Source organism: Rhinichthys klamathensis, unplaced genomic scaffold (assembly GCF_029890125.1).
Source record: "Rhinichthys klamathensis goyatoka isolate OS25496 unplaced genomic scaffold, OSU_Roscu_1.1 h1tg000049l_1, whole genome shotgun sequence".
Taxonomy (NCBI): Eukaryota; Metazoa; Chordata; class Actinopteri; order Cypriniformes; family Leuciscidae; genus Rhinichthys; species Rhinichthys klamathensis.
Window position 1 is genome coordinate 699,697 of NW_026606595.1, and position 72,089 is coordinate 771,785.

Here is a 72,089-nt window from a genome sequence, read left to right on the forward strand (position 1 = left end):
ATGCGGGCACGTATGTCTCCCGCTCGTATCGAATCCATCCTGGCCATGGTGTTCGGGATAAAGCTAGGCCAGGCCATCACTGTAAAGCAATTTCAAAGACTGCTGGGCCTCATAACAGCGGCATCCAACATAATTCTTTTGGGCCTGTTTCACATGAGGCCCCTTCAGTGGTGGCTCAAAGCCAAGGGTTTTTTCCCCAAGGGGAATCCGTTCCGTATAATAAAGGTTACGCGCAGATGCCTTCGTTCCCTATTAATATGGAAGAAACCTTGGTTCTTGTCCCAAGGGCCAGTGTTAGGGGCGTCATGTCGCCGGGAAACTGTTTCGACAGACGCTTCCCTCGCTGGCTGGGGCGCGGTCTCGGACGGCCGCTTTGCCAGGGGTCTGTGGCAGGACCATCATCATTCTTGGCATATAAATTGCCTAGAGATGTTGGCTGTGTGCAGGGCTCTGAGGAGCTTCCTCACAGACATCAAAGGTTACCATGTCTCAGTGGTAGCTTATCTAAACCGACAAAGGACACTCAGATCGCGCCCTCTATCCAGATTGGCGCATCAGATCATTTCATGGTCCCAAGGGAAAATATTATCTATAAGAGCAATAAATGTCCCGGGGGTTCTGAATCAGGGAGCAGACATCCTGTCGAGGCAGGGGCTGAGGCCCGGGGAATGGAGACTCCATCCAGAGGTGGTGGAGTTCATATGGCAGAGGTTTGGACCAGTGGAAGTGGATCTGTTTGCGTCTCGAGGGACGTCCGTCCCACTGTCCACTTTGGTTCTCCCTCACTCATCCAGCCCCGCTGGGGTTGGATGCCATGGTACAGGCCTGGCCAAGGCTTCGCCTGTACACTTTTTCCCCCGATCGCTCTGCTCCCGGGAGTCCTGGAGAGGGTCCGTCAGGAGGGCATCAGTCTTCTTCTGATAGCCCTGTTTTGGCCAGCCCGAGTATGGTTTTCAGACTTAATTTCACTCCTGATAGCTCCGCCATGGCAGATTCCTCTGAGGAGGGGTCTGTTGTCTCAGGCGGAGGGCACTATATTCCATCCTCAACCAGAGCTGTGGAAATTGTGGGTCTGGCCTCTGAGGGGGCTCAGTACCTAGATGCTGGTCTATCATCTGGGGTGGTCGAAACCATACTTATCTCTAGGGCTCCGTCTACTAGGAGATTATATGGCCTCAAGTGGAATATTTTTCTACTTGGTGTAGAGAACTTGAGTTAGGCCCAGTTAACTGCCCAATGGCTTCAGTTCTGGAGTTTCTTCGAGATCGTTTCTCTGCGAATCTCTCCCCATCCACACGTAGGGTGTACGTGGCTGCCATTGCGGCGTTCCATGCACCACTAAATGTTGGGCCTTTGGGGAGGCACCAACTGGTCATACTATTTCTCCATGGTATTGGAGGATGAGACCGACAGTCAGGTCCAGGGTTCCTTCCTGGGACCTGGCGGTGGTTCTCGAAGGGCTATCCCTGGCTCCCTTCGAATACCTCCAGTCGGCTTCGCCTAGGACCTCACGTTCAAGATAGCCTTTCTCTTAGCTATTTCTTTAAAGAGACTGGGAGATCTCCAAGCCCTGGCACTATCGCCAGCTTGCTTGGGGTGTGCCCCCGGCGGAGTTAAGGCCATCCTGCATCCGAGACCCAGCTATGTGCCTTAAGTGCAATTTATCACGGCTAGGTCCATGGTCCTGCAAGTATTTCATCCTCCACCTCATGTGTCGGCAGAAAAGGAGAGGTTCCTTGCTCTGCCAGTCAGAGTTTTACCTTGAGAGGTCCTCTTCTTGGAGGAGGTCGGACCTACTGTAGTGTGTTTTGGATCACCTATTAGGGGCTCCCGGCTATACAAACCATAAGTAGGCCTACAAGGTGCACAATTTGCCTTCACCTTTGGCCGTTAGGGCTCATTCTACTAGAGGCATGGCGTCCTCTAGGGCCCTCCTTTCGGGAGTTCCCATCAAGGAGATCTGTGAGGCAGCCGGTTGGGCTACCCCACACACTTTTGTTAGGTTCTATAGTCTGCACCTCCCTAGTACGCCTGGCGCACATGTGCTCTCATCCTAGCTGAGTGCCTGAATCAGTTTCACTCCGGGGCAGGCCTGTCTTCGCTGCGTGGCCTAGTGGGCATTCGTTCCCCAAAGTGTCGATCTTACGACGCAGTTCGAGTTCCCTCGAAAGGGAACGTCTCGGGTTATGACTATAACCCTTGTTCCCTGAGAAGGGAACGAGACACTGCGTCGTCCTGCCACGCCCCTCGAGGCCTGAGAGCGTCTTGCTTCATCGCGGAGCTGATATGTGTATGTGTCAGCGTCACTTTTATGCATCCGGTTATGCCGTCACATGTTACGTCACGACGCAACACCAATCAGGATTGGATTAGTTTCATTCTTACTTCAGAGGCGCACGCTTAGGGAGCGTCCCCAAAGTGTCGATCTTACGACGCAGTGTCTCGTTCCCTTCTCAGGGAACAAGGGTTATAGTCATAACCCGAGACGTTTTCACCATTAGCGTCAGCTAAATGTATCGAAGATAAACCGTATCGAAAGGGAACTTCTACACTATTCCAGCTTTTAATGTTGTTTATGTGTGTATGTGGTGTTTTTAATACGCTTTAAGACACACCATGTGTAAGTTCATAAGTCGACAGCATTGCTGAGTATTTTCTGCTTAAAACTGCAGTGAACCAAAGACAGTCTCAAAAACACGGTTTGAAATCGCTGGTGTTTCTGACGTCACAAACGACCTTGTAACCAATCAGATCAACGTGTGATCGTCAACCAGTGGATCTCTGAGCTGAGGGAGCGAGTGGAGGCGGGGCTCATTTGCATATTCTTAGAACCAAACAAATACTAGATCAGGCAAGGGTGTCGAGTTACATTCAAGATATTTTAAGGCATGAAGACATTTTTTTCAAGGAAAAATCTTTTAAATATGTCATTTATAAGGGATAAAATGATTGACTACAGGGCGACATTAATACATTGAAGTATTTTCATGTTTGCAATAACTCCTCATTTGATAAAAAGCATGGTCGACTCTTCACACAAAACTTTATTTCATAACAGGATTTGCTTTCTAGGATGTATTACTTGATTGTGGATTTTTAGAGCATAAAAACCGTCCCACAAAGGTTATTTGTTGTTGTTTTTTCTTCAAATAATGAACGTTGTATTTTTGCCTTGTCTCACTCTAATGGTTTATTTGAAGTACTTGATTGTTGACCACCACAAACTGTTTAAGTACTTGTATCCACGTACAAATATGATACAACATTGTAATTGTTTTTTAACATTTACAGTAAATTTTGGTTGCCAGCAAGCCTGTAAATTAAAGAGTAATGTAAATCAACTACAATTGCACTGTAAAAACACAGCATAACTGTAAAACTGCTAAACAAGAGCAGCTGTGAATTGACATGTAACATTTTAGTCCAATGATGATGAAGTTACAAAATAGATTAAATAACAAAAGGATTTATTAAACAAATAAAACTCAGATAAGTCATTGGATACTTAAACTATGTACAAATAAAGAGCAATAAATAAAACACATAAATAAAGTGTCTTTGAGTATTTTTATTGTCAATATTTGTGTTTTTTTAGAGTTTGATTCAAGGTTTTATAGCATTATACCTGAGAAAGTTTCAATGCAAGTTTTGTTCAATTTGTAAAAAATAAATCCTGAACCCATATTCAGAATTAGTGCACACACATTTAGGAGCAGTGAATAGTACACACACACACACACACACACACACACACACACACACACACACACACACACACACACACACACATACACACACACACACACACACACACACACACACACACACACACACACACACACACACACACACACACACACACACACACACACACACACACACACACACACACACACACACACACACTTGTTTTTCCAGTTTTCTTTTACCCAAATAAACTCCACCCTCATGAACCTCACCCTCTTACAACACTTACCAGGAAGAGACTGACTTATTATTATCATCAAGGAGATCTGTGAGGCAGCCGGTTGGGCTACCCCACACACTTTTGTTAGGTTCTATAGTCTGCACCTCCCTAGTACGCCTGGCGCACATGTGCTCTCATCCTAGCTGAGTGCCTGAATCAGTTTCACTCCGGGGCAGGCCTGTCTTCGCTGCGTGGCCTAGTGGGCATTCGTTCCCCAAAGTGTCGATCTTACGACGCAGTTCGAGTTCCCTCGAAAGGGAACGTCTCGGGTTATGACTATAACCCTTGTTCCCTGAGAAGGGAACGAGACACTGCGTCGTCCTGCCACGCCCCTCGAGGCCTGAGAGCGTCTTGCTTCATCGCGGAGCTGATATGTGTATGTGTCAGCGTCACTTTTATGCATCCGGTTATGCCGTCACATGTTACGTCACGACGCAACACCAATCAGGATTGGATTAGTTTCATTCTTACTTCAGAGGCGCACGCTTAGGGAGCGTCCCCAAAGTGTCGATCTTACGACGCAGTGTCTCGTTCCCTTCTCAGGGAACAAGGGTTATAGTCATAACCCGAGACGTTTTCACCATTAGCGTCAGCTAAATGTATCGAAGATAAACCGTATCGAAAGGGAACTTCTACACTATTCCAGCTTTTAATGTTGTTTATGTGTGTATGTGGTGTTTTTAATACGCTTTAAGACACACCATGTGTAAGTTCATAAGTCGACAGCATTGCTGAGTATTTTCTGCTTAAAACTGCAGTGAACCAAAGACAGTCTCAAAAACACGGTTTGAAATCGCTGGTGTTTCTGACGTCACAAACGACCTTGTAACCAATCAGATCAACGTGTGATCGTCAACCAGTGGATCTCTGAGCTGAGGGAGCGAGTGGAGGCGGGGCTCATTTGCATATTCTTAGAACCAAACAAATACTAGATCAGGCAAGGGTGTCGAGTTACATTCAAGATATTTTAAGGCATGAAGACATTTTTTTCAAGGAAAAATCTTTTAAATATGTCATTTATAAGGGATAAAATGATTGACTACAGGGCGACATTAATACATTGAAGTATTTTCATGTTTGTAATAACTCCTCATTTGATAAAAAGCATGGTCGACTCTTCACACAAAACTTTATTTCATAACAGGATTTGCTTTCTAGGATGTATTACTTGATTGTGGATTTTTAGAGCATTAAAACCGTCCCACAAAGGTTATTTGTTGTTGTTTTTTCTTCAAAAAATGAACGTTGTATTTTTGCCTTGTCTCACTCTAATGGTTTATTTGAAGTACTTGATTGTTGACCACCACAAACTGTTTAAGTACTTGTATCCACGTACAAATATGATACAACATTGTAATTGTTTTTTAACATTTACAGTAAATTTTGGTTGCCAGCAAGCCTGTAAATTAAAGAGTAATGTAAATCAACTACAATTGCACTGTAAAAACACAGCATAACTGTAAAACTGCTTAACAAGAGCAGCTGTGAATTGACATGTAACATTTTAGTCCAATGATGATGAAGTTACAAAATAGATTAAATAACAAAAGGATTTATTAAACAAATAAAACTCAGATAAGTCATTGGATACTTAAACTATGTACAAATAAAGAGCAATAAATAAAACACATAAATAAAGTGTCTTTGAGTATTTTTATTGTCAATATTTGTGTTTTTTAGAGTTTGATTCAAGGTTTTATAGCATTATACCTGAGAAAGTTTCAATGCAAGTTTTGTTCAAATTGTAAAAAATAAATCCTGAACCCATATTCAGAATTAGTGCACACACATTTAGGAGCAGTGAATAGTACACACACACACACACACACACACACACACACACACACACACACACACACACACACACACACACACACACACACACACACACACACACACACACACACACTTGTTTTTCCAGTTTTCTTTTACCCAAATAAACTCCACCCTCATGAACCTCACCCTCTTACATCACTTACCAGGAAGAGACTGACTTATTATTTCTCTTTTCTGTCATGCTGACTCTCTTCTCTCTCGACAAAAGCAATAAAGAAGCAGCGATCAGCAGAGAATGAAGACAAACACTTTCAAGAAGGATTTTTGAGACATTTGTTTCTGAACAGAGAGCAGATCATTGTGATTCTCAAGGTGATTCGTTTTTAAAACCGTTGTTCAGAAAGTGGAAGTAAAGTTTGTGTTGCTGGAGCTCAAACGGTGAAAATGGCTTCACTAAATGTGTCTGCAGAAGAGCTTTCTTGTCCCGTGTGCTGTGACATCTTCAAGGCTCCTGTTGTTTTATCATGTAGTCACAGTGTCTGTAAAGAGTGTCTTCAACAGTTCTGGAGAACCAAGAAAACTCAGGAGTGTCCTGTCTGCAGGAGAAGATCCTCAAAACAAAATCCTCCATATGATCTGGCGTTAAAAAACTTGTGCGAGTCAATCCTGACGGAGAGAAATGAGACACGTTCATCAGGATCTGAGGAGATATGCAGTTTACACAGTGAGAAACTCAAACTCTTCTGCCTGGAGGACAAACAGCCTGTGTGTATAGTGTGCTCTACCTCACAGCAACACGACAATCACACAGTCAGACCCATCAGTGAAGTGGTTTCATCATATAAGGTAAGACAAATGTCTCTTGTGTCACATGTAAGTTAAAGTGAATTAGTGCACACACATTCACGAGGACACTCCAAAACTTTAACTGTGCTTTCTCGAGCCGTTCAGAGGTGGATTTACTCCTGTGCTTTGAATCATTTTCTTGCTTTAACTTACAGACTGAGCAGAGTAGACCAATCACTGCAGACTGGGCCATCTGGCCAATCAGAGCAGAGTAGACCAATCACAGCAGGACGGGCCATCTGGCCAATCAGAGCAGATTAGACCAATCAAAACAGACTGGGCCATCGGAACAATCAGAGCAGAGTAGACCAATCACAACAGACTGGGCCATCGGACCAAACAGAGCAGAGTAAACCAATCACTGCAGACTGAGCCATCTGACCAATCAGAGCAGAGTAGACCAATTACAACAGACTGGGCCATCTGGCCAATCAGAGCAGAGTAGACCAATCACTGCAGACTGGGCCATCTGGCCAATCAGAGCAGAGTAGACCAATCACAGCAGACCGGGCCATCTGGCCAATCAGAGCAGAGTAGACCAATCACTGCAGACTGGGCCATCTGGCCAATCAGAGCAGATTAGACCAATCACAGCAGGACGGGCCATCTGGCCAATCAGAGCAGAGTAGACCAATCACAACAGACTGGGCCATCTGGCCAATCAGAGCAGATTAGACCAATCACTGCAGACTGGGCCATCTGGCCAATCAGAGCAGATTAGACCAATCACAGCAGGACGGGCCATCAGGCCAATCAGAGCAGAGTAGACCAATCACAACAGACTGGGCCATCTGACCAATCAGAGCAGAGTAGACCAATCACAGCAGACTGGGCCATCGGACCAATCAGAGTAGAGTAGACCAATCACAACAGACTGGGCCACCTGACCAATCAGAGCAGAGTAGACCAATCACAGCAGACTGGGCCATCTGACCAATCAGAGCAGAGTAGACCAACTACAACAGACTGGGCCATCTGGCCAATCAGAGCAGAGTAGACCAATCACTGCAGACTGGGCCATCTGGCCAATCAGAGCAGAGTAGACCAATCACAGCAGACCGGGCCATCTGGCCAATCAGAGCAGAGTAGACCAATCACTGCAGACTGGGCCATCTGGCCAATCAGAGCAGAGTAGACCAATCACAGCAGGACGGGCCATCTGGCCAATCAGAGCAGAGTAGACCAATCACAACAGACTGGGCCATCTGACCAATCAGAGCAGAGTAGACCAATCACAGCAGACTGGGCCATCTGACCAATCAGAGCAGAGTAGACCAATCACAACAGACTGGGCCACCTGACCAATCAGAGCAGAGTAGACCAATCACAGCAGACTGGGCCATCTGACCAATCAGAGCAGAGTAGACCAATCACAGCAGACTGAGCCATCTGACCAATCAGAGCAGAGTAGACCAATCACAACAGACTGGGCCATCTGACCAATCAGAGCAGAGTAGACCAATCACAGCAGACTGGGCCATCTGACCAATCAGAGCAGAGTAGACCAATCACAACAGACTGGGCCATCGGACCAAACAGAACAGAGTAGACCAATCACAACAGACTGGGCCATCTGACCAATCAGAGCAGAGTAGACCAATCACAGCAGACTGGGTCATCTGACCAATCAGAGCAGAGTAGACCAATTACAACAGACTGGGCCATCTGGCCAATCAGAGCAGAGTAGACCAATCACAGCAGACCGGGCCATCTGGCCAATCAGAGCAGAGTAGACCAATCACAACAGATTGGGCCATCTGACCAATCAGAGCAGAGTAGACCAATCACAGCAGACTGGGTCATCTGACCAATCAGAGCAGAGTAGACCAATCACAGCAGACTGGGCCATCTGACCAATCAGAGCAGAGTAGACCAATCACAGCAGACTGAGCCATCTGACCAATCAGAGCAGAGTAGACCAATCACAGCAGACTGGGTCATCTGACCAATCAGAGCAGAGTAGACCAATCACAGCAGACTGAGCCATCTGACCAATCAGAGCAGAGTAGACCAATCACAGCAGACTGGGTCATCTGACCAATCAGAGCAGAGTAGACCAATCACAGCAGACTGGGCCATCTGACCAATCAGAGCAGAGTAGACCAATCACAGCAGACTGAGCCATCTGACCAATCAGAGCAGAGTAGACCAATCAAAGCAGACTGGGTCATCTGACCAATCAGAGCAGAGTAGACCAATCACAGCAGACTGAGCCATCTGACCAATCAGAGCAGAGTAGACCAATTACAACAGACTGGGCCATCTGGCCAATCAGAGCAGAGTAGACCAATCACTGCAGACTGGGCCATCTGGGCAATCAGAGCAGAGTAGACCAATCACAACAGACTGGGCCACCTGACCAATCAGAGCAGAGTAGACCAATCACAACAGACTGAGCCATCTGACCAATCAGAGCAGAGTAGACCAATTACAACAGACTGGGCCATCGGACCAAACAGAGCAGAGCAGACCAATCACTGCAGATTGAGCCATCTGACCAATCAGAGCAGAGTAGACCAATCACAGCAGACTGAGCCATCTGACCAATCAGAGCAGAGTAGACCAATCACAACAGACTGGGCAATCGGACCAATCAGAGCAGAGTAGACCAATCACAACAGACTGGGCCATCGGACCAAACAGAGCAGAGTAAACCAATCACTGCAGACTGAGCCATCTGACCAATCAGAGAAGAGTAGACCAATCACAGCAGACTGAGCCATCTGACCAATCAGAGCAGAGTAGACCAATAACAACATACTGGGCCATCTGACCAATCAGAGCAGAGTAGACCAATCACAACAGACTGGGCCATCTGACCAATCAGAGCAGAGTAGACCAATTACAACAGACTGGGCCATCTGGCCAATCAGAGCAGAGTAGACCAATCACTGCAGACTGGGCCATCTGGCCAATCAGAGCAGAGTAGACCAATCACAGCAGACCGGGCCATCTGGCCAATCAGAGCAGAGTAGACCAATCACAACAGACTGGGCCATCTGACCAATCAGAGCAGAGTAGACCAATCACAACAGACTGGGCCATCGGACCAAACAGAGCAGAATACACCAATCACAACAGACTGGGCCATCTGACCAATCAGAGCAGAGTAGACCAATCACAGCAGACTGGGCCATCTGACCAATCAGAGCAGAGTAGACCAATCACAGCAGACTGAGCCATCTGACCAATCAGAGCAGAGTAGACCAATCAAAGCAGACTGGGTCATCTGACCAATCAGAGCAGAGTAGACCAATCACAACAGACTGGGCCATCGGACCAAACAGAGCAGAGTAGACCAATCACAACAGACTGGGTCATCTGACCAATCAGAGCAGAGTAGACCAATCACTGCAGACCGGGCCATCTGACCAATCAGAGCAGAGTAGACCAATCACAGAAGACTGGGCCATCTGACCAATCAGAGCAGAGTAGACCAATCACAACAGACTGGGCCATCTGACCAATCAGAGCAGAGTAGACCAATCACAACAGACTGGGCCATCTGACCAATCAGAGCAGAGTAGACCAATCACTGCAGACCGGGCCATCTGACCAATCAGAGCAGAGTAGACCAATCACAACAGACTGGGCCATCTGACCAATCAGAGCAGAGTAGACCAATCACAACAGACTGGGCCATCTGACCAATCAGAGCAGAGTAGACCAATCACAGCAGACTGGGCCATCTGACCAATCAGAGCAGAGTAGACCAATCACAACAGACTGGGCCATCGGACCAAACAGAGCAGAGTAGACCAATCACAACAGACTGGGTCATCTGACCAATCAGAGCAGAATAGACCAATCACTGCAGACCGGGCCATCTGACCAATCAGAGCAGAGTAGACCAATCACAGAAGACTGGGCCATCTGACCAATCAGAGCAGAGTAGACCAATCACAACAGACTGGGCCATCTGACCAATCAGAGCAGAGTAGACCAATCACAACAGACTGGGCCATCTGACCAATCAGAGCAGAGTAGACCAATCACTGCAGACCGGGCCATCTGACCAATCAGAGCAGAGTAGACCAATCACAACAGACTGGGCCATCTGAGCAATCAGAGCAGAGTAGACCAATCACAACAGACTGGGCCATCTGACCAATCAGAACAGAGTAGACCAATCACAACAGACTGGGCCACCTGACCAATCAGAGCAGAGTAGACCAATCACAACAGACTGGGCCACCTGACCAATCAGAGCAGAGTAGACCAATCACAACCGACTGGGCCATCTGACCAATCAGAGCAGAGTAGACCAATCACAACAGACTGGGCCATCTGACCAATCAGAACAGAGTAGACCAATCACAACAGACTGGGTCACCTGACCAATCAGAGCAGAGTAGACCAATCACAACAGACTGGGCCACCTGACCAATCAGAGCAGAGTAGACCAATCACAACAGACTGGGCCATCTGACCAATCAGAACAGAGTAGACCAATCACAACAGACTGGGCCACCTGACCAATCAGAGCAGAGTAGACCAATCACAACAGACTGGGCCACCTGACCAATCAGAGCAGAGTAGACCAATCACAACAGACTGGGCCATCTGACCAATCAGAGCAGAGTAGACCAATCACAACAGACTGGGCCATCTGACCAATCAGAGCAGAGTAGACCAATCACAACAGACTGGGCCATCTGAGCAATCAGAGCAGAGTAGACCAATCACAACAGACTGGGCCATCTGACCAATCAGAGCAGAGTAGACCAATCACAGCAGACTGGGCCATCTGACCAATCAGAGCAGAGTAAACCAATCACTGCAGACTGGGCCATCTGACCAATCAGAGCAGAGTAGACCAATCACAACAGACTGGGCCATCTGACCAATCAGAGCAGAGTAGACCAATCACTGCAGACTGGGCCATCTGACCAATCAGAGCAGAGTAGACCAATCACAGCAGACTGGGCCATCTGAACCAATCAGAGCAGAGTAGACCAATCACAGCAGACTGGGCCATCTGACCAATCAGAGCAGAGTAGACCAATCACAGCAGACTGGGCCATCTGACCAATCAGAGCAGAGTAGACCAATCACTGCAGACTGGGCCATCTGACCAATCAGAGCAGAGTAGACCAATCACAACAGACTGGGCCATCTGACCAATCAGAGCAGAGTAGACCAATCACAACAGACTGAGCCATCTGACCAATCAAAGCAGAGTAGACCAATCACAACAGACTGGGCCATCTGACCAATCAGAGCAGAGTAGACCAATCACAACAGACTGGGCCATCTGACCAATCAGAGCAGAGTAGACCAATCACAACAGACTGGGCCATCGGACCAAACAGAGCAGAGTAGACCAATCACAACAGACTGGGTCATCTGACCAATCAGAGCAGAGTAGACCAATCACTGCAGACCGGGCCATCTGACCAATCAGAGCAGAGTAGACCAATCACAGAAGACTGGGCCATCTGACCAATCAGAGCAGAGTAGACCAATCACAACAGACTGGGCCATCTGACCAATCAGAGCAGAGTAGACCAATCACAACAGACTGGGCCATCTGACCAATCAGAGCAGAGTAGACCAATCACTGCAGACCGGGCCATCTGACCAATCAGAGCAGAGTAGACCAATCACAACAGACTGGGCCATCTGACCAATCAGAGCAGAGTAGACCAATCACAACAGACTGGGCCATCTGACCAATCAGAACAGAGTAGACCAATCACAACAGACTGGGCCACCTGACCAATCAGAGCAGAGTAGACCAATCACAACAGACTGGGCCACCTGACCAATCAGAGCAGAGTAGACCAATCACAACAGACTGGGCCACCTGACCAATCAGAGCAGAGTAGACCAATCACAACAGACTGGGCCATCTGACCAATCAGAACAGAGTAGACCAATCACAACAGACTGGGCCACCTGACCAATCAGAGCAGAGTAGACCAATCACAACAGACTGGGCCACCTGACCAATCAGAGCAGAGTAGACCAATCACAACAGACTGGGCCATCTGACCAATCAGAACAGAGTAGACCAATCACAACAGACTGGGCCACCTGACCAATCAGAGCAGAGTAGACCAATCACAACAGACTGGGCCACCTGACCAATCAGAGCAGAGTAGACCAATCACAACAGACTGGGCCATCTGACCAATCAGAGCAGAGTAGACCAATCACTGCAGACTGGGACATCTGGCCAATCAGAGCAGAGTAGACCAATCACAACAGACTGGGCCATCTGACCAATCAGAGCAGAGTAGACCAATCACAGCAGACTGGGCTATCTGACCAATCAGAGCAGAGTAGACCAATCACTTTAGACTGGGCCATCTGACCAATCAGAGCAGAGTAGACCAATCACAGCAGACTGGGCCATCTGACCAATCAGAGCAGAGTAGACCAATCACTGCAGACTGGGCCATCTGACCAATCAGAGCAGAGTAGACCAATCACAACAGACTGGGCCATCTGACCAATCAGAGCAGAGTAGACCAATCACTGCACACTGGGCCATCTGACCAATCAGAGCAGAGTAGACCAATCACAGCAGACTGGGCCATCTGAACCAATCAGAGCAGAGTAGACCAATCACAGCAGACTGGGCCATCTGACCAATCAGAGCAGAGTAGACCAATCACAGCAGACTGGGCCATCTGACCAATCAGAGCAGAGTAGACCAATCACTGCAGACTGGGCCATCTGACCAATCAGAGCAGAGTAGACCAATCACAACAGACTGGGCCATCTGACTAATCAGAGCAGAGTAGACCAATCACAACAGACTGAGCCATCTGACCAATCAAAGCAGAGTAGACCAATCACAACAGACTGGGCCATCTGACCAATCAGAGCAGAGTAGACCAATCACAACAGACTGAGCCATCTGACCAATCAGAGCAGAGTAGACCAATCACAACAGACTGGGCCATCTTACCAATCAGAGCAGAGTAGACCAATCACAACAGACTGGGCCATCTGACCAATCAGAGCAGAGTAGACCAATCACAACAGACTGGGCCATCTGACCAATCAGAGCAGAGTAGACCAATCACAACAGACTGGGCCATCTGACCAATCAGAGCAGAGTAGACCAATCACTGCAGACTGAGCCATCTGACCAATCAAAGCAGAGTAGACCAATCACAACAGACTGGGCCATCTGACCAATCAGAGCAGAGTAGAACAATCACAACAGACTGAGCCATCTGACCAATCAGAGCAGAGTAGACCAATCACAACAGACTGGGCCATCTGACCAATCAGAGCAGAGTAGACCAATCACAACAGACTGGGCCATCTGACCAATCAGAGCAGAGTAGACCAATCACAGCAGACTGAGCCATCTGACCAATCAGAGCAGAGTAGACCAATCACAACAGACTGGGCCATATGACCAATCAGAGCAGAGTAGACCAATCACAGCAGACTGGGCCATCGGACCAATCAGAGCAGAGTAGACCAATCACAGCAGACTGAGCCATCTGACCAATCAGAGCAGAGTAGACCAATCACAACAGACTGGGCCATCTGACCAATCAGAGCAGAGTAGACCAATCACAACAGACTGGGCCATCTGACCAATCAGAGCAGAGTAGACCAATCACAGCAGACTGAGCCATCTGACCAATCAGAGCAGAGTAGACCAATCACAACAGACTGGGCCATCTGACCAATCAGAGCAGAGTAGACCAATCACAACAGACTGGGCCATCTGACCAATCAGAGCAGAGTAGACCAATCACAACAGACTGGGCCATCTGACCAATCAGAGCAGAGTAGACCAATCACAACAGACTGAGCCATCTGACCAATCAGAGCAGAGTAGACCAATCACAACAGACTGGGCCATCTGACCAATCAGAGCAGAGTAGACCAATCACAACAGACTGGGCCATCGGACCAATCAGAGCAGAGTAGACCAATCACAACAGACTGGGCCATCTGACCAATCAGAGCAGAGTAGACCAATCAAAACAGACTGGGCCATCTGACCAATCAGAGCAGAGTAGACCAATCACAACAGACTGGGCCATCTGACCAATCAGAGCAGAGTAGACCAATCACAACAGACTGGGCCATCTGACCAATCAGAGCAGAGTAGACCAATCACAACAGACTGGGCCATCTGACCAATCAGAGCAGAGTAGACCAATCACAACAGACTGGGCCATCTGACCAATCAGAGCAGAGTAGACCAATCACAACAGACTGGGCCATCGGACCAATCAGAGCAGAGTAGACCAATCACAACAGACTGGGCCATCTGACCAATCAGAGCAGAGTAGACCAATCACAACAGACTGAGCCATCTGACCAATCAGAGCAGAGTAGACCAATCACAACAGACTGGGCCATCTGACCAATCAGAGCAGAGTAGACCAACCACAACAGACTGGGCCATCTGACCAATCAGAGCAGAGTAGACCAATCACAACAGACTGGGCCATCTGACCAATCAGAGCAGAGTAGACCAATCACTGCAGACTGAGCCATCTGACCAATCAAAGCTGAGTAGACCAATCACAACAGACTGGGCCATCTGACCAATCAGAGCAGAGTAGACCAATCACAACAGACTGGGCCATCTGACCAATCAGAGCAGAGTAGACCAATCACAACAGACTGGGCCATCTGACCAATCAGAGCAGAGTAGACCAATCACAACAGACTGGGCCATCTGACCAATCAGAGCAGAGTAGACCAATCACAACAGACTGGGCCATCTGACCAATCAGAGCAGAGTAGACCAATCACAACAGACTGGGCCATCTGACCAATCAGAGCAGAGTAGACCAATCACAACAGACTGGGCCATCTGACCAATCAGAGCAGAGTAGACCAATCACAACAGACTGGGCCATCTGACCAATCAGAGCAGAGTAGACCAATTACAACAGACTGGGCCATCGGACCAATCAGAGCAGAGTAGACCAATCACAACAGACTGGGCCATCTGACCAATCAGAGCAGAGTAGACCAATCACAACAGACTGGGCCATCTGACCAATCAGAGCAGAGTAGACCAATCACAACAGACTGGGCCATCTGACCAATCAGAGCAGAGTAGACCAATCACAACAGACTGGGCCATCTGACCAATCAGAGCAGAGTAGACCAATTACAACAGACTGGGCCATCGGACCAATCAGAGCAGAGTAGACCAATCACAACAGACTGGGCCATCTGACCAATCAGAGCAGAGTAGACCAATCACAACAGACTGGGCCATCTGACCAATCAGAGCAGAGTAGACCAATCACAACAGACTGGGCCATCTGACCAATCAGAGCAGAGTAGACCAATCACAACAGACTGGGCCATCTGACCAATCAGAGCAGAGTAGACCAATCACAACAGACTGGGCCATCTGACCAATCAGAGCAGAGTAGACCAATCACAACAGACTGGGCCATCTGACCAATCAGAGCAGAGTAGACCAATTACAACAGACTGGGCCATCGGACCAATCAGAGCAGAGTAGACCAATCACAACAGACTGGGCCATCTGACCAATCAGAGCAGAGTAGACCAATCACAACAGACTGGGCCATCTGACCAATCAGAGCAGAGTAGACCAATCACAACAGACTGGGCCATCTGACCAATCAGAGCAGAGTAGACCAATCACAACAGACTGGGCCATCTGACCAATCAGAGCAGAGTAGACCAATTACAACAGACTGGGCCATCGGACCAATCAGAGCAGAGTAGACCAATCACAACAGACTGGGCCATCTGACCAATCAGAGCAGAGTAGACCAATCACAACAGACTGGGCCATCTGACCAATCAGAGCAGAGTAGACCAATCACAACAGACTGGGCCATCTGACCAATCAGAGCAGAGTAGACCAATCACAACAGACTGGGCCATCTGACCAATCAGAGCAGAGTAGACCAATCACAACAGACTGGGCCATCTGACCAATCAGAGCAGAGTAGACCAATCACAACAGACTGGGCCATCTGACCAATCAGAGCAGAGTAGACCAATTACAACAGACTGGGCCATCGGACCAATCAGAGCAGAGTAGACCAATCACAACAGACTGGGCCATCTGACCAATCAGAGCAGAGTAGACCAATCACAACAGACTGGGCCATCTGACCAATCAGAGCAGAGTAGACCAATCACAACAGACTGGGCCATCTGACCAATCAGAGCAGAGTAGACCAATCACAACAGACTGGGCCATCTGACCAATCAGAGCAGAGTAGACCAATCACAACAGACTGGGCCATCTGACCAATCAGAGCAGAGTAGTCTGCCCAGTCTGTTGTGATTGTTCTGATTACACAGAATACAACGCTTATCGGAAGCTAAAAGCCGATTACAAATTATAAATGAACATCAACTCTGTCCAGCGGTTCCTAAAGCTCAGCGATTGTATACACTGTGAAGACAATAACGATGACGTCGATTTTACCATATCAATCCGAGCGCAAGTCCAATGATGAAATGAAATATACTTTATTGTCCCTGATAGGGAAATTTATAATGGACTCCATAGCCAGCATTTCGCTAAAATCTGATATCAAAAAATTACACAAAATATTCATACACATCATACACATAAAAATAAATAGACTTCACTAATTCATGTTCAACAGTCTAATTGATACCATTACAAAATAGTTTTTGAACCTGTTCCATTTATAACGAAGAGTTCCAGACGGTAGGAGTTCATAAGAGCGGTAGATGAGACAGGGCGCTTAAAATAATTTTTGCCTAATTTAATGTGCATTGCTCATACAGAGTCTGAATACTAGGGTAGTCTTTCAGTCCAATCATTTTCATCGAAGTTTGAACAATATATAGTATCTTTGATTTTGATTTTACAGAAAGATCACCGTAACAAGTGGACAGACCATATCTGATCACACTTTCTGTAGTACAGACTACAGGAACATTAAAAAAGGAACATCATTTTCCTATCAACTCCATAAAACCACAATCTTCGTAAAAAATACAATCTCTGGTGAAGTCTTTCACACACCCAATTAACATGCTTGCCCCACGTTTCAATGAAACATCGAAAGAACTAGTTATCCAACGCAAGGACGGCTCGAGCGGGACGTTTCTCAGTGATCCGCTACTCAGTTTGAGGAACATTATGAGATGTTGCAGCTGTAGTTCCTCACCGTGGCGAGCAGGACGAGGACGAGGGCCGGGGGAGAACGGCGTGATTGCTGATGAGCGACTCCTGCGCGACGCACCGGTCTCGTGTCTCTCACGGAGGAGCAAAGCATAAAGCAGGAGCGACGACAGTGAAGGATGAGAGAGGCCAGGCCTGGATTTATGTTGTGCTTTATTTTGTTATAGACCTTATGCACTAGAGAAACGTGGGCGCCGCCATCTTTAGAATATTGTCTTTGAACTTCTGTTTTTGCGGTCGCTCTGTATATTTCTATGGCATCGCTGTCCAGGAGTAATAAGCTGGTGAAGTGGATTTACTTATTGTAGAGTTAACAAAAGTTATCATGAGCATTGTAAAGCAGATGTCTCAACAAATGTCGACCGGGAACTTTTTTACGAGCAGTTCATTCATACCTATGCAAGATCGCTGTGGAAATACAGACCGGAAGTCAAAAGACAACGAGCGCAGCGCTGAAAAGGGGCGGGGCTACATAAGGCCTATACGTGACAGCAGTCGTCCGTGAGGTCGTCTTTACTTTTCATTTTTATTAAAGTTTGTTTGAATGTTCGCTGGTTCTCGCCTCCTTCTTCCCATAACAACGAACTGTGTTACACTCACCATCAGCATTAACAAGTGTATGTGTATATTTCTAATTTATTGCAGTGCACATGCAGGAACTGTATCATTAACTGTATCAAAAACAGCGTACTAACGAGAATGACTGATGTAACATTACAGTTTGTAAAACAAATCTTGCTCTATCCTTTATTTTTACTCAAAGTAGTAAGAACGACAGACAGTCCGCATTAATAGACACAGTTTTATGTAATAGTGGCCCACAGCTGATTAGCAGAAGTATTTCAGTAAGACTGTAATAACGGTAGTTAGCCGATTAACCGGAAACTTACACAATATTAAACACAAAGCTACGTATTCTGAACACCCAGTAGAAAATATATACATCAATAATGTGATTCTGAGGAGTTGGTCCAAATAAAGAGGTTACGGTCCCATCTTTAATGAATAAGCGTTTTGTAAATCTCATTTAGGCCTCACAGAGATTTGAGAAGCAGTCGTCAGAAGGTTAAACTGCTGTTGTATCGCTGTGCTCATTATAACCACCATCCTCATCCCTTGGAAGTGTTTAAAAGAGAGTTCGCTTTTCCAGCGCAGAAAACAGGGTCTTCTCGACATGTACACAACACGAACACGAACAGCTACAGCTTTTATCATGCACTTTCCACTTTACAACTTTGTAGAACATTTACATTCACTAACAGCCGTATTACACACTACATGAAGGGGAATGTTGAAAAAGCATAATAAGGCACTTTAAGACCTGTTAACCAACTTCATGCTGTTGAAAAAGGCCTATTTCAGTGTTGGTTTGATTGAACATGACTGCAGTAATCAGGACTGGTTGTGTTTAGTCCAGCTCAACCACAGTATAAATACATTTCATATATTTGAGGAATTAGTAACTACGGGGGCAAATACATTTTCACGCAGGCCTTGTTGGTATTGGATTACGTTTAGCTTCAATAAATAACATTGTCTTTTACAAACTTTACTTTGTGTTTTCTCAGGTTGCCTTTGTTTATGTTTTAATTTCTGAATCAATTTAGTATGAGATATGCACAAAAATAGAAGAAATCAGGATGGGGGCAAATATTATTTCGATCATTGATTATATCACTCTATCGTCTTCTCTTCTCTTCACTGCAATCTGATGTGTTATACAATTCTAGGAGGAGTTCAATACAGCACTGAAGTCCTTACAAGAGAAACTGAAACACAATGAAAACATTAAAGGAGAGTTTGAGAAAACAGTTCAACACATCAAGGTGAGGAACCAGAATCAGGAGTTATCTTCATTACAGCTGTAGGATCACTGTATACAGTTATGATCTGATATATTTAATATAATGGATTCCAGTTGCTTATTTCTGTAAATGACGAGCATCAATCTGCTTCTGGATCCGTTATATGTCGGGTATCGAGTTTATCTCTGACATGAATGATGTGAAGTGTTGATATGTGTCGATTGAGATGATTGAAGTGAATGTGATGTGATTTCAGGCTCAAGCTGAGCACACAGAGCGTCAGATTAAACAGCAGTTTGAGAAGCTTCATCAGTTTCTCAGAGATGAAGAAGAAGCTACAGTCACTGCACTGAGGGAGGAAGAGGAGCAGAAGAAGCAGAGGATGAAGGAGAAGCTGGAGGAGATGAACACACACATCTCAGCTCTTTCACACACACTCAAAGACATGGAGGAGATGATGAAAGCCAGTGACGTCTGCTTTCTGAAGGTCTGATTTCAGATCATTGGTTGATCATTGGTTGATTGATTGAGTTCTTGATGATAAATGGTGTGTTTGTTCTGCAGGAGTTTCCAGTCTCAATGGAAAGGTGAGTGATCTGCTCCTGTCTCTGGTCTCTCTGGTTCTGATCCAAAGCCACTGCAGTTCTGACTCCTGAATGTTCTTCCAGAGTCCAGAGCTCACGGCCGGATCCACAGATGGCTTCTGGAGCTTTGATTCATGTGCCACGATACTTGGGCAACCTGCCGTTCAGAGTCTGGAAGAAGATGCAGGACATCGTCCAAAACAGTGAGTCTGAAGATCTGAGCTGGACATGATGGATGGGTGGAGAGATAAAGGCTCTATATGACACACAAACTGATAGATAGATAGATAGACAGATAGATAGATAGATAGATAGATAGATAGATAGATAGATAGATAGATAGATAGACAGACAGATAGATAGATAGATAGAGATAGAAAGATAGATAGATAGATAGATAGATAGAGATAGATAGATATAGATAGATAGATAGATAGATAGATAGATAGATAGATAGATAGATAGATAGATAGATAGATAGATATGAAATATTAGCTATAATGGCAGTTTAATTGAGTTTAATAGAGACAGAGCGACGCCCACCGGGGGGAAAACAATCCAGTTTGTCCCTTAAATGCTCGTTTTTGGGGCGGCAGCTTAGGGATGATGTCTGTTTAAATATGATTTTAAATTTTTTTTTTATTTAATGATTTTTTAGTTGGAGTTTGAACAGTTTTGGCTCATTTTGCGATGGATTTTCACGATTAATACCGTTCCGAATTATAAGACATCCGTTCAGGACATCAATATAATCCCGCGGTAACTAAAGAGCCTATCCTTTAGTCGTGTCCTCAAGAGTTAGGTGATCAGTCTATATAAATTCGTATTCTATTATAGAGATAATAGATTTCCCCTCTATATTATAAGTCTACCTTTTGCGGTACTCTTCAACCGTGTTCGCACTATAACAGTTTGTAGTACACATATCACTCTATATGTTTACATGTTATATGCTGCCTCTTTGGCTAGGCTGTTTGATCAATCAAATTCAACAGTGAATTATTCTTATCTCAAAAGAATTCTCACCCCTTGTTGTTGGTTCTCCCCAGAAAGAATCTTCTTGATTCAGTTGAAGGAAAGTGAACAGCACTCAATGATCCAAGGTCCAGTCAGATGATTATAATAAATGTAACAGAATTTATTAAAATAATCAAATGAAAAAGAAACACTTGTTACAGATCAAAATGAGTACTAACTAACAGATAGATACTAGCTAGGCTTGAAGCTTCTTGCCTCTGACAACTGCTGGGATATCAGAGTGTTGTTTGCAAGGAAGAGCGAAGCGTCCGTCTGACTCTCCTTCTTTTATAGCCAGGTTTCCACCGGTACTGGTGGTAGCTATCGGCAATTCCTTTCCGTAGATAACAGCAAATACTTTACGCAGCTAACAGCAAGCACTCTCCGCAGCTAACAGCAGTCACTTTCCGCAGATAACAGCAGTCACTTTCCGCAGATAACAGCAATCATATACGTCAGCAGGATACATTTAGCTAGCGACAGCACACCCTAATTCTCAGTATATAGGAGGTGAGATAACATAAACAGTGCATCTGGTTCTTGGAAACTGCCTCAGGCAGGGTGGGGGTCTGTGTATCCTGTGCATGATAACGGCAGTTTTGTGGGTCAAAGGTTTTTTCCTCAAACAAGTCATACATAGTTCATACATTGATCATTCTTTTCATTCGTTGTACATTTCATAGCCCAGATATTTCTTTTATTCTGATCATCTTATTTGTTTCAAATTATAATGATATTATAGCGAGTGAAATGTCACACATATGGGCCATCTATATCACACCCCCTCGTGGCATTTAATGAGCACTTTTAGTTTTTCTGAATCTATTCAAATTAACTCTGGGTCTCTGTAGTTTCCTTGGTTTTTGTGCATTGTTACCAATCAGACATTCTGTCTTCAAAAATCTATCTAATCTATCCAAACTTCCCATACAATATACGCTTGGTGTGATACAGTCGAATTCCACCTCACACAGGTGGTAGCCGACCTCATTAGGCCTGCACATCATCACTTTCAGCCCTCTGACCTGATCATTGCTCATCCCTGAGAGGTAACACCATCTCATCAGACTCTGTAGTACAATCTGCCTGTACCACTGCTGGTTCACTGGTGTCCACTGAAACTCGTGTTTTTTCCTCCATAGTTTCGGAAGTTTGTCCAGATTCAACTGGTTGATTCCGAATGGAATTCCTCGGGCCGCGATTCATTCGTAAAGAGCCTATCCTTTAGTCGTGTCCTCAAGAGTTAGGTGATCAGTCTATATAAATTCGTATTCTATTATAGAGATAATAGATTTCCCCTCTATATTATAAGTCTACCTTTTGCGGTACTCTTCAACCGTGTTCGCACTATAACAGTTTGTAGTACACATATCACTCTATATGTTTACATGTTATATGCTGCCTCTTTGGCTAGGCTGTTTGATCAATCAAATTCAACAGTGAATTATTCTTATCTCAAAAGAATTCTCACCCCTTGTTGTTGGTTCTCCCCAGAAAGAATCTTCTTGATTCAGTTGAAGGAAAGTGAACAGCACTCAATGATCCAAGGTCCAGTCAGATGATTATAATAAATGTAACAGAATTTATTAAAATAATCAAATGAAAAAGAAACACTTGTTACAGATCAAAATGAGTACTAACTAACAGATAGATACTAGCTAGGCTTGAAGCTTCTTGCCTCTGACAACTGCTGGGATATCAGAGTGTTTTTTGCAAGGAAGAGCGAAGCGTCCGTCTGACTCTCCTTCTTTTATAGCCAGGTTTCCACCGGTACTGGTGGTAGCTATCGGCAATTCCTTTCCGTAGATAACAGCAAATACTTTACGCAGCTAACAGCAAGCACTCTCCGCAGCTAACAGCAGTCACTTTCCGCAGATAACAGCAGTCACTTTCCGCAGATAACAGCAATCATATACGTCAGCAGGATACATTTAGCTAGCGACAGCACACCCTAATTCTCAGTATATAGGAGGTGAGATAACATAAACAGTGCATCTGGTTCTTGGAAACTGCCTCAGGCAGGGTGGGGGTCTGTGTATCCTGTGCATGATAACGGCAGTTTTGTGGGTCAAAGGTTTTTTCCTCAAACAAGTCATACATAGTTCATACATTGATCATTCTTTTCATTCGTTGTACATTTCATAGCCCAGATATTTCTTTTATTCTGATCATCTTATTTGTTTCATATTATAATGATATTATAGCGAGTGAAATGTCACACATATGGGCCATCTATATCACACCCCCTCGTGGCATTTAATTTGCACTTTTAGTTTTTCTGAATCTATTCAAATTAACTCTGGGTCTCTGTAGTTTCCTTGGTTTTTGTGCATTGTTACCAATCAGACATTCTGTCTTCAAAAATCTATCTAATCTATCCAAACTTCCCATACAATATACGCTTGGTGTGATACAGTCGAATTCCACCTCACACAGGTGGTAGCCGACCTCATTAGGCCTGCACATCATCACTTTCAGCCCTCTGACCTGATCATTGCTCATCCCTGAGAGGTAACACCATCTCATCAGACTCTGTAGTACAATCTGCCTGTACCACTGCTGGTTCACTGGTGTCCACTGAAACTCGTGTTTTTTCCTCCATAGTTTCGGAAGTTTGTCCAGATTCAACTGGTTGATTCCGAATGGAATTCCTCGGGCCGCGATTCGTTGAGTGAATGGGACTTCCGCCCATTCCCCAGGGGCCTCTGATATAAGGACTCTCTGTTGGAACATAAACACAACTGTATTCATATTCTTCTTCACCATCTGGTGATTGACCTAGGTCTCCCCAGACCCAGCTTCTGTACACGATTCCTATTATGGTTTCCAGACCACCAGCACTGGTTCTTTTCAGGTATACCCTCGGTTCGAGATGATAGGTCTTGGCTGTATAACTATTTTTTGAGCCAGCCTGCATTGCTAGAATTTCGCCTATACCACACCATAGGAAATTCATTTCGATACACCATCCAAGGAATCTACTTGACACCCAGGGTCCATAAGTATCCATTCTCTCTCTTCGTTTTGTTATAACTACTCCTCCAATCTCATCCATTTTTACATCATTTTTAACAGTACATTCGGGACACATGTCACACCATCTATCCTCTAAAAAACATCTTATTCTTAGACTTTCAGTATGTCCATTACACATATTACAATTTCTTGTTCTCTCATTTGCAAGTTGTTGGTATCCATCAAGGTGTCTTGTCCTCACTCGTCTATTGTAGGTTGTTGAATCCTAATTAGATGTTACAGAAGGTATTGTTAACTCAATACTAAGACAACATGTTTTAACAGCTTTTATGATTTTCATTAGATAAAACCAGTCATTGATAACCACCATCATTGATATACCAAACATTCTAGGATCATCATAATATTCTGCAGTCACCATGGTCATTAATGCATGTGTCATTACCACTACTATGTAGATAGCCATTTTTCTACCTCCAGCTTCTACTCGTCTAATTGCTAGTACCATTAAATAAAAAATCACAAAAATGGTAAAACAAAATCCTATGAGTTTTTCATAACCCCCCTCAAGATAGTACTTTACCAAAGTACATGTGGTGAGTATTATATTGAGGGTTTCCAGAATTATCAAGCCTCTAGTCCCAAATATGGATTTCATTCTAGGGCTCTTAACAACTTGTCCGATTAATATTCCCGCCAAATTAACCTGTTAACCGTCACCAGTGCGTGGGCGCTCTGAAGCGTTTTTTTTTTAAATAGTTCAAAGTTACTATCATATTTAATGTGATTAACTTGACAAACTATACATCATTAAAACGATATAAGACTCAAGTTTCAGTATTTGACCACTATTGTATTCTGTGAAACTTATAGTGACAGTTATGTCTTAATTTGTGTCAGGAGTTATGAAATAAAAAAATGAGTCGTTACCTTTAATATGAATTATGAGCGTCAGCTGCTCTCATTCAGAAAAAAACTCCCGTGCGATCGTCATGACAGCGATTCACAAAACAACGTCCCTCAGGGCTTTTAGCTCAAACATGTGCAGATTTGGAGAAATATTGATAGATTCTCATAGGTTTACATCAGACTTCTATAGACAGGAATAATATTTATTGAATTTATACCCAAATGCGTCGATGTAATCATTTTGAGCGCTGTATACTCTGATTTACTGTGTTATCCATTCATACTGAAGTCTGGGGCGCTGTTGCACAGTAAAGTCCATATATGGATCACATGAAGAAGAGCCATAATCATGTGACATTCAGGAAGTCGTGATTCATAAACAAAGCTATCCGAGATCGCTGTAAAGTGCAGATAAAGATGTTTTGAAGACAATAAACATGATTGCAATGATATTTGATTTACCTGTGTTCTTCGAGTCATGTCAGGTATTTTCATAATAATAGATTATATGTATAATGTAATGCTAATCGAGATAGACTTTCAAATTGTGCAGAATACAATAAAATAATATATTTTCTATCTGATTTTTTTATCTGAAGCCAAATCAGATTACAGAAAGTTATTTAAAACAGTCGACTTGCGCTATAAAGTAAGTTGGAGCACAAACATAGTTTTATTCTCATAAATTGTCGTGTATTGAGGGTGTGCTAAGCTAACATGCTAGCTAGTACTGAGCACCTGCTACCTAACTTCGATGTAATTTTTATGATTTTTTTTCTAAATAAGAATGCTTACTGAAATGTTTCTTTTTTCAAAAAGGGCATTTGATACAGTTTCACTGTGAAGTGAGAACTTTTATAAAATAAATGAGGGATTGAAACAGTGTGAATTGCTAGTCGTTAGTGATTATAATGCAGACAAAAGAAAAGCATATTTAGAGCAATAAACAGGCTGGAGAGGTGTGAATATGTGCAGGGGAGCCTGAGACTGAATGGGACTCGTTTTTGCATCACAAAACAATAGAGGCAATAGACTGAATAGATGCTTATAAGATGACAATAAACACCAGTCTAATCAAAATAAAGTCATATGACATGATCTTGAAAAACATTGAACTAAATACAGAGTTTTAGACTTATCATCTTCAGATTTTAAATATAACATGGTTAGACATGTGGCTTTAGCTGCAGTGCATTTCTAGATTGCTACAATGCCAACTTCAATTTTATTTTCATGAAGATGTTTCATAAAAATAAATGTATAATAACTTTACAAAACTTTGAAGCTATTTATAACTATTTTTTTTCATTATGACAATAATTAATTCTACATTTACAATAAACTTCCAGGTGTCAGCTTTCAAATGAGATCTTACTTGTGCTTTTAGTACAAAGGGTTCATGAACTGTATCTGTTTCAGTTTGGGAATGCCATATCTGGGGATTTTTCAAAAATGGGCTTGAAGCTTAACAGGTTAAGCCGTCTCCTCAAATTGAATACGGCTATGTGACACAATGCAATTGGAATTTGCCATAACCCCCTTAATCCCATTATCATCATCAGCCAATAAAAGCTCAGAATTATATTGTAGATTATGATTTGAGATTTGTTTACCGGCGGATCGGAGCAAGTTGGGTCAGTCAGATTGGAATCCTTTCCCCATGAATTTGGTTCTTGGTTGGATGCCATCTTCTGGTTCTCTTCAAAGAGGTTTCGTTTATTCTCGGCGGGTCAAGTCAGTCAGCTGGGTGATCAGGCCAGATGAGTGAGCTGATACTCCGAGTCCTTCAATTTTTATATTCTCAATTTGGTTATAAGCCCCTCCCCTTCTACCTCACTGTCGTTCTCGGATTCTGAGAAATCGACCGACAAGGGGATTCTTCTATATTTGGCTTTGTTAGTTATTTGGCGCAACCTTCTGCAATGGATGCATACGTTCAACAATTTAATTAGGACTATCATCGTGACAATTGTTACTATAATGCCCCCGGCGCAATATAGTACAATTCTTAATATTTCCCATGTGTTTATTATTACGCTCCAGACATTTTCTGCTACTTCTTTCACTTTTCCCCCGATATCTTCAAACGCTTTCTTCACCACTTTCCCTATTAATTTAATTAATGTTACATCTGAGGGGCTCCTGGTTTTTGTCCAGAAGTCTATCCGGTGCAACCAATGTGCTCCTATACTTTCTAACTCCAGATAATCGTCTACTGGGTGAAGTAACTCTTTCCATTCGCTTTCATAATCAATATACGGGATTATAGCACATATTTTTCTTATTTGCGTTTCTCCTGTCATTTGTTTCAGTATCAGAGGGGTTATTTTCAGATTCTCTTTTGTCCACTCTGTGCCTTCCATAGCTTCATAATTGCAGGACATATAGTTTCTGGCGATACTTTTATTTTTAGTCGTCGCAGCATATGATTGCATAATAGGGGTGCTGAAGGTAGCATATTGCCACTTATTAAACAATTCTGCAGTACACGGGTATGTAATCTCCACTTGATCACTCCAGAATTCAACCTTTTTGTTGTCTTCTCTTACCCCTACCATTAAAACTTCTGTTCCTAAATCAAATTCCTTTACGCATTTCAATTTGTACGCAATTCTTTTTCCTTTGAAGCTTTTTACTATTTCTATTTGGTCCCGTCGTGTGCACGGGTTACCGTACCAGTCAGTCTTATTCCATTGTTTGGCGAAGGTTCCTTTGGTAGGTCTAATATATATTTTTCTCCTACTTCCCCATGGATATGTATGTGGATCATCTATTTTTAAATAATAACCACTCTCCCATTGTCCTATGGATTGCTTTTTGTACGAATTTATTATCTGATGTGAACCCAGATATTTCATATGTACTGGCCAGATAAGGTTAGCCTCCTTTTTACCCGTTTTTATATCTTTAATGTCCTGATGCCTCCCGTGATATCTCACATAACCATCTGTTCCTTTAGTAACAGTATAATGCTTTAGGGCTTCACCCCCCTGTAGCATATACAACAGTAAGGCGCTCCTATACTGTTGGTCTGTAACTTCTGTTCTTAGGTATTCTGCAATTCCGGATATATTTAGAATTAATTCGGGGATTCCTGCATTCGGAAAATATTCTAAGGTATACGGATGTCTAAAATTCCCTCGAGACCTTTTCTTTCCTTCTAATGAGGCTTTCACAGTCCATGTAGTCCCATCCCCCTCGCTACCTGTTCCTTTTGTGAAATTATAATTCTTTAGTATCCATTTATGCCACATAGAGATAGTTTCATTCTCATATTTTTCCATTAAGGTTTGGTTCCATGGGGCTTCAGCTTTTATCACGCAGTACCAGACTTTCTTATCCCGGTTTGTTTTATAGGCAGATTGTTTTTTATGATCGACAGTTGACCTGTCTTTGTTGCTAGGCCATAACATTTTTCCTATCCATGGGCAGTCTTGGACCTTCTTACACATTGGTGTGGCTCGGGACCTGAGGTAGCAATTTATCCAGTTTGTATTTCCTGCAGGGATTATTGGTTCTTTTTCATGAATTGAATGAATTAGGGTCCTATCCTGGAATTCACTTCCACGAATCCAACGGTCTACTGGTGCTGGCCCTAAACGCAACGCTGCAGGTTTCATCGGCTCTGACTCAGTAGACTCTATTTCCTCAGTTTCTGCCGTGCCTTTGATTATCTCTAGTTTTCTTTTAGTTTTATTTACAACTATTTTTAGTCTTTTTATTTCGGCTCTGCCTGTTTCACAATTCCATTCTAACGTAGAGATAGTTTTTCCGTATGAGTAGGTCCACCACATCAGGTCAAAGTTTTTAATGCTAATATTTTTTGCTGCCGTATTGTCTAATCTCTGGCCTTGGAGTAAGACATGTGTTTGATTCAATACTTCTAGTTTTTTCCATTTTACTATGGTCTTTCCTTTTTCTGTTGTAGGACCATAATCTGCCACTGAATTAAGGAAACTTTCTTCACTGGTACAATTCCAGTATTTAGGGTCTATGTCTGTTATCCAGTTCCTTATCAATTTAGCATTATTTTCTGGGTCATATAGTATTCCTGCTAAAATCAGGGGCGAGCCTTTGTTCATTATTGTTTGATTATAGCAGTATAATTTAGTTATTTTCTCCAATTTACTACAGGGGTAGACAGTGTAGGTTTCTTCCACCTCCTGTGTTCCGAATCCACCTAAGATAACTACTGAGAGAATGAAAGTTAAACTTAGCCCTGCGACTACCTCCTGGTAGCCTCTTCTCCTTTCTTGATGAAGTCTTCTGTATTCATCTTTCAGTCTCCTTCCTCTCCCCCCTCTAGTCATCTTTGCTGTGGATGAGAAAACAGAGGTTTGCCTATCTTTCCCTAAGAATGTTTTTGGAGCAGCCAGTCTCGTTTTTGGAGCAGCCAATCTCTCGCTCAGATTTTTTGCCTCAGCTACAACTAGCTGTTCGACTGTGCTGCTCTCATACTGACCCTCTCTTTTCACAAGAATGACTTTGTTTGGTTCACTTAGATTATGTGAGATCACTGTTTCCCACACATCCAGACAGGTCAGTTGTCCCAGAATCTGGCCCATCACAGATCCTTCTTCCAGAGGATCAGTGTAGGAAGGACTAGTCAGTCCTGACAAATGACAATATCGATATAGCCATGCCCTTTCTTCTTCTTCCATTAAAGGGATCGGGTTGCTAACCCAGCAGGTCATTATTTTGCCTTGGGCAACACATCCCATGGCAATCTTCGATTTTCGGGTTAACCAGACTTCTTTCTGACTGACAGTCTGAACCCATTTCTGCTCTTCTAGCCTATCACATCTGTTACACAGTTCCAGTTTAGACTTTCTAAACTTGCAGGAACATTTTGAACCGAGTAAAATAAGTTTCTCTTTACATAATTTACAGGTTCGGCAGACACAACCAGCTGTCCCTGGTTGTATCTTCTGGATGACCCACATTTGTTTTCCCAGTCTGCAATTTCCGCACACCATGACTTCTCCAAGTGCACAGTGCCCTATTTTCCCTTCTGGATTGTACCAGGGAAAAAGGTTTTGTCCCCCCCTCATGAGAGGTTCTTTCAAGCTTTCTTTGCTTGGTCGCTTTTCATTTGGGCCTTCCCAAAGCAACTCGGCCACGTTGCCACTTTCGCAAATGCAACAACTTGTGAATGGTATCAATCTGCTATTGGTACCCTCAGGGCAATCCTCATGCCACTTCTTTACTCTCAGTAGGGCATATGCTTCATTTTGACATTGTACCCATCCGGTTTTAGACCCAATAATCGACTCAAATGCCACACTCCTCATTATGCTTTTACTATGTCCCGACATGACCAAATTCCGTTATTTTCGAGTTCTACACTAGTATTTGACGTGATATTGATTACTTTATCAACAGTTCCTGTTTTGTGTTTGAATCTTTTTCCTCTGATCTGGTGCAATATAATTACTTGATCGCCTACCTTAAATGGATTGGAGTTAAAATCTCCTTTTTCAGGCTGATCTTCACTTTCAAGTTCACTCGGTTTGATTCTGTAATTTAAAAAGTGTGTGCACTGGTCAATCAAGGTGTCCCACGGTCCAAGCTGTTCATTCTTTACAAAAAACTCTTTACACCTCTTTACTGCATTTTCCGCAATTCCATTGCTAGCCGGCTGGTATTTTACACTTTTTATTAACTGTATCCCTGTCTTTTTACAGTATTGTTCAACTTCCTTACCAGTCAGATTTACTGCATTGTCGCCGCGGAACCTCTTCGGAGGACCACGGTATTTTATCCACTCATTCAGTGATTGCACTACTACTGAGCTAGTAGCCTGTTTGCATGGATATATCTGCAGGAAGTTAGAGCAGTTATCCACTATTACTAAGAAGTAACAGTTCTTCAGAGCCGTTTTGGGCCGAATTGGGCCAGCGAAGTCGGCACTTATTTCTTCATTTTCTTTTTCTGTTTTTATTGATCCATAATCATTGTTTCTACTTGTCATTACTTTTCTGCATTCTGGACATTCCTTCCTGACTTTCAGATAAGTTGTCTTCAGATTCTGTATGTGCAGCCCTGTGGCCTTGCAATACTTTGCCATGTAACTTAAGCTTGGATGCATTAAGTCTTCATGCAAGGTTTTGACAATATCTTTTTCGCTTTCTTTAGTGATTGCTCTAATTATTTTACAAATTCGCACTGTCTTGTCTCTGATATATTCATCAACTTCAGAGTTCCCTTTCGCAGCTGATGTTGTCTGAACCGTATGGCTACTCTGATGTAGCACCTTTGGTTTCACTTCCTCTAACAACAAGGCGATATCTTTCCATAGAACGTCTTGTTTTAGCGGCTTGCCCTTTGTGGTGCTGAAGCCGTTAAGTTTCCACGTATCGACGTACTCTGTTAGCGCTTTGTACACGTAGTCACTATCTGTAACTAGAACTGCGGTTAAGGCACTTGTTGCCTTCATATGTTTCAAGGCATTGAAAACTGCAGTGACTTCCGCCAGTTGTGCTGACTCATCTTTAGCCAACTGTCCTTTTTGTTTAAAGACAATTTTACCTTTTTCTTTCCTAATGAAACCCCACCAAGTTTCTTCATCTTCTTTGGAGCCATCTGTGAAATAACAAATACTGGTTCCTTTCAGGATTTCTGTTATTTTATCCTTTTTATTGACCTTACTCTGTCCGAAAACTATTTGCGTGTCGTGCAAAAGTTTGCTCCATTTTGCCCATGTAAATTGGTGAACTTTGGGCGCTCCAGATTTTTAGATTCTCTTGCTAGCTGAGTTATTCCGTCCCCTTTGGACTCCACAATTATCTGTTGATCTAGGGCTAAAGTCTTTATTGGTATCAAGCATTTTGCAATGCTAGCCAGAATGTCAGTTGCCGACTTTGGTTCTTGTATTGTCTGGTTAGCAGGCTTTGGGTATGACATGAACTGAATTGGATTTTTCCTATCTTTCTCATTATACAGTACCAGTTCCATTTCATCTTTAGTATTTTCTATACTCACTACTAATTTCTGGTCAGGTTCCCTTCTTGCTATTTTTCCTGAGGCCAAGGCTAAATCAATTAGCTCCAATCTGGTTCTTTCGAGCTTGTCACTCCATTTAAGTTCGTTTCCTTTCGTGGCCCCATAAAGTGGTTTAGCTAGTTTTGCATAACCTGGTATCAGATCCCTGATAAAATTCATGTGACCCATAAAACTCTGCAATCCTTTCAAGCTCTTTGGACTATTCTGTCTCAAATCCTCCAATTTTTCCCTTGTGGTTTTTGAAAGTCCTCTATCTATTCCTGTTGTAGCAAAGCCTAGAAAATCTACTTCCTTTTTCCCAATTTCGATCTTCTTATAACTAGGCTTAAAACCCGCGTTTATTAGCCTAGTCAAGACTTCATCTACAATTGTCAGGTGTTCTTCGGGGTCATTGTTGATGATAATTAAATCATCAATATACACAGTCACTGGTAGGCCTTCCATTAGGCTAACCACAATAGCCTGAAAAGCGTTAGGCGAATTCATAAAACCCTGAGGGAGTCGAGTATAGCAATAATGCTTAGTTTTGAAAGTAAACGCTGTTCTAGCCCTGCTTTCTTCCTTCAATGGGACTGACCAGAAACCGTTGGCTAAATCTATTTTCGTCAGTATCTCACCCTTAGGTAGACCATTAGTGACGTCTTTTGCGTTTATTAGATATCTAGTGTCTGGTTCAGTCACTTTGTTCAAAGATTTAAAGTTCGTAACTAGACGAAAACCATTATCTGGTTTCGGGACAGCTTGTATTGGGGAGTTCGTGACCGCATTGTCTATTTCTTTAATTACCCCCAACTGTTCTAATTCTTTGATTGTCTCTTTGATTTCTGCCAACGCCCTTTTATTAATTGGGTACTGTCTTTGTGGCTTATGTATTCCTCCTTTTATTTCATACTCATATTCCTGTTTTAATAGGCCCACATCATTTTTGAATTTTGCGGCCCCTTTTTTATGTTTTTCCAAAATTTCCTTTACTTTCTTTTTGTCCAGAATAGTGTCTTTTACCATTCTGTCAATTTCACCCCTGAGGTCAACTATTTTCATCCATCTGACTGAGACTTCTTCATTGCTTTCTTTTACTATGGTACAGGCGTCTTTTAGCGTCATTAAATTCTCTGACTGATTAGGAATAATGGCTATGCCTTCCCATAAATACCAGTCCGAACAAACTGGACTTTGGTTTTTACTGAAGCCGTATACTCTCATCATGCCACTTTGTTTCTCTGCGCCTGCTGGCAAATCGTTAGTACAAGTTATTTCGGCTCCTGTATCAAGAATAAAGGTTCTATCCTTGTAATCTATGTAAAAGAAGCCGTCTATTTCTTTAATTTGGTCAGATTGGATAGTTGCTTTTCCTCTAGGGGTTTCCTATTGTTGTTTTCGATGCAACTCATTTGTTCTCACTGATTTTGTTCTAGCTTGGTCATTATTGTATGAGCTCTTTACAGCTGGCCTCTCTCTAGCCCTTTTCTCCCTTAGTCTGCCCTGTTGCTCCGGGGTCATCTTATCCCATTCTTCCCTCAGGACATATGATGAGCCATTTGGTTTTGATCCATTTTTGCTTAGTGATGCTTTTTGTGCCAGAGTAGATTTACCTGGCCTGCCCCGGCTTTGTGATCTACTTCTCTGCTGATAGCTATCTGTTCTAATTGGTCCCCTGTGTTCCCTGGGATTTTTTGGCTTATCAACGTATCTAGGCCCCTGTGGGGCATTACGGCCCTGCACGTTTTTGAGTCTATCTGACTTTCTAAGACCTTGCTGTCTGGTATTTGTCAATTTATTGAAACCCTGATCACTCTTTTTCTCGGCTTCCTGTTAGGACCGTCTGTCATATCTGACTGCAAATGTTTGCAATTCATCCCAATCAGTCTCTTTTCCCCACGTTTTCAAAGGGGTCAGGCCTGGTAGGTCTTTTTCAAACTTCAGTAGTTCTTTCACTGTTTGTACTGGATTTTTGCCTTTATGGGCTCTATTTTTGCAGAAAATTAGGACCCCTGTAGGATCCCTCCCTCTCTTTTAGCCCTTTCTCATACTTTTCTTTTGCAGTAGCTCCAGAAATGTTTTTCTGGTGAAGAGAAATATCGTCAATTTTTAAATCTAACCCTACCAGTTGATTAATCATAAGCTCTATATCCTCATCATGGATATTTGGCCTCTGACCCAGCTCCACTATCTTTTGGCAGCTTTTCATGTTATCTTTATGATCAAGTTTCATCCCATTGAACATGCCAATTTCAGTAGCGGTTATCGTATGCTTAGTTCTCGCCCTAGTTCTTCTCACAGGGCTTTGGTATATCTCTTCATCTGAGGAGCTAGACCCACTTGGGTCTGACTCTACCTGGGATACTTCTGGTTCCCTGTATTGGCCTCTGTTCCTCGGGGTGCTTTCTGCCATTTTCTTTTTCTTCAGAGAACAGTCGGCTAGTCTGGCTAAGTCTATGCCCAGACCCCCTCTGGGCCCTTGATCCTCATCTACCTCGTCATATTCTAGTTCCTCTTCTCTATCTTCCTCATTTACTGGTAAAGTCTCTGCTGGCATCCTCCTATTATATATTGCTTTATTTGAATCTATCAGTACTTCTTTTCTTAGTTCAAAAACGTCCCCCATAATAGGATCCCTTCCTTTCCGATTTTTATGTTCAGGAAGATGCATTCGAAGTAATAACGATAGGGCCTTTTGACAGGAGTCTTTCTATTCTGCTAGCATATCTTGCTTGGCCTTTGCACTGGTATTAGGCATGTCTAGAATTTCATCAGCAGTAGGCCCTGTTGCTGCTAGTAACATCTTCTGCAGATATTCAGGTTCCCTGTTTGAAATTCTTCTTTGTAGTCTATGTCCTGGTCTGGTTGGGGTTTTTCTTCCTGCCAGATCTATGTGCTCCCTAGCATGACTACTGCTCTTTCTTTCTTGAGATAAAGGCCGTGCCCTTTTGTGATTAACCCTATTTCTTTGTGCGATTGGTTCGTCCCAAAAATTTTCATCACTTGCTTCTCCTTCCCATTCATTTTCTTCACCCTGTCTGGGCTCATTTCCTCCTGTGCTTTCCACTGGAGCTTCTCTGCCTACACTGCCAACAGCCTGGGACAGTTCATGCATCATTCTTTCGTAAGTGGACCCTAGACTCTCATCCTGAAAATCTAATCTTCTCTGGGTACTAGGGCCTGGTCTTTCCCCATCGGAAAAATTAATTTCCGTATTCTGAGAATCTCGGCGCCTTCTCTGGGGAAGAGCTGTACCATCGTACATTACTCTTGTTCTACCATAGTATACCTCTATACTAGCATCAGCGGTTGGGTTGTATGTTACATCCATCCCTCAATCAAAATGCACTTTGATTTTATCCCCAGGCGCTCTATTGTTGTTTATGCGTTCTATGATGGCCCTTACATCTGCTGCTGCATTGCAGATAAACTCTTGGCCATTATTTATTTCGTTATCTCCTATATTCCATCCTGCCTCTCCTTCTTTGGCAGTTTTCTGTCTATGAAAATTATCACGTTTAGTTACGACGATTTGGTAGACGATCGCCGGCTGAGGGACAGGAGTTGCACTTAAGTTTGGTGGCACCTGAGCCATTTGAGTCATTTCAGTTGGAAATGCAGGCTAAGGAAAACTCTTATTTCCTTCTCTTAAGGAAATCATAAGACCCTTCACTTAAGGGATTCTTATCAGTTTTAGTCAGATACTCTTGGTTCTGCTGCGCGGTTTCTCTCGCTTTTCTCTTAATAGGGCGTCCCCTATTGTTCAGCGAGTCTGTCTAGGTCATCCAGTTGTTGATTGATCTAAATTCGCTTTTGCTCCGGGTCTATTAAATAGACAGACGAGCCCCCATGCGATGGATTTTCACGATTAATACCGTTCCGAATTATAAGACATCCGTTCAGGACATCAATATAATCCCGCGGTAACTAAAGAGCCTATCCTTTAGTCGTGTCCTCAAGAGTTAGGTGATCAGTCTATATAAATTCGTATTCTATTATAGAGATAATAGATTTCCCCTCTATATTATAAGTCTACCTTTTGCGGTACTCTTCAACCGTGTTCGCACTATAACAGTTTGTAGTACACATATCACTCTATATGTTTACATGTTATATGCTGCCTCTTTGGCTAGGCTGTTTGATCAATCAAATTCAACAGTGAATTATTCTTATCTCAAAAGAATTCTCACCCCTTGTTGTTGGTTCTCCCCAGAAAGAATCTTCTTGATTCAGTTGAAGGAAAGTGAACAGCACTCAATGATCCAAGGTCCAGTCAGATGATTATAATAAATGTAACAGAATTTATTAAAATAATCAAATGAAAAAGAAACACTTGTTACAGATCAAAATGAGTACTAACTAACAGATAGATACTAGCTAGGCTTGAAGCTTCTTGCCTCTGACAACTGCTGGGATATCAGAGTGTTGTTTGCAAGGAAGAGCGAAGTGTCCGTCTGACTCTCCTTCTTTTATAGCCAGGTTTCAACCGGTACTGGTGGTAGCTATCGGCAATTCCTTTCCGTAGATAACAGCAAATACTTTACGCAGCTAACAGCAAGCACTCTCCGCAGCTAACAGCAGTCACTTTCCGCAGATAACAGCAGTCACTTTCCGCAGATAACAGCAATCATATACGTCAGCAGGATACATTTAGCTAGCGACAGCACACCCTAATTCTCAGTATATAGGAGGTGAGATAACATAAACAGTGCATCTGGTTCTTGGAAACTGCCTCAGGCAGGGTGGGGGTCTGTGTATCCTGTGCATGATAACGGCAGTTTTGTGGGTCAAAGGTTTTTTCCTCAAACAAGTCATACATAGTTCATACATTGATCATTCTTTTCATTCGTTGTACATTTCATAGCCCAGATATTTCTTTTATTCTGATCATCTTATTTGTTTCATATTATAATGATATTATAGCGAGTGAAATGTCACACATATGGGCCATCTATATCACAATTTGAAGATTCCGTCAAAGACAGTTTTGATCCTCATTTTTAGGAAAACTGTAAGTCTGATCCGTTATAAAAGATAAAGCCGGAGTCAGGACCGAGTCTGGAGGTTTTTAGGAGGAGTTACAATTAGAACATTTAGTCTCAGAATAATAATAATAATTTCTCAATCTAACATAATGAGTTAGTCAAACACAACAGACCGTCAGAATAAACTGTTTTAAACCGACACACAGACTGTCCACCTTATTCCCAGCTCCCATGATTCCATTTCCTTGCGCGACTTCCTGTCACTGAACCGGAACCGGAGGTTTCCATGGTAACGGTCATAAACAGTCTATGCTAGCGGTGTGCTAATCCTCTTTTTAGAGAGTTTGGGAACTAAAACATGCGGGAACACGACCTGTTACACCGACAGTAGCGCCCGAGAGTAAGGAGGATAAGAGCCAATGAAATGAAGATGATCAGAAGCTGCTGAACATCACACACACACACACACTTACAGTTCTTCATCTACAGCAGAAATCTCAACAGATCTCATTGATTTATTATTATAACTTTCCCAAAGTATCAGTTTCTCTTGATGGACACAAATGTCTGAATCCCATATTTGATGTTTGTAGTTGATGCCGTTAAACGCTGATGATAAAAACGAGTGTGAAACTAATAACAGCACTGACAGTGATCAGAGGAAAATGAGTTTGATCAACAGGACGAGTGTCATAACTCATAATAATCTGTGTTGGGTTCACTGTTGATCATTATATGAAGATCAGAATAAAAGCATGTGTTGATTGTGTCTCATCAGCTCCTGTGATTCTGGATCCAAACACTGCAGATCCACGTCTCGTCCTGTCTGATGATCTGACCAGTGTGAGATACAGCGGGAGCAAACAAACTCTTCCTGATAATCCAGAGAGATTTGACGGGTATCCCTGTATTCTGGGTTCAGAGGGTTTTAACTCAGGAACACACTGTTGGGATGTGGAGATTAAAGAGTGTTCATGGTGGAGTCTTGGAGTAACTACACCATCAAACCGGAGGAAGGGAGGAGGTTTCTTCAACACTGATGTCTGGAGTGTGTCGTACGGATGGACTCCAGGTTCTAGTTTTCGTGTTAAACAGAAGCTTAATCGTGTGAGAGTGAATCTGGACTATGACGGAGGAACGGTGTCGTTCTCTGAATCTGTAACTAACACACATCTACACACATTCACAACCACCTTCACTCACACACTCTTTCCATTCTTCTGTTGTTATCTTGGCTCTGTGAGGATCTTACCGGTCAATACTCAGTAAAGTTACTCCTGTAGATCTGGATCTTCCTGCTCTTATCATGTTTCCAATATTTAACCCATATCTCATGAGTAAGAGTGCTGTAGATCTGAGTATCAGTACGGCTGCTGTGATTGGGCCGTGATGATCACATGACTGATATCCAGCACTACACACACACACACACACACTCTCATGTTGCTTTAACAGATCAATAAACAACAGTGAAGTTTGTCACTTTGCTCATTTTCACATAATTATATAATATTTTTCTTCTTCTAGAAACTGAGGCTAATTCTACACATGCACAGTTTCAATGAATTTGTAAATGAATAATTGTTTATTTCAGTTTAAATGATCGCTTGCTCACTTAAGTACACACATGTAAACGATAACCATTATAGGGCGATGAGAGGGTCTTCCCATTGGAGGAAGCGTAACAGCTAACCTGGGTCATGTGACGCTCCTCAGCCTATCAGCCCATCTCTTCTGTTTGGACTCTTTTTCCTCAACTTGTTTGTGGTGGCATTTATTATTTTATTAATGTGTACTTATGATATATCCACACTCCCTATCAAACGCTCCAACTTTCATCATCAGGTTCTCTTAGCATGGGCTCTAATTTATAAACTTAACTTTTCACCACTTTTAACTCATCTCCATACCGGCGTGAGTCCGATCTTCAACCAGACAACTGGATAATATTCTGACTGTTCCGATCCAGTCTGACCTGTGACCCGTGACCTTTGACCTCTGACCCGTGACCTCTGACCTGTGACACCTGAATCATAAACACACACCGTTGGCCAGAGGAGAACTGGGTCTGGGTTCTCTCGAGGGTTTCTCCATTCTGTCCCTGATGGAGTTTGGTTCCTCCACTGTCGCCTTGGCTTTTGGCTGCTTAGTTGGGGACATTTAATACTCAACTATATTATTGATCTGCCTTACTTCAGGTGGACGATGACGCAATATTCTTCTAGAAACAAACTTTGTTGCATTATTTTCATGTTATCACTGTGATACAATCTGTATTCAAAAGGTGAAGAAAATCATTTTCCCTCTTTGTTATATCTAAAACTCTTTTTTTCTTTTTCTTTTGGAGTTAACTTGTTCTACTTTTCAATTTGTCTTTGTCATTTTATTCACTTGGTGTGAGGGGTATACAAGAACAGACTAAAAGGAAAGCTGTATTTTTATTTTCTACAAGAAACACATGCTTTAGCTTCAGATTTTAATTTCTGGAAAAATCAGTGGGGAGACAATATCTGGATGGCTTATGGAAACAGTAAATCTGCTGGCGTCGCCATATATAAAGGGAAAAATCCTTAAAAATGTTGTTCATGATTAAGGAAAATCGGTTATTTTAGTTAATGAATTTATGTAGAATATTTTCATTATGGGTAATATATATTGTCATAATAATAGTCATAAAACACACACCTTTTTGCAGAATTTGATGAACAAATAAATGCCTTATTGAATTCCTTCATCAATGCTTAATGAATTTTTTTTGGGGGGGGGGGGGGGGGGGGGAGGGGGGGACTAGAACTGCATAAGTGACCCCATCAAAGACTGTCAACCTCAAAGATCCTTCAGAGGCACTTATGGAGAGTACAATCATATATGTATGCATTTATACTGTTGTGACATATGGAGACTAAAAATCCCCAGTTCACTTGGAGAAACGAGATTTATCTGAGAGATCCAGCATTGGCTTCTGGTTTATTTCAAACGAGTTGCTAGACAGTGTGGAAGAAACCAAGATGGAGCCCTCAGTATTTTCTGATCATAATATGATTACTTTAGTACCGTGTATAAGGGATCAATCAACAAAATATAAACCAAATTATTGGAAATTAAATAATACACTTCTGAGTGATAAAATCTTCAAAGAAAAAGCCAAAAAAAATCATAAATGAAAATTTGATAAAAGCAAAAAAACACTAAATATATGGCAAACATTGGGAGTATATACATGATTCCAGATCCTAGTATATGGCCATCAAAAGGGCAAAATAATGATCTAAGGAAAAAAGAACAAGACAAGATAGAATACTTAAAGGAACACTTCACCCATTTCAACATTAATCTTTATTGAAAGTGGGTCATATATGTAGTCGACATGTAAAAGAAATTTTGAATTTGGTGCCCTCTTGACCGAGAAAAGACAGAAAATAACTTTAGGGCGCATTTGTATGAAAGACAACAACTCCCACAATGCACCACATTGCACAGCTCCGCAAGCCACTCCCACTACTCCAGAACAGCGCAAACATCAGATAAATCACTCGTCTACAAGGCTAACGTGAGCTGCCACCAGAGTTAGAAATTCATTTCACACAAAATGTATAGTTAGTTGGCTGTGGCGAGCAGGACGAGGGACGTGAGAGCGGCGCGAGGCCGGTGGCGTGAGTGATAATGATCGACATCTGTAAGACGCACCGGTCTCTCTCGCGTCTCTCACCGAGGAGCGGACGCATAAAACGAGGAGCGACGACAGTCCAGATCGAGAGAGGAACAGGCCTGATTTTATGGTGTGTTTTGTTTCTGTTGTGTGTGGCCAGCAGTGAGGGGCTGCTGGCTTATACTTTTGTTTTGTATTTGTTTATTTTACTATTAAAATGTTTAAATGTTCGCCGATTCCCGTCTCATTCTTCCCACAACAACGAACCCCGTTACATTGGCAAACTCATTAGCGAATTACTCCTCGTTTGTATTTCTTTCTATATGGTGAATTATTGCATGATACCTGTATGTTCCAGTCAGAACAAATGCGGTGCGACACTAGGATTGTTCACATCACAACACAAACGTCCGTGTGCTCGTCTGATCCAGAGATTTCGTCCAGGAGAAATTGCGATCGTTGAAATTCTCTGCAGCAGATGGACTCTGTCCGTAGCGCACAGCGAGAGCACACGCACCAGCAGCCCGCCTCAGCTCGAGCCAGTCCGGGCTCCTCGTCCGCTTCAGTCCGCCTCAGCGCGAGCCAGTCCGGGCTCCTGTGCTCCTCCTCAGCCTCAGCTGCTCTTCACTATACTGCGGCTCGTAAAGATAGCCACGAACACCGGATTCGAGCAGCAGAATTTCAAAATCCTCTTCTTCCATATCATGTTTAGTTTCTTCCGTCATTGTCGTAACTTCCTATCTCCACAGCGCTTGTCAGCTTAGCTTCCAAACAAGATGGCTGATATTGCTTTCTGTATCTGCAAGTGAAGTCCCACCCACTGATCTGTAATAGGTCTGTAGCGTGAGTGAGTCCCACGCCCTGAATAAATGATGAGCTTGTGTTTGTAGTCTCTACACTTTTCAATGAAATGGGACTTCCTGCTTTTTATGACGCAAAATGACGATTTTTACGTCATAAAAAGCAGGAAGTAAAACACTTAAATCCTTATTTCTCCCATCTCAGGGAAAAATAAAGGAAAAATCCACGATCATTACAATATATGACTGGGTTTCTAACAATACAAAGCTTAATGCAAATGGGTGAAGTGTTCCTTTAAGGATATAATTTCTGAATCAGCGAAATCACAAGCTGACATCAATATTTTATTTAAATGGGTAGAACATGGTGAAAGGAATTCGAAATATTTTCATAATTTAGAAAAAATAAATGTTAGTGTTAACAGTATATATAAACTTAAACTGAATGATCAGATCTCTGAAGACCCCCCAAAAATGTCTAATTTTGTGGAAGAATTTTATAAAAAACTCCGAACACAACCGTTGTCAGAGCTCATGTTTCCTCTCTTGGATAAAAAGTGTGGCTCAAGATATTGATGAAACCCAGAAGGTCATTTTGTGATCAAGACATTTCCCTAGAAAAACTAAAAAAGCGTATTAGTAATAATATTTGATTAATCTTAGATTTAATTGATTATAAGGATTACATAACCAATAATAGTTACATTATAGATATGTGCAAAGCCTTTGATACTGTGAAACATGATTTTTTAATTGACGTATTCGATTTTTATGGTTTTGGTCAAAACTTTAAAAGGGCAATACAAACTTTATATAGTGACTGCAAGAGTTCAGTTCCACTTCCATGGGGAACTTCTGTAGACTCAGCATCTCCCGGGGCAAACACCAGGAGATCCGGCGGCTCGTTACTATTGCTTCTGGTCATGCAGATATATACATCATAACTGCTTTCAAGGCATCAGAATTATGGAAAAAGGAATTAAATGCTGTCAGCTTGCTGATGATGAGCTATTTTTTTAAAAGACACATTACAGATTAAAAAAGTTATATAGTGTCTCAATATATTTTCTAAAGCTTCAGGTTTATCTTTAAATGTAAAAAATGTACTCTTTTTCCACTTAAAGACAATGATATTCCTTTAACTGAATTTGAAGGTATTCCAGTTACGTTTCTTGGTATTGATATCTGTAAAAAATCAATCCGACAGAGTGCAATCCCTTATGGAGAAGATGAAACCGAGATTTGATATGTGGCTCATGAGGGATTCATCACTCAAAGGTTGAGTTTTGTCTCGTTTAGTCCATCCTGCAGAAGAGTTAATCTACCAAAATCTTTTCTTTAGTCACACTATTTAAATACAAATATTTTATGTAATTCTTATAATCAAGGACCTTTGAATGTGCTTGATTTTGGTTTTTCAAGTTGAACTGGATTAGACATTATATTAAACAGATAAACTATGGTATTTAATTCCAAATCTTATTTTTGGAAAAGTTGGTGGTATAGAGTTCCTTTTAAAATGTGACTTTGAGGTTAACAAGCTCTCATAGACAGGCTCTTGTATGTTTTATGTTCTTATATACAAACATAACCTCTCCCCCACAAACAGTTCATTTAGAATAATAAAATGGTTAAATATAAGAATAAATCAATCTTCTACGACAATTGGGTTAAACATTTTATTGTAGTGTTCTCACTACTGATAAATAACGAGGGCTACTTATTTACATACTGAATTTTTAAAGACATTTGGGATCCCAGTATCCACATTGTTTTTGCTGCAGTACCCGTCGGTCTGGAACCTCATTAGCAATCAGTGTTTAAAACAGTGTTTGTTAAACGGTGTTGATATTAAAGATAGTAAATGTAATAATACAGTTTTCAGATCCATTGCCCTGAAACACCTCGAAGTAAATCCTTTTGGAATGAACATTTTGGAAATATTAATTGGAGATTGATGCATACAATTTATCCAACAAACCAGTTCCTAAAAATATATCAAATTGAACTTTCTGAATCCTGTGTATTTTGTAAAAAGGATACTGAAACTATTAGCATTTTTTCTTTGAATGTATGCGAAATTCTTTTGGATTGATGTGGAATATTTATTTAAGTGGAATTAAAATTCACATAAAGAAAAAGGGCGTTTTTTTATTATGACAAATAAGATATAGACAAGAGTCCTGTTTTTATGTTAAATCACTTGGTAAATTTTATATACACAAATGTAAATGGTCTGAAAGGAAAGCCAACATCACCATTTTAAGGCTGATATGAAGGTTTACTCTGAAACACTGCAAGGACTTTCAAACCGCAAATCTTCAGAACTGTGGACATCTACAAAGAGTTAAAATCCTCCTCTTTATTTTAATTACACACGCATACCTCCTTTCCAAAACTGAGACGTGAGTGAGATGGCGCCTGTGCGAGTGGCATGCCGTCTATCACTCCTTACTTTGTTTTATATTTGGCTGTTTTTATGTGCTCTTATACCCTTTTTCATACGGAGCCTGTCGTTTACGATCGTCAGACACTCCTGGATATTCGCAGTTGCTACCTAGATGCTTTTGATGCGGAACTGGGAAATTTCGCAGATAATAGGAGCACTCTCGGGGACATCCCAGATTTTATTCGCCGTTGGCCATTGGATGTTAACCCGAGGAAACGTAAATATTCATTAGTACCATAAAATTCTCTCAAAATACAAAAAAAGGAAAAAATAATATTATTCTTCATATTTTCATTTTTTGTATTAATTAAAATGGGATATATCAGCATCACAGTGCATGGCAGTCATAGTCATTCAAGTCTTATTATAATTGGTAAAACCTGAAAGCCAAAGAATTTTTTTTGTTTGATTTTCTTTTCTTTAGACAATATACAATATCACTCAATATTACCCAACACCGACAGGGTGATGAGGTCTTTCATCAGCCGGAAGGGGGTTTATTCTGAGATAACAACCGGCTGGATGTACATTATCCTCCTTATTACACGGATACTTGCCACATAAGTAATTAGACACAAAATATTGATGATGTAATCATCATCTAGTCTCTTAACTCACTGATCTGATTCTGTGTCTATAAACCTCAGAGTGTTTCTCAGAAAGACAGGGGTGTAACTCTGGTGTGAAATCTCTACTTGAGAGGTGGTGATGGCGCAGTGGATAAGACACATGCCTTTGGTGTGAGAGACCCGGGTTCGAATCCACTGTGAGACACCAATGTGTCCCTGAGCAAGACACTTAACCCCTAGCTGCTCCAGAGGCGTGCGACCTCTGACATATATAGCAATTGTAAGTCGCTTTGGATAAAAGCGTCAGCTAAATGAATAAATGTCTATAAATGTCTAAGGATTATCAAGGACCCCCATCACCCTTGCAATAAACTGTTTGTAACCCTCAGGTCAGGTAGACGTCTGCGCTGCCATAAAACACGTACAGAGAGGATGAGGAACAGTTTTTTCCCTGCGGCAATCAGAGCCTTGAACTCTGCACTCTGAACACTTTTAATTTCGAATACACTTTCAACATTTTTAACCCAGTCACTGAATTTTAACATTTGTACATCTGCCTGTCTAGTTTTAATTTATAGATAAAATATTAATCTTTATTTCTAACCATTGCACACTGACTGCATTACTATTGCACATGTAAAATAGTCATAAGCATAATTTAATTATAATTTAATAGTAACTTAATTATAACTTCCGCTATAACTTTATTGTATTGTATCTATTGTGTTTTTATTGTATTTTTATTTTCTACTTCAATTGAGCACAGAAGTACAGTACGTCACAAAAACATTTCACTGCACATCTTGTATGAGTATGTGACAAATAAAAACCTTTGAATCTTGAATCTTTGAATCTACTTCACATCACGTCTCCCCCTCCCCCACCACCCATCATTACAGGTAGTAAGTTGGTTAGTTTCACATCACAAGTTATATCCCCGCTAGAAATGTAATGTTCCCAGAATGTTCTCAGAACGTCCCAGCTAGTGTCATGGCCGTCACCTTTTAACGTTCCCAGAATGTAATTCCCAGATGGACACGATGTGGAGTTCTTTAAAGGGTTGGGGGACGTATCTTTGCAGGATATTCAGGACGTTCTGGGAATGTTTAGGGGACCATTACTATAGGACGTTCCCTCTAGGTCTCCACTACATTCCCATAATGTTTGCAGGACCTTTAGGAGATCAACCTAGAATGTTATTTTTTGGGGATTTTCCAGCTCTTTTAGGGCAGTTCTCTGGACATAAGTATCCAATGCTCTGATTGGACAAACATGGTTCAGTTTTTCCTGGTTTCGACTCAGGACCAACTCTGGTGCGAACTGCAGGCCTCAGCCTCAAAGTGCCACGGAGAAAAAGGATCTCTCCCCACAGACAATCCACCCAAAGGAATATGGTAAGCCGCTATGGCCACTACATACACCTTTAGTGTGGATGGAGATACCCTGCAGAAAAACGATCTTGAAGGAAATCTAGTATTGAACCCACGGGGCAATTAACTGGATCCCAACGTCGTATAGTACACCAAGAAGTAAAAAATTTCCACTTCAGGGCATATAGTTTCCTAGTGGATGGAGCTCTGGAGTGAAGTAGACCTGTCGTGTCACTGCTCCTGTGCAAATAAAAGCAGTTTTAACCGTTCTCTTTAACATTCTTTTAAAGAAAAACGTCTCGGTTACGGATGTAACCCTCGTTCCCTGAGTAGGGAACGGAGACGTTCCGTCGGATGACGACGAATGGGGGTTTCGCTTAGAAAGCCTATCGACTTCGAGTATACAAAACGAGCCAATGGCAAACAAATGCCATGGGTCTGCGGAATTTGCATGGCGCAACTCCGCCCCACCTCGTGGGGATAAAAGGAGAAAGCCGGCAATATGCAGATATGTTTCTTCGCTGAGGAGCCAAGACTGAACTCGGCTGTTCCAGCGGTACAGCGGAAGTGGCAGGCAGACGGAACGTCTCCGTTCCCTACTCAGGGAACGAGGGTTACATCCGTAACCGAGACGTTCCCTTTCGTTGTCACTCCGAGTTCCGTCGGATGACGACGAATGGGGATACCAGTCTAATCACGCCACCTTCCCAGCTGTCTTCCAGTGCCCTGCGTAAATCTGAGATCCCTGTCGTGAGACTAGCACGGACGAAGGACTCCTATTTAACACAGGAATACCAAGGTACACTGGGGAGCATATCCCAGTCTCAGGGAAGTATGCAATTACTGCCAACCCAGAGGGGGGGGACTTAGAAATACACATATGACCCGAGGGATGCATATGGGGAATCACTGGGGTATCCAGCCGAAGGTGGAATATTTCAACCCCAGGGGTGGCAAGGTGGCTTGCCAAGGGAAAGACACATGCTCAGAGAGGCTTACAGTGGGAATACACATGTGGGGGTAGCTCCGGGAGGTACCATGCACACGGGAGGCACCTAGCCGACGCGCAGGCAAGAGACACTGGCGCCGACGTCAGGAGTGCTGGAGGAACTCAGGGCTTTCGGAGAAGCTCACCTGAGGAGAATATCGCACGTATCCAGTCCGTAGAGTGGAATGGCGAGCAAGCGAAGACACCTGAGCGGGTCCGGTACTAGCTGGTTGAAGCGAGTACATGAGAGGACACAGGCTCCACTCGGAGATTGTAGAATCTGGCGAATGTGTTAGGTGTCGCCCAGCCTGCAGCTCTGCAGATGTCTGTTAGCGAGGCGCCATGCGCTAGAGCCCAAGAGGATGCCACACTCCGGGTGGAGTGGGCAGTCACACCAAGGGGGCACGGTCGACCTTGCTGCTGGTATGCCAAAGCAATGGCGTCCACTATCCAGTGAGACAACCTTTGCTTGGAGAGAGCCTTTCCCTTCAGCTTCCCACCATAACAGACAAAGAGCTGGTCTGAGGTCCTGAAACACTGCGTCCTGTCTACGTAGATGCGGAGCGGACGTACTGGACAGAGCAGTGCCAAGGCTGGGTCTGCCTCCTCCCGGGGCAGCGCTTGCAGGTTCACCACCTGGTCCCGGAAGGGAGTGGTAGGAACCTTGGGCACATATCCAGGCCGGGGTCTCAGGATCACGTGAGAGTACGCCGGCCCGAATTCCAGGCACGCTTCGTCAACGGAGAATGCGTGCAGGTCCCCTACCCTCTTGATGGAGGCCAATGCAGTCAGAAGCGCCGTCTTCATTGACAGGAAGTTAAGCTCGACTGACTGTAAAGGCTCAAAGGGAGCACTACGCAGGGCGGTTAAGACCACTGCGAGGTCCCAAGAGGGTACGAGAGGAGGGCGAGGAGGATTCAGTCTCCTCGCTCCTCTCAGGAACCTGACGATCAGGTCATGCTTCCCCACCGACTTACCTTCTATAAGATCATGCTGTGCGGCAATAGCGGCGACATAGACCTTGAGGGTGGAGGGAGACAGCCTTCGCTCCAACCCTTCTTGAAGGAAGGAAAGCACGACGTTGATCGAACATCTCCGGGGGTCTTCTCAGTGAGAAGAGCACCAGTTGACGAAGAGGTTCCACTTCAACGCGTAGACGTGTCTCGTGGACGACGCTCTAGCGGAAGTGATGGTAGCCACCACCGCTGGTGGTAGGGCACTCAAACCTGCCTTGTCCCGTCCAGGAGCCACACGTGGAGGTTCCAAAGATCGGGACGAGGGTGCCACAGGGTGCCCCGTCCCTGAGAAAGGAGGTCCTTCCTCAAAGGAATCGGCCAAGGAGGTGCTGTCGCGAGGAGTATGAGTTCGGAGAACCAGGTCCGGGTGGGCCAGTACGGCGCGACCAGAGTGACCTGCTCCTCGTCCTCCCTGACCTTTGCGCAGGAATTGCGCAAGAAGGCTCACTGGGGGAAACGCATATTTGCGGCCCTGCGGCCAGCTGTGCGCCAGTGCATCCGTGCCGAGCGTGCCCTCGGTCAGGGAATAATACAGGGCGCAATGGGTCGAGTCGTGAGAGGCAAACAGATCTATCTGTGCATCCCCGAACTGGTCCCAAATCAGCTGAACCGACTGGGGATGGAGTCGCCAATCTCCCGGGAGGGGCTGAAGCCGTGAGAGCTCGTCGGCTGCCCAGTTCAGGGCTCCGGGATATAAATGGCACGAAGCGACCTCAGATGCTTCTGACTCCATAAGAGGAGGTGGCGGGCGAGTTGCGACATACGGCGGGAGCGCAGACCACCTTGACGGATGATGTACGCTACGGTCGCGGTATTGTCTGAACGGACTAGTACATGCTGGTCCCTGAGCACGGCTCGGAAGCGGCGCAGGGCGAGCGGTACAGCCAGCAACTCGAAGCAATTGACGTGCCATAGGCGGTGGGGTCCTGTCCAGGAGCCCGCGGCAGCACGTCCATTGCACATGGCACCCCAGCCCGTGGTAGAGGCATCTGTCGTTACAACAATATGCCGGGAAGCTCGTTCCAGGGGCACTCCGGCCCGTAGAAAACTGAGGTTCGACCACGGGGTGAAGGTCTGACGGCAGGTCGGAGTAACTGGTACTCGGAGGGTGCCGTGTTGCCATGCCCACCTCGGGACTCGGTCGCGAAGCCAGAGCTGAAGCGGTCTCATATGAAGCAATCCGAGCGGCGTTGCCGCGGCTACAGATGCCATATGCCCCAGGAGCCTCTGAAAAAGTTTCAGTGGAACCGCACTCTTGCCCTCGAACTGTTTCAGGCAAGTCAGCAGTGACTGCGGGCGCTCACTCGTAAGCTGCGCGGACATGGCGACCGAGTCAATCTCCATACCGAGAAAAGAGATCCTCTGCAGGGGCAAAGTTTGCTCTTCTCCCAGTTGACCCGAAGGCCCAGACGGGCTACATGGCGGAGCACCAAGTCCCTGTGTTCGCAAAGCTGATCTCGAGAGTGAGCTAGAATTAGCCAGTCGTCGAGGTAATTCAGAATGCGAACCCCGTGTTCCCGGAGGGGACAAACCAATCCTGCAAACCAATCCTGGTGCCGCACACATTCGAAAACGCGTTTGGCGGTGAGCATCTTGAACGGCAGCCTGTGAAGGGAGCGGTTCAGAACGCGCAGGTCCAGGATTGGCCGTAACCCACCGGCTTTCTTCGGGACAATGAAGTACGGGCTGTAGAAGCCGGTCCTCATTTCGGCTGGAGGGACAGTCTCGATCGCACCCTTCGCCAGCAGGGTAGCAACCTCCGCTCTCATGATAGGGGCATTGCCACCGACCATAGTGGAGCGGACTCCCCTGAAGCGGGGAGGAGACCGCGCGAACTGAATCGCGTAGCCGAGCCTGATCGATCGTGCGACCCAGCGGGACAGGTTGGGAAGCTCTAGCCAGGCTCCCAAGGACTGTACCAGCGGGGTCACGCGAACCACAGACTTCCCGTCGGTGGAGCAGCGAGGTGGTATGGCTGACCCAGACGTGGACGGCATAGCGGCCTGGTGTGGGGGTACAGTCATAGACCGCGTCCTGACAGAGGAGACCAGGGAAGGACGAACGTTCCACGGGGGTCTACTCTGCCAGGGGTCTGGCGACAGAGGAGGATGAGAGCGGCGCGGTCCGGGGACGGCGCGCACTGTCATCCGGCTCTGGGACAGAGGAGGACGAGGGGTGCACGGCCCGGGGGCGGCGCACCGTGTCGTCCGAGAACTCTGTGTGCTTAGAGATGGGAAGTCAGCTCTCGGAAAAAGAGGTTCTCCCCCGGCCCTCCACCGGGGAAAGGAGTGGCCTTGCAACCACCTCCTGGAGAACTGCAACCCATCTCTGAGCTGCCCGTAACGGGAGCGCCGCTTTGCCCGGCATTTGGCAGGCTGCGGGGCTGGTACGGGCTGGGGCGCTTTCCTGCGACCACCTCCACGGCGCGGCCCGGAGCTGCTGGGGCCGGGCGGGAGGGGGCGAAAGTCGCAGGAGGGCGCGTTCGGCGGCAAGCTGACTGAGGCGTCTGAGCCGGCGGCAGCAGCTGGCCGCGGGGTCAGAACGTGTTTGGTAGCCTCAGTCTGCTTCTGGGCGGCCGAGAACTGTTAGGCAGAGTCCTCGGCCGCGCCGCCGAAGGGCCAGCCTGGGATATGGGGGAGTTGAGGAAGCGGGTTCACTCAGCCTCGCGCATATCAACCAGGTTAACCCAGAAATGTCTGACCACACAAGTGGACATCACCTGACCCAGGGAGCGTGCGGTCACCTTCGTCACTCGTAGAGCGAGGTCGGTGGCGGCAGGCAGTCTCTTAGATGAGCCCTGAATCAGCCCTACCCTCGTGCATGTCATTGAGCACCCCGAAGGATGGCAATAACATGCAGTGAGACGGCAGCCTGTCCGCTGCTCTATAGGTCTTTGCCACCGGAGTAGACAAAAAACCTACAGGCATTGGAGGGGTGCTTAGGGTCGCCACGCCAGGTGGAGGCGCTGTGGGGGCACAGACGTGCTGCCACAGAACACTCCACGGGGGGAACCCCAGTGTACCCATGGCCGCGGCCTCTCGAGGGCAGAGAAGGTGGAAGAGGCTGCTGAGCAGTCGCGAAAGTCAAAGGAGACTCTCACGATCTCATAACCTCTTCATGCACATCTGGGTAGAAAGGATTTTGGGTTCGCCTCCCCAAAACCAATCATCAGCCTTGAGTGCTCGAGACATGGCAGAGTAATCCACACATGCCCGATACTCGCGGCGGCCCGGGAAGCATAGCTGTCAACTCTGGATCAGACTCGCTATGTTGCACACCCGAGAGTGGCAACATAGACGAGCCCTCACTTCCAAAGGACTCCAGCTCACCTTGTGACGCGGCGATAGACATGATTTCATCAGCCGGGGAACTGAATGAGATGCCGGCCCGCCGGCGTCCTCTGGACGCGGCTCTGACCAGCTAACTCATTCAGAACCGCGCGGGTTGCAATGTTAAAGAGAGGGGTGTGGACCACGGATATTAATCGGCGGTTAGTTCCACACCGGCCATCTCAGGTCACCCTGGCCACCAGCCAAAGTATTCTCTCACGTGGAGAAAATAGATCGGGGTGTGGATGAGGGGACTCTCACTCAGTTGAGCTCATTGAGTCTTGACCGTTACATTGCGATGGTCATGTTCCCTTTAGAGAACGTGACGCATCCGCGAGCGCTGTTCGAACATGATCGAAGCCCAAACACGTCAAAACAGCGCTCGTGCCCATCAGCTGAATCTATCAGACTACCGCACTCAGAAATGCACGGGCAGATCGTCTTTAAAAAGACGCGCCGCGTGCACGCTCTTTTTGTGTGAGAAAAGCTTGCAGCAGTGCTGAAGCGCCCAGGGAGAAGCACACAGCTGTTCAGATCAGCAGGCAGGAATGTGAAACTCGCTGGAACACGCCATCACACCAACACCGACTGGAAGCTGCTCGTCTTGAAGATTCTCGAAGATAGTCAGAGAATAGCCTGCAGGAGTGAAGAGAACATCTTGGCTCCGAAGCAAAAACATATCTGCATATTGCCGGCTTTCTCCTTTTATCCCCACGAGGTGGGGCGGAGTTGCGCCATGCAAATTCCGCAGACCCATGGCATTTGTTTGCCATTGGCTCGTTTTGTATACTCGAAGTCGATAGGCTTTCTAAGCGAAACCCCCATTCGTCGTCATCCGACGGAACTCGGAGTGACAACGAAAGGGAACTTCGGGCGCCAGACAGGATTAAACCTGTCAACGTTTAAATTAACCCAGGATAACAAAAAGTAACCTCCTGTTACACAAATCAATAAATCACAGTAATAGTCCCAGAAAAATTAAGTTCACAAGGCATTTATTCTCTAATAATATAATGTCCATAATTATAATCATACCAAAACAAACTCCTTTAAAAAGGAGAAAAAAAGAAAAAAAAGAAGCAATAAAAATAAAGTTCAACACTCAGTAGTTCACTCGAAATCCATGCAGAAAACACGAAAATTACGAAACTACACTAAGCACACAGAATGTGCGAATGTGAAAGTTATGCGTGTGGTTGCGTGTATAGTAGTGTGTGTACTGGTGGCGGAGAGGTAGTGACCAAGTTTGCAGGTATAAAGGCAGCTAGAGAGTAGCGCGGGTCATGGTCAGACACCAAGATAGGCGGATAAGCAGCGTTGACTAGTCTTCAGAACAACACAATTACAGTCGGTCTAGAAGTGTATGACCTCCGAGACGCACCAGACATCAAACACAGGAAGCATCAGATTTAACCCTACACTTCCCTATATCGAACTTCCTTCCATCGTTAATTGAAACAATCTACCCATTCACGAAAATGAAAGTAAAACAAACAAACAATGTTGTGGCACAATGTAGAAGAGGATCCTAGAATATCTTCATCGTCAGAGGCTTCTTGAAATATATCCAGGAGTTTTTTCTTTTACTGTAACTCCAATTCCGCAGTTGTTGGATAACACATTTTTAAATTGCAAACGTGAGCTGTACGTACATCTTCTCCTGTGTCTTCAATGGCTATCTGATAGTTCAAAGGACCCAGCTGCTTGAGAATACCGTAAGGACCTTTCCATTTTTTGGCTAGATTTGCACCAAATTTACGCAGTGCACTAGACTGTGGAAAGTTACGCAACCATACTTTATCCTTGCCTTTGAATGCTAAGTCTCTCCTATTTTTGTTGCAGTTTCTCAGTTGTCTCATCCTGGCTTTCTTGCTGTTATTCCACAGAGTATTTTGTCCATTGGACTTTGGAGTTTCCTACCAAGTTCAAGTTCTGCTGGGGTTAGTCCAGTGGTCTCTTGTCAAGTCAAGTCACCTTCATTTATAAAGCGCTTTTAACAGTATGGATTGTTTTCAAAGCAGCTTTTCAGTGATAATAGAAATTACCGTAACAGTTTGTTTAGGTTTTACCACAGCTCTAGGACAAAGTTATTGTCTAGCTAAAGATAGTCTTGATTGATTCACTTCCGTTGCAAAGATCATTAGTTATTAACTTAAGGGCCACTAACACGACACCGTTCTAACAAAAAAAAACCCTAACACGCTCCGGCCGCCCATCCGCACAAATCAGTGCCTGGTGTCTCGAGAACGCACTCCCTGAAATAGGTTTTAAGGTGAAAACGATTATCCGTTTACTCTGCGCAAACCTCAAAAATGCAAAACCGCGAAAACGTAGACGGCGCGTACATGCGCATCAGGTGTTCGGTCGATAGGTATGTGCGTTTAAATATATATGTGCTCAGGCGTGTAGTCCTTCTTCACAAATCAACACTCAACAAACTACTTGTCTGGCCTTAAAAATGTATAATACATAACTTTTTATGCGTCTGCGTAGCCGCGTGAACCGGAATTATCCCGACAACGTTTTATCTGTACAGAGGTAAAGGGAAGGAGACCTTCACAGGGAGAGACTAGTGACACTTCAGGACTGCGGTGTCGTCGTGTCCAGGCGCTGGTCCTTCATCAGATCTGGATACGGCCTGGATCCGGCGGACTGCGGTAAACCTCAGGATAAACAGAGAGACTAATTAGCGTAGATGCCATTCTTCTTATGATGTAACGAGTACATCAGGATTTATGGGACATGTTCCCGGTCCCGGCTGATCTAAAATATGCAGCCTAACATTGAATTATAGAAGTCTATAATTGTAAGCTACAGTTATAAGTCTAACTGTAAGCTACAGTTAGTCCAAAATGCAGCCGCTAGAGTTCTTACTAGGTCAAGAAAATATGATCATATAACACCGATTCTATCATCTCTGCACTGGTTACCTATCAAGTTCCGTATCAATTACAAAGTACTACTACTGACCTATAAAGCCCTAAATGGTTTAGCTCCTGTGTATTTAATGGACCTTCTATCGCCCTACAATCCATCGCGTTCTTTAAGATCCCGAAATTCGAGGCTTCTGGTCATTCCTAGGATATCTAAGTCCACTAAAGGAGGGAGGGCGTTCTCACATTTAGCTCCTAAACTCTGGAATAGCCTTCCTGATACTGTTCGTGGCTCAGACTCGCTCTCCCAGTTCAAAACTAGATTAAAGACGCATCTCTTCAGCCAAGCATTCACATAATGCTTACCTTTTATACCACTGTTGAATCAGATCGACTGCATTAATATTATGAACAGCAGCTACGCTAATTAATTTCCCATCTGCTTTTCTGCTGTTATCTCGGGACGCTAGTCCCGAGGTAAATAGCGTTCGTCAGCTCCAGTTTGTATCCAGCCTCTCACGGAGACTTCAGACGCTCCAACACCTGCGATGAGACGACTCGACGCCTATGAAGAGACGACTCGACGCCTGTGAAGAGACGACTCAACGCCGGCGATATGTTATGCCCTAAATTAATACATGATGATTAACTAACTATATTATTCTATGTACATTTCTGAAATGCACTTTCTGTAAAGCTGCTTTGAAACAATATGTATTGTGAAAAGCGCTATACAAATAAATTTGAATTGAATTGAATTGAATAATGTGTTAAGGAGATGTGTTTTTAGTCTAGATTTGAACTTAAAGAGTATGTCTGCTTCCCAGACAATGTTAGGAAGATTATTCCAAAGTTTTGGTGCTAAATAGGAAAAGGATCTCCCGCCAGCAGTCGATTTTGATATTCTAGGTATTATCAACTGGTCGTAACTTTGAGATCGCAATAAACGTGAAGGACTATAATGCGTTAAGAGCTCGCTCAAGTACTGGGAGCTAAACCATTTAGTGCTTTGTAAGTAATCAACAATATTTAAAAATGTATACAATGTTTAATAGGGAGCCAATGCAGTGTTGACAGAACCGGGCTAATATGGTCATATTTCCTGGTTCTGGTAAGAACTCGAGCTGCGGCGTTTTGAACCAGCTGTAGTTTGTTTATTAAGCGTGCAGGGCAACCACCCAGTAGAGCATTACAGTAATCTAGCCTTGAGGTCATGAACGCATGAACTAATTGTCCTGCATTTGTTAATGAGAGCATATGGCGTAATTTAGATATATTTTACAGATGAAAAAATCCGGTTTTACGGATACTAGACACGTGACTTTCAAATTAAAGATTGGTATCAAAGAGCACACCCAGGTTCCTAACCGACGACGAAGACTTGACAGAGCAACCATCAAGTGTTAGACAGTATTCTAAGTTATTTCGTGAGGAAGTTTTTTGTCCAATAATTAGAATCTCTTTTTTTTTTCAGAATTTAGTAGTAGGAAATTGCTAGTCATCCAATTTTTTATGTCAGCTATGCATTCCGTTAATTTTGTGAATTGGTAAGTTTCGTTAGGGAGTGAAGAAATATAGAGCTGAGTATCATTAGCATAACAGTGAAAACTAATGCCATGCTTACTAATGCTATCTGCTAAGGGTAGCATGTACAGAGTGAACAGAAAAGGTCCTAGTCCTGAGCCTTGTGGTACACCATACTGAACTTTTGATCGATAAGATATCTCTTCATTTACTGCTACAAACTGATAACGGTCAGATAAGTATGATTTTAACCATGCTAGTGCAATTCCACAAATGCCAAAATCATTTTTGAGTCTATTTAAAAGAATGTTGTGGTCGATGGTGTCAAATGCAGTACTAAGATCGAGTAACACTAATAGAGAGATACAACCACGATCGGATGATAAGAGCAAATCATGTGTGACTCTAATGAGAGCGGTCTCAGTGCTATGGTACGGTCTAAATCCGGACTGAAAATCCTCGCAGATATCATTTCTTTCTAGAAAGGAACACAGTTGTGAGGATACTGCCTTTTCTAATATCTTTGACATTAAAAGGCAGATTCGAGATCGGCCTGTAATTGACTAATTTTGTAGGATCAAGTTGCGTTTTTTTAACAAGTGGTTTAATCATAGCCAGCTTAAAAGTTTTTGGTACGTATCCTAGAGACAAAGACGAATTAATGATATTAAGAAGAGGATCTATGACCTCTGGAAGCATCTCTTTCAGTAGCTTAGTCGGTATAGGGTCTAACATACATGTTGTCGATTTAGATGATTTAACAAGTTTAAACAATTCTTCATCTCCTAGCAATAAATTAATCGAATTTTTCGTCAGAGAGACTACAATGCACTCCCTGATGCGATACTGTGGTAGACGGTTGCATAGTTATAATTTTCTCCCTGATATTATCAAACTTGTAAGTAAAGAAGGTCATAAAGTCATTAATGTTGTGCTGCTTGGAAACGTCTGGGGTTGAAGCTTTATTTTTCATTAGTTTAGCCACTGTTTCAAATAAATACCTAGGGGTTTGTTTATTTTCTTCTAATAGGGTTGAAAAATAAGCAGATCTAGCAGCTTTTAAAGCCTCTCTGTATGCAATCGAGCTCTCCTTCCATGAAATGTGAAATGTGAAATGCCTCTAGTTTTGTTTTCATTCTCGTTGTAAAGTAAAGTTTCTGTCGCAATATCGAGTTCTTCTAAGCTATCTGGGATGCTGAGATGATGAAACTGATCAGGAAGATTATTAATTTGCTTTTCTTTAGTGGCAGAAGTGATAGGTCTAACGTATTTATAACACGGAGTCGGCTTTGCAGCCTTGGCTAAATTAAGTTTACACGAGACTAGATAATGATCTGAGATGTCATCGCATGAATTTCATGTGATAATATTCTTGAACATCTGAATTAAGGGCGATTCTGAATTCTGGTAAGAACTGGTCCCACCTATGATGGTTGTCATCCACATAGGCTGCCATCATGTTCTTTAGAGTTCGATTTAGTCTTTCCGCCATGTTAGTTTGTGGATGTTAAGCTGTAGTTAATTTAGGAGTAATACTCCAATTCTCACACAACTCTCTGAATATAGATTAGACAAACTGAGCACCTCTGTCTGAGATAAAGAAGTCACGTACACCTCATCTTGTCAGGATGTCTTTTCTGAAGATGGAGGCAACATTCTAGGCTGTGGCACTATGAATGGGGAACAACTCAACCCATCAGGAATAATAGTCAACAAAGACCAGCAGGTTTTCATTTCGGTTTGTGCTACATGGCAAAGGGCCCATGATGTCGACTCCCAGCATTTGGTTTACTGTTTTTAAATGTGTTTGCTGTTTTTAAATGTGCTATATAAATAAATACAAAGTTGAACTTGAACTTGAAACATGCCAATATCAACTGTTGAGATCAATAGTAGAGAAGATGGCTGCCCCAGAGAGGGATTCCAGAATATCTGTGATATTGGGAAGAGGGTAAGCGTCACTTTCTGAATTGGGAAATGTAGATTGTGGGTCCATATTTGTCTGGGTCGTTTGTTAATTTGAATGTGTTATGCAGAAAGTATATTTTGGTGTGTTTAAGTTTATTTTCATTTTTGCTTAATGGTAAATGTGATTTCATATGTTTATATATTTTATGTATTTTTTGATATTGAAGTTTGAATTGATATTGTGTGAGACCCCTGTCATTATAAAATGGTTTGGTCTGATTTATTTGAAGGACTTAATTGTGGCTGAGTTAGTTCTGGTGAGGGATCCCAGAAAACATCTGAGACCCAGAACTCAGTATTTCCTGGTCAACTGTGGAGGTTTTCTTAACCTTCAGAATGAACCTTTCTGTAATCCACATAGAATCTACATTTTTCGTCTTTTTTAGGTACTAAGGACACCGGTGATGCCCAACCAGAGTGGGGTGGTTCAACCATTCCTTGCCTCAACATATCATCAAGTTGCTCATCCAGTGCAAGTTGCTTTATGGGAGACAAACGGTATGGTCATTGTTTGATGGGTACTTGACTGGTGCTTTAGATGTGGTGTTGGAGAACCTCAGTACGTCCAGTATGGAGAGTACATACCTGAGGGCTGCCTTTCAGGATTTGGAGTAACTGTAGCTTACCATCAAAGGGTAATTGAGCAGCATTTTTTATAAAAATAAAATGTCTGGAGTTTCTATATAATAGAATTTTTTTTAAATAGAATGTCTTTTTATCAATACTGTCAAGTTGTTGAATTTGCAATGGTGATGACAGAGGTGGAACAGAAGTCATCAAGGAAAGGTTTTGTGTGGCTTTCTTAAGTTTGTACAAAGTACATTTGGACTTCCTGGTTGAAAGGGGTACTCTTTTGAAGGATCAAGCTTGAAGGAGTATTTCTGATCAACGACATTGAGTTTCAGCCCACTGAAGAAGATAAAGTCCAACCCCAAGACTACAGCATAGGCTAGGACTTGGGATGAAAGTACAGCAGCAGGTAAAGTGAAGGCTTGGTCGTGTAAATGAATTGTGGTATTCAGCCATCCTTATGGAATCTCTGCTTTTCCATTTGCCAGATAAAGAGGACCACGGGACCACGGTTGGATCTGGTCTGGGGATGTAAACTGCCTCATAAGATTCTCATTGATGAGTGTGTAGCTTGCACCAGTGTCCACAATGGCCTTACCTAAACAGGCATCTATACAAAGGGGGACAACTAGTTGTTGAGGGATTGTAACACGTTCATTAGAGCTTGTAGATGAGGAGGAGGTTTTCTTGGTTGCTGATTGTGACATTAATTTTTGATGCAGCAACAGAGTTGTTGGAAGGGTGACCACCTGACTGGGGTGATAAGGATGCTTGCTGCTGATAGAATACTGTGGACCAATGTCTGAGGTGACTGTGGAGAGGTATAGTGTGGACATTTGCCTGGTGGATGCTGTCCTCTACATCTCCAACATTGAACTGGGATTTTCTCAGCAGGTTGGTTTGAGGAGGGTCTTTATAATGTGGATAGATGTTTAGGGCCCATTCAACCAGGATGTCTGCATCTGTCAGGGGATGTAGAGGCAAAAAATCCTTACATTTGGTTCGGTACAGTAGGGGGTCTGCATCGTCTGAAGGCCTTACAATTGTGGGGAAAGTTAATTTGATATAGTCGCTTTTCACCACAGATGTTAAAAGAGGAGTTGAAGAAGTTAAAGAAGTTATTGGAGCAGAATCGGATGGCAGGGATGAAGTACGGGTGGTGCTGGGATCTGGTGGTGTCAATAGACTTAACTTTTGTTGATCTGCACTTTCTTTGACACTTTGAAATCCTTTCTCCACTTCACTTTTCAACTCTTTTAAACTGGTGAGACATGTGTCAGTTTGAGTAACACATTGTTGGAGTTTTGAAGTTATCTGATCATGGCTTGTTTGGAATGCGTGTTGAACAGCTTTGATGTCCTGCTGAACCTCTGACTGGAGCTGATCAACCATGAAACGTACTTCAGACACCAGGTAGATTCCTCCTTTTGGAGTTCTCCTGTGATCATTAAATTCATTGCTTTAGTTAGCTTACCTGCTTCAGACTCCTCTTGTTGTTTCCTGGTAGTAAACAGGGACATGAAACCTAAGACTTGCACCTGAAACTCGAAACCTTAGACATGAAAGTCGAAACTTGAAGGCTTGAGCAATTGAATATTTGACATTTGATTTTGAAAGTTTTAAAAAAATTTGTGAACTGTTGAAGACTTGAATTAAAAAAAAACCTCTGAAACTCTGTGATTGTAAACTTTATTTTTGATAGAAAATTGGTGAAACAGACTATCATCCTTCATTTAGATTAATTTATGTTGCAGAAAGGGAGAAGGCTTGTGTGGACAGTAAGTTATATCATAAATAAATGTGTCATTTGTTTCAAGCACATTTATAAATATAACACTGAATGAGACATGTATGATAATTTTTTTTTACTTTCATCAGCAACAGAACAGCATGAACAACATGCCCTCTAAATGAGAACTCAAGCAAGATTTGGCACAGTATATATATATTTTTATATATATAAAGCAAACAAGGTGAAAACATTAGTGTTGTCTATAATGTGCCATCTGGGGGCACTAGAGCTCTAAAGCGTAGTCAAGTCAAGTCACCTTTATTTATTTAGTGCTTTTTACAATACAGAGTGTTTCAAAGCAGCTTTACAGAGATAACAGGAAAATAATGCAACAAAGTTTGTTTCCAGAAGAAAATAGCTTCACCGTCCAGCTTAAGTAAGCTCATTGATGATTAATTTTGTTGTAAAAAAAAGTAACAAAAATAATAATAATAATTTAGTTAATTTATATAGCCACTCTGGAGAAAAACGTGATGTCATCATCCAGCTCAGTTCAGTTCTCATATAATGGTGTCAATGCAGGCAGATCAATAATATTGTTGAATATTAAATTAAATGTCCCCAAGTAATCAAGCCAAAAGCCAATGGCGACGAAGGCGAAGAAAGGCAAAAAAGTCGACAGTGGAACCAAAACTCCAGTGGCAGAATGGAGAGAAAACCCTTGTGAGAACCCAGACTCAGTCGCTCAGTTCTCCTCTGGCCAACGAGCCAACAGTGTGTGATTATGATTCAGGCAGCATTACTGGTCAGACGTCAGATTGGACATTCAGAATATTTATCCAGTTCATCTGCTTGAAGATCGGAGTCAGGACGGTATGGAGACGAGTTTGAGGATCTGTGCCGATGGCTGTCGTGTCGATGAGGCCTTCACAGAGTAGAGTCTAGTTGACACAATCTCTGCTGACACTTCAGGGATGCGTTCTGGTCGTGTCTAGGCGCAGGTCCTCCATCTGATCTGGATACGGCCCAGATCCGGCTGATTAAAGTTAACCTCGGAATAAACAGAAAGACTAAGATTAGCGTAAATGCCATTCTTTTTAGGCAAGGGAAGGCAAGTTTATTTATATAGCACATTTTATACACAATGGTATTTCAAAGTGCTTTACGTAGAAGAAATTAAAATAATCAAAAGAAATAAGAATAATTAAAACAGTTTAGAATAAAAAAAGAAAGTAAAATACAGTGTAATCAGTCAGACGCAGAGTGGCACAGTGCTCATTCAGTAAATGCACAGCTAAACAGAAGTGTTCTGAGTCTGGATGTGAATGTGACTCTAGGAGCACATCTGATCTCCTCTGGAAGCTGGTCCAGCACATCTGATCTCCTCTGGAAGCTGGTCCAGCACATCTGATCTCCTCTGGAAGCTGGTCCAGCACATCTGATCTCCTCTGGAAGCTGTTCCAGCTCATCTGATCTCCTCTGGAAGCTGGTCCAGCACATCTGATCTCCTCTGGAAGCTGGTCCAGCACATCTGATCTCCTCTGGAAGCTGTTCCAGCACATCTGATCTCCTCTGGAAGCTGGTCCAGCACATCTGATCTCCTCTGGAAGCTGGTCCAGCACATCTGATCTCCTCTGGAAGCTGGTCCAGCACATCTGATCTCCTCTGGAAGCTGTTTCAGCACATCTGATCTCCTCTGGAAGCTGGTCCAGCACATCTGATCTCCTCTGGAAGCTGTTCCAGCGCATCTGATCTCCTCTGGAAGCTGTTTCAGCACATCTGATCTCCTCTGGAAGCTGTTCCAGCACATCTGATCTCCTCTGGAAGCTGTTCCAGCACATCTGATCTCCTCTGGAAGCTGTTCCAGCACATCTGATCTCCTCTGGAAGCTGGTCCAGCACATCTGATCTCCTCTGGAAGCTGTTCCAGCACATCTGATCTCCTCTGGAAGCTGGTCCAGCACATCTGATCTCCTCCGGAAGCTGGTCCAGCACATCTGATCTCCTCCGGAAGCTGGTCCAGCACATCTGATCTCCTCCGGAAGCTGGTCCAGCACATCTGATCTCCTCCGGAAGCTGTTCCAGCACATCTGATCTCCTCTGGAAGCTGGTCCAGCACATCTGATCTCCTCTGGAAGCTGGTTCAGCACATCTGATCTCCTCTGGAAGCTGGTTCAGCACATCTGATCTCCTCTGGAAGCTGGTTCAGCACATCTGATTTCCTCTGGAAGCTGTTTCAGCACATCTGATCTCCTCTGGAAGCTGGTTCAGCACATCTGATTTCCTCTGGAAGCTGGTTCAGCACATCTGATTTCCACTGGAAGCTGGTTCAGCACATCTGATCTCCTCTGGAAGCTGTTCCAGCACATCTGATCTCCTCTGGAAGCTGGTTCAGCACATCTGATCTCCTCCGGAAGCTGGTTCAGCACATCTGATCTCCTCTGGAAGCTGTTCCAGCACATCTGATCTCATCTGGAAGCTGTTCCAGCTCATCTGATTTCCTTTGGAAGCTGTTCCAGCACATCTGATCTCCTCTGGAAGCTGGTTCAGTACATCTGATCTCCTCCGGAAGCTGTTCCAGCTCATCTGATCTTCTCCGGAAGCTGGTTCAGCACATCTGATTTCCTCTAGAAGCTGGTTCAGCACATCTGATTTCCTCTGGAAGCTGTTTCAGCACATCTGATCTCCTCTGGAAGCTGTTTCAGCACATCTGATCTCCTCCGGAAGCTGGTTCAGCACATCTGATCTCCTCTGGAAGCTGTTCCAGCACATCTGATCTCATCTGGAAGCTGTTCCAGCTCATCTGATCTCCTTTGGAAGCTGTTCTAGCACATCTGATCTCCTCTGGAAGCTGGTTTAGTACATCTGATCTCCTCTGGAAGCTGTTCCAGCTCATCTGATCTCCTCCGGAAGCTGGTCCAGCACATCCGATCTCCTCCTGAAGCTGGTCCAGCCCATCTGATCTCCTCTGGAAGCTGGTCCAGCACATCTGATCTCCTCCGGAAGCTGGTCCAGCACATCTGATCTCCTCTGGAAGCTGTTCCAGCACATCTGATCTCCTCTGGAAGCTGGTTCAGCACATCTGATCTCCTCTGCTTCCAGCACATCTGATCTCCTCCGGAAGCTGGTCCAGCACATCTGATCTCCTCCTGAAGCTGGTCCAGCACATCTGATCTCCTCTGGAAGCTGGTTCAGCACATCTGATCTCCTCTGGAAGCTGTTCCAGCTCATCTGATCTCCTCCGGAAGCTGTTCCAGCACATCTGATCTCCTCCTGAAGCTGGCCCAGCTCATCTGATCTCATCTGGAAGCTGTTCCAGCTCATCTGATCTCCTTTGGAAGCTGTTCCAGCACATCTGATCTCCTCTGGAAGCTGGTTCAGCACATTTTATCTCCTCTGGAAGCTGTTCCAGCTCATCTGATCTCCTCCAGAAGCTGTTCCAGCACATCTGATCTCCTCCTGAAGCTGGCCCAGCTCATCTGATCTCATATGGAAGCTGTTCCAGCACATCTGATCTCCTCTTGAAGCTGGACCAGCTCATCTGATCTCATCTGGAAGCTGTTCCAGCACATCTGATCTCCTCCTGAAGCTGTTCCAGCACATCTGATCTCCTCCTGAAGCTGGCCCAGCTCATCTGATCTCCTTTGGAAGCTGTTCCAGCACATCTGATCTCCTCTGGAAGCTGGTTCAGCACATCTGATCTCCTCTGGAAGCTGGTCCAGCACATCTGATCTCCTCTGGAAGCTGTTCCAGCACATCTGATCTCCTCTGGAAGCTGTTCCAGCACATCTGATCTCCTCTGGAAGCTGTTCCAGCACATCTGATCTCCTCTGGAAGCTGTTCCAGCACATCTGATCTCCTCTGGAAGCTGTTCCAGCACATCTGATCTCCTCTGGAAGCTGTTCCAGCACATCTGATCTCCTCTGGAAGCTGTTCCAGCACATCTGATCTCCTCTGGAAGCTGTTTCAGCACATCTGATCTCCTCTGGAAGCTGTTCCAGCACATCTGATCTCCTCTGGAAGCTGGTCCAGCACATCTGATCTCCTCTGGAAGCTGTTCCAGCACATCTGATCTCCTCTGGAAGCTGTTCCAGCACATCTGATCTCCTCTGGAAGCTGGTCCAGCACATCTGATCTCCTCTGGAAGCTGTTCCAGCACATCTGATCTCCTCTGGAAGCTGGTCCAGCACATCTGATCTCCTCTGGAAGCTGTTCCAGCACATCTGATCTCCTCTGGAAGCTGTTCCAGCACATCTGATCTCCTCTGGAAGCTGTTCCAGCACATCTGATCTCCTCCGGAAGCTGTTCCAGCACATCTGATCTCCTCCTGAGGCTGGCCCAGCTCATCTGATCTCATCTGGAAGCTGTTACAGCTCATCTGATCTCCTTTGGAAGCTGTTCCAGCACATCTGATCTCCTGTTCCAGCACATCTGATCTCCACTGGAAGCTGGTTCAGCACATCTGATCTCCTCTGGAAGCTGTTCCAGCTCATCTGATCTCCTCCAGAAGCTGTTCCAGCACATCTGATCTCCTGTTCCAGCACATCTGATCTCCTCTGGAAGCTGGTTCAGCACATCTGATCTCCTCTGGAAGCTGTTCCAGCTCATCTGATCTCCTCCAGAAGCTGTTCCAGCACATCTGATCTCCTCCTGAAGCTGGCCCAGCTCATCTGATCTCATCTGGAAGCTGTTCCAGCTCATCTGATCTCCTCCGGAAGCTGGTCCAGCACATCTGATCTCCTCCTGAAGCTGGTCCAGCACATCTGATCTCCTCTTGAAGCTGGTCCAGCACATCTGATCTCCTCCGGAAGCTGGTCCAGCTCATCTGATCTCCTCTGGAAGCTGTTCCAGCTCATCTGATCTCCTCCGGAAGCTGGTCCAGCACATCTGATCTCCTCCGGAAGCTGGTCCAGCACATCTGATCTCCTCTGGAAGCTGGTCCAGCACATCTGATCTCCTCCGGAAGCTGGTCCAGCACATCTGATCTCCTCTGGAAGCTGGTCCAGCACATCTGATCTCCTCCGGAAGCTGGTCCAGCACATCTGATCTCCTCCTGAAGCTGGTCCAGCTCATCTGATCTCCTTTGTAAGCTGCTCCAGCACATCTGATCTCCTCTGGAAGCTGGTTCAGCACATCTTATCTCCTCTGGAAGCTGTTCCAGCTCATCTGATCTCCTCCAGAAGCTGTTCCAGCACATCTGATCTCCTCTGGAAGCTGGCCCAGCTCATCTGATCTCATCTGGAAGCTGTTCCAGCACATCTGATCTCCTCCTGAAGCTGGCCCAGCTCATCTGATCTCCTTTGGAAGCTGTTCCAGCACATCTGATCTCCTCTGGAAGCTGGTTCAGCACATCTGATCTCCTCTGGAAGCTGGTTCAGCACATCTGATCTCCTCTGGAAGCTGTTCCAGCACATCTGATCTCCTCTGGAAGCTGTTCCAGCACATCTGATCTCCTCTGGAAGCTGTTCCAGCACATCTGATCTCCTCTGGAAGCTGGTCCAGCACATCTGATCTCCTCTGGAAGCTGGTCCAGCACATCTGATCTCCTTTGGAAGCTGTTCCAGCACATCTTGTCTCCTCTGGAAGCTGGTTTCAGCATAGTAGCTAAAAGCAGACTCTCCATGCTTAGAGTAAACCCTTGGTATTTCTAGCTGATGTGATCCTAATGATCTGAGTGATCTGTTGGGTTTATATTCAGTGAGCATATCTACAATGTATTGAGGTCCTAGGCCATTGAGTGATTTATATACCAGTAATAATACATTAAAATCAACACTAAATGTAACAGTGGGAGCCAGTGTAAAGACCTGAGGATTGGTGGGATATGTTTACATGTTCTGGTTCTGCTCAGCGTTCTGTATGAGCTGCAACTGTCTTATGGTGTTTTTAGGAAGGCCAGTGAGGAGTCCATTACAGTAATCCACCCTGCTGGTGATGAAAGCATGAACAAGTTTCTCTAAGTCTTTTTACGATGTAGCGAGTACATCAGGTTTTATGGGAAGTGTTCCCGGTTCTGGCTGACCTAATTTATGCAGCCTTATAATCATTTAACTGATTTGAATAATAGGAATGTATAGTGGTCTTTCTGTGTGTCAGGTTTAAGAGATGTGTTTTTAATCTAGATTTAAACTGACAGAGTGTGTCTGCTTCCCGGACAATGTTAGGAAAACTGTTTCAAAGTTTAGGTGGTAAATAGGAAAAGGATCTACCGCCAGCAGTCGATTTAGATATTCTAGGTATTATAACATAAGTGGGGTTTTCTCAAGGGAAAAAAACTCACAGTGGCTCAAGCAGATCCCTCAGGAACGGATCGTGCATGCTCTGAGTTGTCTGTCATTAAGTATCAATTTCTTAGACACGGATGCACACACTTCCTGAAGCGTTTTTCTCAAGCCATGATTACCTTTTTGAAATTTCAGGTTGAAGCGTACAAACAAAACAGTAGTGATGTGACGTTCGGCACCGAGGCTTCGAAGCTTGTATCAAAAAAACGAAAACATCTCACATGAACCACTGTACCGGAGCTTGATTCGTTTTACCATAACCATGTGACCAGTGACGTCCGAAACTTCGTTTCGACACACAACCACGTGACTGCTTCATATTCGATTAAAAATTAGCGCAAACCCCTTGCGCAGGTTTCGAGTGTCATGCGCTTCGGTAGTGAAAAGAGGCCGTTCGGAAGTCTGGCAGCATTTTCAGGTCGTATCAAGTCCCATGTGAGAGAATATTCTCAAAGGCAGGGGAAGTAGTGAATAAAAAAAGAAATAGACTTAGCCCTCACTCACTGTTGAAAAAGTCCTGTTCCTTAGTAAAAAATCTTTAATTTCTTCAATTACACAACTCCCCAGTTCACAAGCACTTTCACTACCCAGCCTTTCACCATTCCACAATAGCTTTCTTTTTGATTATATACAGTATGCCTATATGAGCCTTGCCTATGAACTCATAGGTTTAGGACTATGGTTAAAGTTTTAAGGCTGCATTTGTTAAACAAAGCAGAGTTAATTTGTCCTATGTATTAATTCTTTCATAAATTAATTAATCTCTCATTTGTTCATACATTGTGTAAACGTCAACACTAACACTGATGATTTTATTGCTTTGTGGTTTTCATAGCACAAAGTGATTTATTAGCCTGGTAATACCAAACTCTGCTACTTCGCTTTGCTTCGTAGACAGAGTCTGGAATGGCATAATTGAAATGTGTTTTCTTTCTCGGTGGGGCGCTTGTCTGAAGTATAAAATCATTGGTTACCCGTAAGCCAATCATATAACGTTTGGTTATGACGTGTGTTATTCGCCAGCTCAGCCGCATCGAACTTCCACTGTAAACACATGTATGATGCGAAACGAAACCATCGAGCGAAATACCGGAGTGAACATGGCTGACCGAGTTTCGCTGCCTCCTTAACCTGATCCTCCATGAGTGCAACCAAGGGGGACACAATCACAACCATCGCCTCCCCAGTTTCTCGCTGACGATCGGTAACTTAATAGTTGATAAATTAAACTTTTCCCAAAACCTGTCGGGAGCAGGGCCACAACATCACCTCCATTCAAAATGTTTGACTCTTCTTGCTCGGGCTTCAGTTTGCAAATGCCGGGAATTAGGGGTGTGACGAGATCTCGCGAGACTAAAACATGACGAGATTTCTCGTCGAGTGAAAAGCTGTCTCGCGATATCGCCATGACTGAGCGTGAGGGTGAGATTACCATAGAATATTCCACCCACATTCGCCTAAACTATCGTTTTGCTGTTTGCATAAAAAAAATGAAAACCATTATAAAATAATGTAAAAGTCTGCTCTGCTCATCCAGCACGAGTTGCCGTTGCAATCAGTCAGTGCAGCACGAATCACAGTTCACTGATCGCGTGAGGATGGCGGAGGATTCGTTGCGCAACATAGACTAACGTCTGATAAATGTCTTATTGTAGAATGCACGCTCAGCACCGCTGCTGCCTATACACAGAGTACGCGCGATCACGAAAGTGAAAGTAAAACACAAGCTCCCTGGTGTGCATTGCGCACAAATTAGGCCGCGAACATACAATAGTCCGTCTCCTAATACCCATCTCTGGACTGTTTATTTGCGGCTATGGTCTCAGTTTGCACTTCGAATATATTGAGAGAGTACTGTAATGTCTTAAGGACAACAGACAAATCGGAACGCAAGAACAACTGTAGAGACAACATGACATCATGACTTTGCGTAAACATACACGCCACTTTCAATTCAAGTGGCGTGTTATCTATACGCATTTTGAGGTATCCGCGTGTATGTCAACGCCGAAATCTTTTGCGTGTATGTCTACGCCATTAAATGTCCGAGTGATTCCGCGTGTATGTGTACGCCGTTAAATGTCCGAGCGAAACGAAGCAAAATCTATATCTACATCTGTGGAGCGATATTTCTTTTCCTAGGATGGTAGGAGAAGACTCATAAATGGTATTAACCCCAGTGACGGGTAGGTTTAGGGACGGGGTTGGGGTAGGTCATATATTTATATATACATAATACAGTAATATAACGTTAAGTCAAAGGCGTTGATAAACACGCTGAAAAGCGATTATGCGTGTTGATAGCACGCCAAAAATGAAAATACGAATTGGCGTGTCATACATACGCCATTTCATGAGATCAGTCTGGTAGAGACAAACACACCAGCCTCGTTTCTCTCTACCCGGCCTTTTCCCAACTCACCGCATTAACCCTATAACCGCCGGTGCAAAATAAAACAGCAATTTGAAAACAATTATAAAGGGTCTGTGTGCTAACTTTGATTATAGTTGCACTTGCACTTATTGTTTGCGCTTAATAAGATTTCAAGGAGTTCAGGAGGTCACACACAGCCTCAATCAGAAGTTCTGAAAGCTCTTAAAGGGTCACTTTACCCATTTCAACATTAATCTTTATTGAAAGTGGGTTATATATGTAGTTGAAATGTAAAAGAAATTATGAATTTGGTGCCCTCTTGACCGAGAAAAGACACAAAATAACTTTAGGGCGCATTTGTATGCAAGACAACAACTCCCACAATGCACCACGTTGAACAGCTCCGCAAGCCACTCCCACTAATCCAGAACAGCACAAACATCAGAGAAAAGAAATCACTCTTCCGTCTACAAGGCTAGCTGCCAAAAGAGTTTGAAATTCATGTCACACAAAATGTCTAGTTAGTTGGCTGTGGTGAGCAGGACGAGGGCGAGGGGCGTGAGAGGACGACACGAGTGATAATGAATGACACCTGTGAGACGCAGCGGTCTCATATCTCTCACAGAGGAGCGGAGGCACAAAAGGAACAGGCCTTATTTTATGTTATGTTTCTGTTGTGTGTGGCCAGCTGGCTTATACTTTTGTTTTGTATTTGTTTATTTTACTATTAAAATGTTTAAATGTTCGCCGTTTCCCGCCTCCTTCTTCCCACAACAACGAACCCCGTTACATTGGCAAACTCATTAGCGAATTACTCCTCGTTTGTATTTCTTTCTATATGGTGAATTATTGCATGATACCTGGATGTTCAGTCAGAATATAAGCGGTGCGACACTAGGATGGTTCACATCACAACACAAACGTCCGTGTGCTCGTCTGATTCAGAGATTTCGTCCAGGAGAAATTGCCATCGTTAAAGTTCTCTGCAGCAGAAGGACTCTATCTGTCAGTACAGCGAGAGCACAGGCACCAGCAGTCCACCCAGCTCGAGCCAGTCCGGGCTCCTCGTCTGCTCCAGTCCGCCCAGCTCGAGCCAGTCCGGGCTCCTCGTCCGCTCCAGTCCGCCCAGCTCGAGCCAGTCCGGGCTCCTCGTCCGCCTCCAGTCCGCCCAGCTCGAGCCAGTCCGGGCTCCTCGTCCGCTCCAGTCCGCCCAGCTCGAGCCAGTCCGGGCTCCTCGTCCGCCTCCAGTCCGCCCAGCTCGAGCCAGTCCGGGCTCCTCGTCCGCTCCAGTCCGCCCAGCTCAAGCCAGTCCGGGCTCCTCGTCCGCTCCAGTCCGCCCAGCTCGAGCCAGTCCGGGCTCCTCGTCCGCTCCAGTCCGCCCAGCTCGAGCCAGTCCGGGCTCCTCGTCCGCCTCCAGTCCGCCCAGCTCGAGCCAGTCCGTGTTCCTCGTCCGCTCCAGTCCGCCCAGCTCGAGCCAGTCCGGGCTCCTCGTCCGCCTCCAGTCCGCCCAGCTCGAGCCAGTCCGGGCTCCTCGTCCGCCTCCAGTCCGCCCAGCTCGAGCCAGTCCGGGCTCCTCGTCCGCCTCCAGTCCGCCCAGCTCGAGCCAGTCCGGGCTCCTCGTCTGCTCCAGTCCGCCCAGCTCGAGCCAGTCCGGGCTCCTCGTCCGCTCCAGTCCGCCCAGCTCGAGCCAGTCCGGGCTCCTCGTCCGCTCCAGTCCGCCCAGCTCGAGCCAGTCCGGGCTCCTCGTCCGCTCCAGTCCGCCCAGCTCGAGCCAGTCCGGGCTCCTCGTCCGCCTACAGTCCGCCCAGCTCGAGCCAGTCCGGGCTCCTCGTCCGCTCCAGTCCGCCCAGCTCGAGCCAGTCCGGGCTCCTCGTCCGCCTCCAGTCCGCCCAGCTCGAGCCAGTCCGGGCTCCTCGTCCGCTCCAGTCCGCCCAGCTCGAGCCAGTCCGGGCTCCTCGTCCGCCTCCAGTCCGCCCAGCTCGAGCCAGTCCGGGCTCCTCGTCCGCTCCAGTCCGCCCAGCTCGAGCCAGTCCGGGCTCCTCGTCCGCTCCAGTCCGCCCAGCTCGAGCCAGTCCGGGCTCCTCGTCCGCTCCAGTCCGCCCAGCTCGAGCCAGTCCGGGCTCCTCGTCCGCCTCCAGTCCGCCCAGCTCGAGCCAGTCCGGGCTCCTCGTCCGCTCCAGTCCGCCCAGCTCGAGCCAGTCCGGGCTCCTCGTCCGCCTCCAGTCCGCCCAGCTCGAGCCAGTCCGGGCTCCTCGTCCGCTCCAGTCCGCCCAGCTCGAGCCAGTCCGGGCTCCTCGTCCGCCTCCAGTCCGCCCAGCTCGAGCCAGTCCGGGCTCCTCGTCTGCTCCAGTCCGCCCAGCTCGAGCCAGTCCGGGCTCCTCGTCCGCTCCAGTCCGCCCAGCTCGAGCCAGCCCGGGCTCCTCGTCCGCTCCAGTCCGCCCAGCTCGAGCCAGTCCGGGCTCCTCGTCCGCCTCCAGTCCGCCCAGCTCGAGCCAGTCCGGGCTCCTCGTCCGCTCCAGTCCGCCCAGCTCGAGCCAGTCCGGGCTCCTCGTCCGCCTCCAGTCCGCCCAGCTCGAGCCAGTCCGGGCTCCTCGTCCGCTCCAGTCCGCCCAGCTCGAGCCAGTCCGGGCTCCTCGTCTGCTCCAGTCCGCCCAGCTCGAGCCAGTCCGGGCTCCTCGTCCGCTCCAGTCCGCCCAGCTCGAGCCAGTCCGGGCTCCTCGTCCGCTCCAGTCCGCCCAGCTCGAGCCAGTCCGGGCTCCTCGTCCGCCTCCAGTCCGCCCAGCTCGAGCCAGTCCGGGCTCCTCGTCCGCTCCAGTCCGCCCAGCTCGAGCCAGTCCGGGCTCCTCGTCCGCTCCAGTCCGCCCAGCTCGAGCCAGCCCGGGCTCCTCGTCCGCTCCAGTCCGCCCAGCTCGAGCCAGTCCGGGCTCCTCGTCCGCCTCCTGTTCCTCCATCAGCCTCAGCTGCTCTTCACTATAGTGCGGCTCGTAAAGATAGCCACGAACAGCGGATTCGAGCAGCAGAATTTCAAAATTCCTACTTCCATATCATGTTTAGTTTCTTTCGTCATTGTCGTAACTTCCTATCTCCACAGCGCTTGTTAGCTTAGCTTCTAAACAAGATGGCTGATATTGAGTATCTGCAAGTGAAGTCCCACCCACTGATCTGTGATAGCTCTGTTAGCGCATTAGGTCCCCCTATGGGCGGGTTTGAAAGGGTGGGATCTAGTGCTTGTAGTCTTTACAGAAATCCCCCCTTTTTACACTTCTTCCTACAATGACGTCAAATGACAATTTTTGCGTCATTGTAGGAGAAAGTGAAAAAGGTAAATAGCGGATTTCTCTCGTCTCAGGGGAAAATGAGAGAATGTTGCACGGCCATTCAATAGTATGACTGGGTTTCTAACAATGGACCTCTTAATCCAAATGGGTGAAGTGTCCCTTTAAATGTACAGTAAGGGCTGAAGAGACTAATGTGAAATCATACAGAGAAAAGCCAGTCAATAAAAACCTTTTACAGTGCTTGTATATTGTTTTCTTTCAATGCATTTGATAATTCATACTCATAATGCATGTCATTTCAGGTCTACTTTATAAGATTATTAGGTAAACATTG

General features: G+C 44.7%; 1 protein-coding gene across 2 annotated transcripts; it reads left to right on the forward strand.

Moving 5' to 3' along the window:
• Positions 1-5,955: 5,955 nt before the first annotated feature.
• Positions 5,956-38,613, forward strand: LOC130082712 (E3 ubiquitin-protein ligase TRIM39-like). Of its 2 annotated transcripts, none has more exons than XM_056247568.1 (6): positions 5,956-6,589; positions 19,460-19,552; positions 19,788-20,018; positions 20,096-20,118; positions 20,200-20,318; positions 37,762-38,613. In XM_056247568.1, the coding sequence occupies exons 1-6, from the start codon at positions 6,188-6,190 to the stop codon at positions 38,250-38,252; spliced, it is 1,359 nt and encodes a 452-aa protein (XP_056103543.1). In that variant the 5' UTR covers positions 5,956-6,187; the 3' UTR covers positions 38,253-38,613. The 2 variants fall into 2 exon arrangements, with proteins under 2 accessions (XP_056103543.1, XP_056103542.1); XM_056247567.1 differs by having other exon boundaries at positions 5,957-6,589; positions 19,457-19,552; positions 37,762-38,612.
• The last annotated feature ends 33,476 nt before the right edge of the window (positions 38,614-72,089 follow it).

Coding starts and splice junctions, on each gene's coding strand:
- LOC130082712 (XM_056247567.1), top strand. CDS start 6,188: ATGGCTTCACTAAATGTGTCTGCAGAAGAGCTTTCTTGTCCCGTGTGC. Junction 19,553..19,787: donor AAACAGTTCAACACATCAAG/GTGAGGAACCAG, acceptor ATGTGATTTCAG/GCTCAAGCTGAGCACACAGA. Junction 20,019..20,095: donor GTGACGTCTGCTTTCTGAAG/GTCTGATTTCAG, acceptor TTTGTTCTGCAG/GAGTTTCCAGTCTCAATGGA.